Source organism: Lottia gigantea (genome assembly GCF_000327385.1).
Source record: "Lottia gigantea unplaced genomic scaffold LOTGIsca_105, whole genome shotgun sequence".
In the NCBI taxonomy this organism is placed as follows: domain Eukaryota; kingdom Metazoa; phylum Mollusca; class Gastropoda; family Lottiidae; genus Lottia; species Lottia gigantea.
Genome location: NW_008706876.1, coordinates 704913 through 777001, shown reverse-complemented (window position 1 = coordinate 777001; position 72089 = coordinate 704913). Strand labels below are relative to the sequence as shown.

The window sequence follows — 72089 nt, the reverse complement described above, 5'->3', positions numbered from 1 at the left end:
CAGCAAAATGAAACCCGAAATCCAAACAGCATTTTGACGAAACAATAGGTCTATAAAAACAACCTGTCAATTTTCTACACATGCAATACCATGTTGTGCAGGCCCTTAGCTACAGGGGTAAGGGGGGTACTACTCCCCTAACAAATGCATTGCCCCCTCCCCTCCAATTCCTTGACTAAATACCATACACCATTGCTGCTCCAGATATATTACCAATAATTCAGTTTTGTCTATCCCTTTACCAGTTATATTACTTGGAATTAAGCATCTGATGTTTTGTTTTATTAACACTCAGTGTTTAAAGGGTTAATTCTGAAATGCTCATCTAAAAAGTTTGATTGAAAGACTAAGTAAGCTTACCTTGTTAATTTCTTTCAATATCTGTTCTTGTTGTGACCGTTCATGAGTTATTTTTCTGAGATCAGACTTGACAACTGTGACTTCTTCCGTCATTTTAACCAAGTCTTCTCCAGCTAGATTGGCTCTTTTCTCTATTTCATTAGTTTCTTTAACTGTTTCTTGTAGATTAGTTTTAGCTGTGTCATATCTTTCTATAGTTTCACGAGCCTTAGAAATAAATAAATTTGAAACTTAAATCAATCACAAATATTTTATACACAAACACAATGAAACTTGCAAAGTCATGGAATCCCGGCCAGTCAAAGTCAAAAATGTAGAAATTCAATGCTTACTTGTTCTTTGGCCTCTTTCAAATTATCTCTACATTCCCTTAAAGCTCTTTCAGCTTCCTGCAACTGGCCTTGTCTTTTAGTCAGAGTTTTCTCTAAACAGGCTATCTCATCTTTTAACATATTCTGATTATTTTTACTCATAAATTCATCATATTCTTCCTCTTCTTCTTCCCTTTCTTGTCTGTAAACGTACAATTTTTAATTTCAATGAAAGGGAATAGAATTGGATTATTAAGATACCAATGAATCAAACACGTTCAATGCAAGAACAATTTCTGATACCAAGACCAGTGCTTTTAAAGTGTTGTTATGGTTACAGATCCTCAAACCAATCTCTCTTATTAATGATCATGATGGGAGAAAAAACTATGCATATTACATTCTCTCAAATTTATGATTATTTTTCTTTTACACAATCTCTCAGAGCTCAGTTTAAGGGTGTTCACAAAAACCTTAAATTAATGACAAACTTACATTTTTCTACTCAATTTCTGATTATTTTTACGAATAACTTTCAATTCTACTTTGGCTGATTCTCTTTCTTTTTCTAAGACTTTTTCTTCTCTTTGCATTTCTTTAAGACTTCTCTTCTGTCTTTCAATGGCTAGATCTAGACCTTCTAGTTCATCTCTCCTTTCCTCTAGTTCACCTTGTAACCTATGTATCAATCTACTATCTTCTTCTATATATCTCTTCTCTTCTATTTCCTACAAAGATAGGAAAAACCAGGAGTTGACTTAAAGTGGCAGTATGTGCAGATTTACAGAGCATATTTTGAAATATTTTTATCATAGTCTAAAAGCAGTCCAAATCAATATTGTGGTGAACATTTTTTGAAAAGGTGTCGCTATTTCATTTTTCAAATGAAGATGGCTGACTTTTTTCAAATATTATTCATGAATTTGTGCATGTGTTTATTTTTACAAAACAAAATTAAGAACAGCTTTGTGAAACCGAGTTGATTGGCTAGTTTTACACTATGAATATTTATTATCTCGGTCACAAATACAAGATTTACTTTAGGAAATATATTATTAAGTATATATGTAATAGTTTTTGACACATTCAAGAGACAATGCGACTTTACAAGATTTTAATATCAAAACGATCTATGATCATCAATATCATGACTCATAATCAACAAGGCTTAAATCTTAGTCTGATTGATGACTGATATAGCTAATACCACTCAATAACTAATTTGTTATTGATTTGTGTGTCAGATTTTATTCTGAAAGATGCGATAGGTTACAAGCATTGGACTGTTTTTAAGCTTATTATATTAAAAAAAGGCATTAAAGTGTCAGTGTGGACAATTTTCAGGGTATATTTTAAATTAAGCGTAACAAAAAAAGGCTGATGGTGAAAAACATGTAGTCCATATAAACAAAGGTTACTTCATCGAATAATATAAATGAAGAAACCAAATTGAGTTAACAACAAAACCTCATAATATATACTGTATTGTTGAACACTGGGAGAAAGCATTTAGTCACAATTCCTTTCTATAAACTAACACATACTCCCCCTTTAAGATCTTATATTTAAAAAAATAGTGCATATATTTTTACCTCAAACTTATGAACTTTACTTTTCAGTGATTTTAATTTTTCTTGTAATTCTGCAATATAGTCTTCCTGAAAATAAAATTCATATTTATTGTCAAATCAGATCTACTTTCCAACCACAAATTATGGCATATTGCAGATCAGTTTCATATTAATCCCAAAACACTGCTGAGAGTCGTAGATTATCTGTCGGTTGACTTACCATTTTAAAGTTTTATTTTACAGAAGAGATTTTCCAGTCAAAATGCATGAAACTTCAAAGGAAAAGTTTGAGGAGGAAAGTTTTTTTCAAATGCAAAGTCTTCAAACGATATATTTCTATGGAACCAAAGACATTCTAAGACAAATGGCATGCAAGTGGAAATTTTATTTTACATATTTGTCAATTGGTAAGAAATTTTAAGAGAAAGCTAAATTGTATATTTAAAAGTATGACTTCCTATCAAGCAAAGGACCTTATAATGTCAAGGTATTAGACTGAGTTTAGGGGAAATCAAACACGATCAAATATAAGAAGAAAACACTTACCAGTTCATGATGCTCGGTGACATTACAAAACAGATAACTCTCGTCACCATCATCATCACCTGGTGACATCACCATATTACCATTCTTTAATATACCTCTAGTTGGTGACGTCTCCATAACAGGACCTGTTGAATACACATAATAATTATTCCTTTCGTATATGCCTGGCATCACGGAACCAAACACATAAACTCTGAATCACTCGAAAAGTAGTCTTAAAACCTAAAGGAGCTACAAGCCTTTCCAACAATTCAGATTTATTTATATCCTTTTTTCCAAATAACAGTTCTATTAAAAAGATCCTTTATTTATCCTTTAAAATAGATATCCTTCTTTACATGAAGACACTAGATAAAGTCCCTAACAGGGTGGAGTTGGTATTTAACTATTGAGTTATAAAGTCAACATTAAGACATGTTTAGTTAGCCACTTATCAACAATTTGTCAACAGACTATCAATAAGGTAGACTACTAAGTGGCCTGTAGAAAACGGGCCTAATCCAATCAGTTATATGATAATACCATTATATACAAAAACAATAGATTAATATAATTAGCAAGAACAAATGAGATTAAAGGATTAGAGGATTAGTGTTTGTGACTGTTAATCCAGTTACTTGAGTCAATCAATAGGTTTTAATGATGTAATCAATTGAATTTTAAGGGAGAAATTGATGACCTTTTATTAACAAGCCATCTGGAAAGTGAATTCTTTAAAAAAAACCTCCCCCAAATGCACATGATTGTACTCTAAAGTAGAGCAATATGACAACCTTGTGTTTTTATCCTGCAAATCCTCATTGTTACATTAAGAAACATGTTTTACATGATACACTTTGATTAGTTCAAAATAACTTCATTAGAACTGGATTGTTGAAGAAAACTGGTTAGATTATAATTGTGAGAAAAAGTATCAAAAAACAGAGAAAATGTAACCTGTTTCAATTAGATTGACACAATTTTCTTAACGCATAAAGATACCATCATAAATATATGTCAATTGTATGAAAATTGTATGGTTTGTTCCAATTGCCTCTAACACTAAGTCAATAGACACTTGACAAAGAGTAGGTTAATGCCACTGTTCTGGCCAAATTCTACAACTACATGACACTGTACATTTTCATTTAATTTCGTTCGTTCAGTTTCTTTTATTGAGTTTAAGGGAGCCCAATCAGGAGAAGAAAAAAAAGTAATGCTCCATTAAATGCTTACAGACATTAAAATAAAAAATAAATCACTATCATAGCTACCTGTAAATTAAAACATGGCCGCAAAGTGCTAACTCTTATATTGTTTTCTAGTACATTTAAAAAATACTCTTCACAGAACCAATAGAAAAATTCAATCTCCAAATGATACCTCACTTTTAATCACTACTTTGCAAGTTCACTCTTTTCCTATAGAAATCCACATGATCTATTGCCATGGTTTTACCATGAATATCAGCATATTCCTATTAACCTATTTTCAGTAACATTGGAAGGTAAAATTATTTAATTTAAATCACAGAAAATTTTTAAATTGGAAACTTCCTGAATAACTTTAAATTTCCAATCACGTAAAAATTTCTCTGAAAAAATTCCTTTTTTATATCACTGATAAATTTTTCTATTAAATGTAGCACACTTTTAACTTCTTCAAATTCCAATAAAAAACATTCAACTTGCTTTTAATATGCATTCACAACCTCTTGTTATAAGACATAATAAGAATTCAATGTACAGTATTGTATTATGATGGTTTAATAATAAGGTCAAATGATAAGCATGTTATAACAAGTACTATAAGAATATAACAGTGTTTATTGTTTATATTCTAAACATAATAACTCTAGTCTATCAAATATATTAAACTACTTTTCAATATAGTCCCCTATTTAATTTGATTAGGCTTAAAATCTCTCTATTATGTGAAGTATGTAGATTACATTTGAAATTAAATATTCAGTATTCAATCAGTCATGCTCGGACTATACTATATCTTCTTAAATCTTGATAGATGACATCTGGCCAGAGTCAGAAATACTAGCCGTTGTTTAAAGCAAAGCTTAGGTCCCATTGGTATTTGCGATGGTTTGCGACCATTGATGGAAGAAAATGGATATATGCAGAATTTTGTCGAACAAACGTTCTCATAGTATCATGATCACTGGATCAGAGCAGGAAAAATGCTTGCATTGAAATTTGTGGAGATGCATTTGTTGCCCAAAGTGCACGCCAAAAGCATCTTCGAAACTACGCGGAACGTTGGCAAATATTCACCTCATAACCCTTTTCCATTATATTGGCGCTGTAATGGTGAAGTATTGCTGTACCATCTGTTATACATTGACGAGCCACAGCATTTGGAGGATGCAACAGCCAGCGAGAAAATGAGACCCACTCAATCCGCAATCGCAAAACTTTTCCATATTCACCATCGCAGACCATCGCAGATTCCTCAATGGGACTAAGGCTTAAAGGATATCACATACACCTATGAAGTTTGTGTGAAACTTGGAAATAATTTCTGAGACATTTAAAACAACAATAGAAAATGTATCTGATCTAATTAGTTCCACCTTGGTCCATGCTAGCCCCTGAGAATTTTACTAGAAATAAATTATATTAGGTACTTATACTATGGAATATAACATGTCACAGTGAGAAACCTGATATATTAAAATAGTTTAAATACCCAGCATGATTTGATTCAATAATACAATCTATTCATACTACAAGTTGATAAACTCAATATTGAATAATATTATCAAGCCATGGTTCACAGTTATCTTGATCTTAATGTTTCTTATTGAGTTAACAGTTCAGATATTTCAAAATAAAAAAAATTCAAGTGAAAAAGAAATTGATTGCCCTCTTAGATTGAATTCACATAACAAAGGTAGACAGATTGGTGAACCAACAGACAGGTGACATTGCTATTTTGGCAAGAAATATACAATCAAATCATATTATTGAAAATTTAAAAGTTAAAATGATAACTCGTCTTTTCTTGAGACTTTGCCATATATAGGAAAGACATTTACCGAAATAGAAAGTGAAATTCCTAGTTTGGGTTATTTTTAAAGATATTGTGCCATTCTTTTTTACATTTCTAGTACTTCTGAAGACTATTAACATATATTGAACTCCCAAAAATGACAAACCTTTTCCTTTATTCACTTGAGAATCCAAATGAAGAATTAGAATTGAATGCTTGTTATAATTGATGTGCGATATATGAGTAATGTTAAGTTGGAACAGAAAGTTTTCAAAATTAGAATTTATGAGTTTGTGAAAATGAAACGAAATGCATTGAGTTTTACATCATCCTTTTCTACACTTGAATGAGCTAACAATGCAATGCCTAACACTGTGCAATGAGGGCAATTTGCCAGGACAGTATCCAACTGTCAAGAGATGAATAACATGCACAGTCTGTAGCACAAAGGGCCATGGTTTAATATTCAATCCGAACAACTAGACCATTTTTCCATGCCACCCCCTCCAACCTGCATCATTATAGACATGGGGAAACTAAGATGAAAAATTGAAGGTATTATGTTGATATTAGTTTGTGACAACACTAGAACGGGTTATAACAGTGAACATCATAACATAACATAAATAATATAACTATAACATAACTATAACATAACAACTATTATAAATTATATACCTTGGTTGACTATTCTATAAGATTTTCTACCTAAATTCAAAGAGAATACCATATTGAGAGATAGAGTGAAGCAAATTCTAAGCAAAGAGAAAAGGATAGTTATAGCAAAAGCATGAAGGTTTAGCAGTCTTATCTTAAGAACTAGATTTACTGAAGCCTTACTATGCAACTCAATATTTACTTCTGATTGGGGTATTTTAATTGAATTTTTTTAACAGAAATGCATATAAACGGTATTTCAAATGATATTGTAAACCAAATATTTAATACATGCATTTGCTATCATCAATATTATCTATGGTAAATTTTTCATCAATATTTATCTATATGTTATTGCAGTTACACTAGACATCAGATGTCCATTTTAAAAAGTGATTCAAATACAAGTTTTCTTTCAGCGGACATAGCAAATATTCATATGACTGCATTCCTTTAATTGTCTGACTGCAAAAGAGTAATTCAGAAAATAAAACTTACGTATTGGACTGGGTGGATCAATCAGAGATTCCTCAAATACCACATAGGGTACACTACCAGATTTACTGCCCTTGACTGGTGTTCCTGTAGCAACTGGTGTTAATGATACAGATGATCTATGACGTTTGGTTCTGTGTCGTCTGTCTTTCTTTATGGGATAGTAAAATCTGGCTGGGTAATCTCCTATGGCTGGATAATAAACTCTTTCAGGATGGTATCCAACTGGCTGAGCTGCTCCTGATGGACTATAGTAATGATTACCAATGGGAACAGGACCTGGTACTGGATGAACATAACGTGGAGGATCATCTTGACGTGTCAGAACGTAATTATCAGAGATTTGTTGTGGATAGGCTGTTGGTTGTTGCAGGTAAGTGTTTGGTTGTTGTGGTACTGCATAGGTTATTGGTTGAGGTATTGGTTGATAAGATGCAGTGGGTTGTGGTGCAGCGAAAGGAGGGACTGAAGACGGTAGAGATTGCAGTGCTGGACCATAGGAAACAGGACTACTTGTTTGAGGCACTTGGTGATATGATGGAGGTCCTCGAGTTTGGATGCCTCTATCAAAATATTCTTGTGGTATCATATGACTGGTTTCAACACCAGGGGGCAGCACATACTGTATAGGATTGTATGGAGCTGGCCTGTAGACTGGTTCGAAAGCAGACTGCATAGAAAGTCGTCTACGAGCTCGGCTGTTGTGCTGTGGAGTTGGTTTTTCAAAACCTGGAAAGCAATCAACAAAAATCTAATTTTCCATCTTAAAAATTGGTCTTTGAATTTTTCCGTTTCATAAGATATTCAAGAGCAACAGAGAAATACAGTTGCCAAAAAATGCATTATTATCAGCTAGTTACAAAATGAAAATCCTCGTTTTCTCAGTCAAGGAAGACTGTCCAAGATCTTGTAAATATATTCTTTCACTCTGACAAGATCGGTGGGTTTTGGCTTTTTTAAAAAAAACAACTGAAAATAAGACTTTATCACTGATAAAGTCAGCAGCTTAAAGAGAAAATTCTGCACCATACCTGTATCAGTATTGGTCTGTAGTTGAATACCAGGTGGTATTTGATGTTGGGACTGACTATAGTTTGATAGTATGTGATTTGCGTAGTTGTTAGAAGGCTGATTTTGTGGAAGGCTGGAAGGATGAGCTGCAAAGTTAACTGGATTCTGATTGTCGTAAAATCGTTCACTTTGTATTGGTTCTTCGACAGGTCTTGGTTGAAATCCTGCTGCCTGAAAAGTTATAATGTTCATAAGGATTTGACAGATCATTCAGGTTGTTGAACACAAATATCTCAATATCGAGTTAAAATTATTAATCATTACACAGATATATCAATGTTAAAATTGTAAAATCTTTCTTGGTTTTCAAGAGGTAATCCTTGCTTTCTGAACTGCAAATGCTTATAACATTTTCCAAAGTTAAAATGCTTACCATAGATCTCAACTGATTTGGTGCAGAGGCAATTTTAGTAGGCAAACTGGTTGGTCTGGACAGGGTGTTATTTTTCCCTGGAGGTGGATGGCTTATTGGCTGCTTCTTTGGATGTGGTGGTAAGGTAAAGTTTTGACCAAAGGTTGGTACTTCAACTCTAGAATGAGTGTCTCTTTCAGGATAAGGTAAAGCTCCAGGTGGTGGAATGATAGGTCCTGAAGGTACCCAATCTGGTGAACTTCCTTCTACTGGAAGATTTGGAGCAGACATCATATCCCGTGGGTATCTGTTATGTTTAGGAGGTGATACTGGTTGATGGGCATGCGATTGAGCTCGTGGAACACTTGGTCTGGACATCATGTCAATTGGTTGTATGGAAGGATCTTTAGGGATCAAGCCAGGGTGAACAAATCCAGGTCCTTGGTTTTGAGGAAGCAATCCGGTTTGACCTGCAGATGGAGGAATGAATCCTGTTGAGCCTTTAGCTGTTGATGCTCTATCAGAATCACCAATTGAAGGTCTACCAGGATGGTTTGGTGATGATGTTGCATCAGGCATGTCATAACCTTGAGGCTGTTGTGTTGTACTTGGAGAATTTTTACTATACATAGGTGCCTGGAAGTAGAAACATAACAACAGATGCTAGAATAACAAATTAAGCCTACTCAATTGCATTTCTGTCTATGGATCTATCCCCTTAAACATTTCAGCCTTTTCAACCCACATGACCGATGGAAAAATTTGTGAAAAATCCATTAATACTATCTCAACCTATACCTGAGCTCTGAGCCTCCAGGTTAGTGTCCAATTCCATTTGCAACAGAGAGTATCTAATTCAAGTAAAGTGTAAACAAAAATAAACGTACCCCTGTAACAGGTGGAATATAGTCAGCTTGTGTACCAAAATTAACTCCTGGTTTAATACCAGGCATTGTCTGAACATAGGCTGACTGCATTGCTAACGTTTCTTTTAAATTGTTGACCTCCTGTCTCACTCGCCATAGTTCATCATCAAAGCCTGGACCTACTGTAGAAATATTCAAAGATGAATAATTGGGACTGATTGATATCCAAATAATATTGGTGTATTACAAGATTTGTACAGATTGTTCACAGTATATAGGCAGTTGTACATTCACGACTCCAGATAGAAAAATAACACCAAAACCAAACTCTTTGAAGTTTAAGCTGCTTAATACATACCTCCATCTGGACCATGCATTGCTAGATGATCTAACATCTGATTCAGCTTTTCTATCTCATTTCTCTGAGTCTCTAATATATCATACAGACGGGCAAGCTCTTCTTCTTGGGAGGCTGAAAGATGCAATAAATATATCAATTTAGGCATCGGCAACCCTTTTCAAAATCAAAATCAGTTATTACAGTTATACAAGAATGTTAATAACAGTTCGAATATTCCTGGTTTGTTTTGTTTGAATGGTAAGGGAACCAGATTTTGGACTTTGACTCTAAAAAGTGATACAAATAGCTTCAATTCAGCTCTATCACCAAGTAAAGCCAATATTTACAACAATATTAAAGATATCTTTAAAAGATATAAATCAAAATCTTAAAAGACTTACTTGTGATTTGATTGGATAAATCAACTTGATTGGTATCTTGTTGTATTTGTAAATCTTTAGCATCTAATATTTGTTGTAGAAGATCTGCTTCACGTTGAGCATTCTCCAAGTCTTCAGCTATTACTTGTATTCTTACCTCTTGTTTTTCCTAAATTAAAACATACACAGTAAATTATAGAAGTAGCTATTAGAATTAGCATTGGATAATTACCAATAGCCATTTTGAATCATTATTATCAAATGTCCAATGTTGTATGGGAAATTGGAAATTAGAAATTGTAAGACTTCTTTAACCCATTACAAAAAATATACTGCTAAATATACTTAGAACTCAAAGGTGGAACTTGATTGGAGAGTTCTGAACATGTTCTGTCTGTTCCATTTCTGCTCTCAATCGAACGATACTACTTTTTTTGTGGCACTCATGCAATGCGTTCTGAACTCTGTTCCACCAAAATTGTCTGATTCATTCAATGAATTCCGAATGTGCACAACCCAATCGAGCGACCCAATGTAATATGATAAAGTGTATGTTGTGGTTGCTTCATAGGCCCCCATGTATATGTAGCCAGTAGAGTCACTAAATATTGGTTTAGTAGGACATCCATCAAGGAACAGAGAAGCAAAGTTCTGCATCTTCTGTGGGAAGAAGTTATCACTTTCAAAACATGTCCCCTAAAGCAGGCCCATATTTACAATCCCCTTTACATTTTGCTTAAAAGTTATCAAAATACCATTACCCTGAGTAAATCTGTTGCTTGTCTTTGTTTTTCAAGTTCAGCTTCAAATTCTTCCTCTCTATTGTGAAGCTGTGATTGCCATTTAGCTACTTCAGTTTCAGCATCAACCAACTAGTAGAAAAACCAAATAATTTTTAAATCAGTCATAAAAACTAGTTGTCCAGATTCTTATTTTTGTATCTGACACATTTGTCAACAGCAAATAAAGTTAATTAAATCAGTTTGCCAGACAAGGTAACATATGTGGATGATGATCATTAGAAAACAAAATATTGTCTAAAAGACTAAAAAATCAACCATCAAAATCCAATCAGTATGCATGAAATGCTTCAGTTTCATCAGAAACCAAAAATTTCTCAATGATAAATAAAGGGGACTTCGTTTTTGAGTCCATATTTTTTTTACGTTTCTGCATAAAAGGTTTTTCTTACTCTTTTATCATCATCTGCAGCCTTTCCTTTCATATATCTCTTTAAATCCATCAGTTCTCGCTGCAGCTCCTCATAGAGTTCTTTCTCATCAGAATACAGAGAGGAAGCTTTATCACTACTCTCAGAACCAGGTGAATATACTATCTTAGGTACAACACGATTCTGAAAATAATGAATCTACAAATACCATCTATTTTACAACTAAAATCAAAAAGACATTAATCTATTGTATTTCAATTCCTATCTATATATCACAATATTTAATGTACACAATAAAATGTTAAAAGGTAGTACCTCAACCTGAATCAATCCATAAAACCAAGATTAGCCCTATCATTAAAGATTTTATTATTATTATTATTATTATTATTATTATTATTATTATTATTATTATTATTATTTTTATTATTATTATTATTATTATTATTATTATTATTATTATTATTATTATTATTATTATTATTATTATTATTACAGTACAGCTATATTTACAGTATAACACTGAAGTGACTCAAATCAATTTAATTCATTTTCCTTTTATAACTCGCATGTTGTTTTTCTCTATAAAATCATACTATCAGGGTATGAGTCTAAATTTTTAAGCTGGTCTTGTGCATGGATAAATCCTATCTTACTCCCCCTCCATAGAAAATTATGATTAAGCAATGATCCTCTAGCAGTACTGACTTTTTAGCCTTCTAAAATTTGTGAAGGGATTTTAAAATTGCGTTTTATTTATTTTTATTCTTTACCTCTCTAGCTCTGTTTTCAGCATCTTTTAAAGCTCTTTCTAAATGTTTTATAATATCTAATAATCTTCTCTTCTCAGGATCTTCACCAGTCATTATAGATGCATTCTACAAACATAATTACAACTTATTTATCTTGAATACATGAATAATTCTATTTCACATTAACTTTCATTCTTCAACCAGTATTATAAATATATATACTAGAATTGAAAGTAATGTAGTATCACTCTATGTTGTTGTATAAATAAAAGAATTAAGAAGACTAAAGTTTTTTATTTTTAAAGTTTTTTTCTATAAAATATATACCAAAATGTCCTAGGTCTTGTTAGTACTGCCATTTCAGAATACATGCATTAATATGAAACACTCTCAATTCATGATTTTATAAATTAGTATGGCTGGTCCTCAGAGATAGGTTGGCACATTAAAAACCTAGAACAGACTTGTAATATAATTACCCTAGATGATTTGGGAACATCTCTTTTTAAGGACGTTGTTTCATTTTTCTTCAGTTGATCTTTTAGATTTTTCATCTCAATGTCAGCCTGCAACAATCAACATGAAGTATATTCATTGGACAGGAACCCAGACATCTGAGTGAAAAATGTAATGATATAAATGGCCCTGATACACATAAAAAGAGACTGCAAACTTCTTAACAATCCCTTTAGTATCTAAATCTATAAAATTCCATAAAATTATAGTCAAATCTTGTATTAATCTTACTATATAGTGAGTCATCTCATATCAATAATTCCTAGCTATTTCATAGCTTTTTCCTGATTTTCTGTTATATCCTTCTCTAATCTAATGCTTACTGTTTTTTGGTGTAAGATATAGGAATCAGGCAAATAACTATTAATTATACTATTTTAATAGTCATTAGTTATTAATTAACTAAGTAATTAAAATTGGTTAACTTGTAATTACAAAACAATGACTTTAGTACTATATAGGGAGTGGCAAAAACATCTGTCATTATTGTCAACTACCAAACCAGTAGCATAGAATCATCCCATTTGAACCAATCCACCTACCAACTACTATGACTATTGGTGATATCAGTATCCACTGCAAGCGAACGTTAACTTGTCATCTACCAACCAACAAACCATCTGTCATTTTAACAGTTGTATTTGTTTAGTATTGTACAAAAGTTCAATGGTGACCTGTTAAGACTATTAATGATTAGCAAAGCTAAAAAATCTCCTTTCTGAGTCTAGGGTACAATTGGTCAAACAGATGGCAAACCAGTCCCTTTCAGAAAATCAAAATCAAACTACCTTATCCTTTTCTTTTCGGTATTTTTCTACTTCTTTTATACTTTTATTTAATTGATCTTGCATATGATTCTGTAGGTCTTTCATAGTCTGACCTAGATAGTCTTCTTCTCCTTCTGGTGTAATTGGTGTCTGTAATATAATGTCATACTTTGACTTATGAAGACAGGCAATACCATACAGTACGCAATGAGGTAAATTTTGCCAGGACAGCAGCATTGACCAACTCTCTTTTGATTTCAACTGTTGATGGATCTTTAAAATGAACAGCATTAAGAACACTGGATTTGGTTTGGTATTTAGTACCAACCAAACATCTAGTCAATGATATTTCAACAACCAAATATTACTTACTTTGCCAGATTTCAGATTTCTAGAAAGATCTTTAAGTCTTCTCTTCAGATCTGATGGTCTAAAAGTTGTATTTGGATCTGTGTCTGACCTGTGACGATGTCCATCTAATTCATCTAGTAATGATGTATTCTGGGCCTGTAAAATGAGAACATATAATATGACATTGTGTGGAACATGGTGAAATCTTGTAATACAAGATAATTTTGTATTACTGTATAATTGTGAATATTACGCGCATGCATGTATAATGCCCACCTCTTCTTACTTTCCTGTAAATACATGTATGTATAATAAAAGTTTTGTCCAAAGAATGGCAAAATCGAGAGTAACAGTTGTATAGTAGTGGACTCCTCCAAAGAAAAGAACCATCAGGTGTTTCGAAAAGAGTAAGCATGATCTGGTTTGTGCGCCATCTGACACTATTTATAGGTCAAAAAGGTATGAATCTCAGATCCGGTTAATACTTAGCATTGTTCTGCCACTCATACATTCTTGATTGATCCCACTGATGATTCAAATCGGAGGAACTACAGGCTTTGTTTGACAAGTAGTAAATGAAAGAATCTTTAGGTGCCAAAGATTTCAAATGAATGGAGTTATATGTCCTACTTTTCTCATCCATTGGCTAATGCAGCTTATGACATGCAGTATGCAATTCGGTAAACTTTGCCAGGACAACAATACTTGTCTCACCTTCAAAGCTTCGAGTTGTGTTGCAACCTTTCTATAATCTCTATCAGGACTGCCAGACATCTTTAATTTCTTACTGGCTCTTTCATTTCTCTCTTTCTCTAGCTGTAACTGTTTCTCTAGAAACTTCTTTTCACTCTGGAATAATGATTCAGAGGACAAAGTTATAAAATAGAATGGAGTTATCGAAATCGAGGACATTAAAATGAAGTTATGAAATAAGAGAACATTCCAATCAAAATGGAGTTATGAAATAGGAGGACATACTTCAGCTTTACGTTCTGTTTCTACCAATGACTTTCGTAAATTTCTAGCCTCGGTTTCAGCAGCCTCTAATCTTTCACCACCAGAATGATTAGCTGGTAGTTGACGTCTGCTATGAAGTTGTTCTGATAATGATCTGTTCTGATCTTGTGCTGCTCGAAAAGAATTTTCCAAATCTTGAAGTTTCTGAAAAAGTATTTCAAATATGGAATGAAAATGTGGAGCTACTGCAAATATCCAGAACCTATTCCATGCAGAATTGATTTCGAGATATACCACAATTGGCCTATTTCACATATACATTACACATGTATTTTTCAGATTGTTGATAGATGTTTCCTGTCAGACCAGAATTAAATTTTAAAGGAGTATTTTTTGAACCACATATAGAGAATGACCCCGGTTTAACCCATTTCACATGGCAAAAATATTCCTCAGCTAAAACATCCCACAAATAATTTTCTACCCACACCCACGACAAATTCCTCCCTTTACCCTCAAGTCCAATATATAAAAAAAGAAGACTACCCTCTGCATTTCAGGTATTTCTGTGGCTTCAGCATCAAGAATACTCAAATCTTGTTCAAGACGTTTGACTTTATCCTGTAAGGCATCACGTTCTCGAGACAGATTCTCACAGTCTGTCTTCTGTAACTCAGCCTGATCTTTAACATTCTGTATATAGACCTGTAGACCACTGACTACATCATCTAACTCTTGTCTCATCTCTTCATTCTTCTCTATCTGATCTGAAGTATGAATGAAGAAAGGGAATGTATGAATGAATGATGAATGATGGAATGAATGAATGAATTTTAGTAGGGACCATTGGGGATTACAGGCATCCCAATTTGTTTTTTTCAGTTGGTCAAATCTCATAGGAAGCTTTTTATTGATAAGGGGATGTGGTTTAATCAACAATGGCCTTTGTTCAGTATATTTGTTCAAGCTTTTGGAAAATAAACAGGAAGACATTAATCTGGTTTTCTCACCATCTCGAAGTTGTTGTTCTAATTTTTTAATATCTTGTGTTTCTCTGTTAATATTTTCCATCATTTCATCAAGTTGAGATTTTAAATCATTATAAACTTCATTAGATTCATTGATCTGTTGTTCTTTATCTACCATTAATGAATGTTTCTTATTCTACAAAATACAATAAAACACATATAGTTTCTCTTATTCTACAATACAACACAACACATATAGTTTCTCTTATTCTACAATACAACATATATAGTTTATCTTACTCTACAATACAACATATATAGTTTATCTTATTCTACAATACAACATATATAGTTTCTCTTATTCTACAATACAACACAACACATATAGTTTCTCTTATTCTACAATACAACATATATAGTTCTCTTATTCTACAATACAACATATATGGTTTCTCTTATTCTACAATACAACATATATAGTTTCTCTTATTCTACAATACAACATATATAGTTTATCTTATTCTACAATACAACATATATAGTTTCTCTTATTCTACAATACAACATATACAGTTTCTCTTATTCTACAATACAACACATAAAGTTTCTCTTATTCTACAATACAACATATAAAGTTTCTCTTATTCTACAATACAACATATAAAGTTTCTCTTATTCTACAATACAACATATACAGTTTCTCTTATTCTACAATACAACATATATAGTTTATCTTATTCTACAATACAACATATATAGTTTCTCTTATTCTACAATACAACATATACAGTTTCTCTTATTCTACAATACAACACATAAAGTTTCTCTTATTCTACAATACAACACATAAAGTTTCTCTTAATCTACAATACAACATATATAGTTTCTCTTATTCTACAATACAACATATATAGTTTCTCTTATTCTACAATACAACATATATAGTTTCTCTTATTCTACATATAGTTTCTCTTATTCTACAATACAACATATAAAGTTTCTCTTAATCTATTCTAAGACATATGAGAAATTTAGCCAATGTTAACTAAAAAAAAGTGAAATGCAAATAAAAGCATGATAATACTTACATATTCTGGCGTGTTTTTCTTCAAATTACTCAGTTGTTCTTGAATTCTACCTAATTGTCTTTTATCTTCTTCTATTTTCTGTTGTTTTCTATCAATCTCAGATTCCACTTGTGTAGCCATATCTCTTAGCTGGGTTACCTACAGATAAATAAACATTGACATAATTTTAGAAGGAGTATCCATTCAACAGTTATTCTTCTATCATCTGCATATAATATAAGATTGTTATCTACAACAGTATTTTGTAACCTTTAAACTTGAATTTTCTGAATTCATTCCTTACATTGGACATCTTTCTAGCTAATCTCTGCCTCATTTTAAATTTTCCATCTCCTTTAAAATGATCTGGTGTTTCTCTCTGGGCCATCTTCTTCATGTCTGCTGTAGCTCTGAGTAACTTCTTCTCTGTCCATTCTAGATCATCCATTAAAGCTTTTAATTTCTTATCAGCTGTAAGTCATGAATTAATAAACATACTAAATTACTAATTTGGGTTTTTTTGACAGATTTATTAACAATTTTTGATTCAAATTTCAAGATTTTAGGATAAAATGACAGGACTCTAATGACAATATTTCTATTAAAAAATTGTAATAGCCAATATCTGATGAGAACGTTTAGTACAGGGAGGATAAGGGCAAGGAATAAGTTATAGCCTAGTTTCCTTTTTAACATACAGTGATGGAAAATCCTCTTTCCCCGGCTGTTGATAATACATAGTATCCTAAGACGCCTATTCATTATCCATTCTTTAGCTTAGACGTACTTACCTAGCTCTAATTCTCGCTGCTTCTCTGCCAATTTATTGTCTACATTCTGATGTAATTTACCAGCTACTGGTGTGAAACCTTTGGAAGGACTTGACATAGCTGAGGATGTATCAAATGAGGACATGACTATTTTCTGTGGTGAGGACATGATAGAAGATTCCTGAGCATACTGGTTAGATCTGTACCTGGCTTTACCAATATATGGACTTTCACCAATCAATCCACTATCATCTCCACTCTACATTCAAAAATTCAGGTGTTTTGTTATTTTGACATCATCAAAACATTACAATAATAATTGAAATTGTGAAATGAACTTTTTCGTCCAAATATAATTTGTCTTAAAAGGGATTGTAAAGATGTTTTCTAAATTTTTTATGTGTATCAGGGACACTAATAGCACCCATTTGCACCATTCCGATTTTCAATCAGACGTCTGTGATTCCTGCAATTCCACTAAAACTAAGTGTTTGAAGACTTCACTAATCACAAATATGCTTTATCACCCTTTAGCACGTCATTTAGAAAACCTCTTAACAATCCCTTTAAGTTTTGACATGCATTCCTTACTGGTCCACTACAATAAACACTGGGCATCCATTCAACGAGTCCACGTAATGCAAAGATATCCCTGTATATTTATCCAAACATCATCTACCTCTCAATCAAAATGGACTACTTGCGTTTCATTTTGAATATTGCCCAGATGTGCACAAATATCTTTGCTTGCATGACATACATCATTAGATTTTTTTGTAAATTTTGAGCATCAAAGATATGAGCTTACCTGATCCAAACTTGCTGGAGGTCTTTCACCCAATGAATCAAATTTCGAATCTATTTTAAAGAAAGCTAGTTCTTGTTCTAATTGGTAATGTTTTTCACTGGCTTTATTTAAATCTGATGTCTTCCTCTTTAACTAAAAATATTATTCATATTCTTATACATTATTTTGCAGAATGCAATGAAGGGAAATTTGCCAGGAAAGTGGCATTAGCCTTCTCTCTATGTGACCTTTTCTCTTAAGGGGGGGGGGGGGGGGGGGATTCAATACTTCAAACAGGGATAAACTTACCAAATCTTCTCTGATCTTAAGCTCTTGTTCTAAGTTTTTGATTTTTTCTCGTGATTGCTGATCTTTTAGCTTCAATTCAGCAGCTGATGTATCTTTAGCTGACAGTTCATGTACTGATTTATTATGACTTTCTTCCAGGTGACGATTTCTGGTTTCTTGTTCTTCCAGTTGTTGTTCTAATTTCTCTACTTCATCTGTAACATGTCAAAATGATATGAAATAAGAGTTTTATATTTTATTTTTCTGAGCACTGGAAGCACTAAGTACTGAGAATGCCATAGTTAATACCCCTCTGAACAAGTGGTGATCATTGGTTCTAATCATAGTCGATGTGTAAAAGTTTTCTGGCCTTGAATTAGTCATCCTTTCTCATTAAATTTCAGTCAGCTCAGTTGTAAATGAGTATGGATAAAGCAGGAAAGATCAATACCAAGAGATTTAGGCAAAGAACAGCTGGTTGAAAGAATCCTTGAGAACCTAGGTTCAATACATCTATATTTTCATATATCATGCATCGTACAAATGACTGTACAAATGACTGTACAAATATGTCAGATTATGGAGAGTGTCGGAGTACTCAAATTTCAGAATTTTTATCATCTGTCACATTTATAGTTTATAGCTATTTTTAGTCCAGTGACTCCGATTAGAGAAATCATTATATTTCTATTAAGATAGACAATACAATGTATTACCTTGAGCAAATCTTTCCTGAGCAGTAGATCGTTCAGTCTGTAAAACTTGCTGACCATCTAGTGTTTCTAATGGTTTCAGATGAAATATAATATACAGTCTATGATGAGATATCTCTGCTAGGGGGTTCTCACTGATATCTAATGTACTCAAATCACTTAATGATTTCAACTTACTCACTTCAGATAACTGAAAATTAATATATTAATTAGGATATATTCTGCATTTTGACATTTCAAGCCCTGTGATATTGTCACTGATGACCCCAAATAAGAAAATAATAATCAATTGATAAAAAATAAACGGAGATTATGTAATTGATTAATAACTGAAACATTAGTGTTTAAACGGTTAATCAGTTAACCAATTTCGTGTAGTATTTCAGTAAACAGTTATAAAGATCGTATTACTTTTTATTAACTCTCCTCTAATTGGCTGTTTATTTCTTATTGTCTGTCAATCAGCTTCAAGCTTATTAATATTCATGAGTACGGATTCATTGAGACAATAGTTTTATACCAGTTGTGGAACCAGTACACTGATTCGCCACGACTTCAATGAGATACACTCATTACACTGACCCCACTACTGGTTTAAAAACCTTTGATCTGTTTGAGACTGTAGCAATGAGTGACAATGGCGACAGTCTGTCTGAACTCTGTAAGGCCCACGCATTACATTGAAGCAGACGCTTGGTATCTTTCGATTTGTACTGACAATTCGTGGGGAACTAGCCAAAATCTTCCTGGGTACTCATTAACATTTACTCTAGTTTAGTTAACGGTGAGTTACAGCCGAAAATGTGGTTTTTGACTCCTTTTATAATCTTTAGTTATTAATCGGTGTTAACCAGGTAACAAACGGTTATTGCCAACGATTACTCTGTTTGTAAAATTCACTAACCGTTGCAACACTATGAAACTGGCCATATTTAATGTGGCATAACAAACATGTAAAATGTAGACTTTAAAGAATTTGTAAATCAATTTCATAGTTGGTTTGTTAATTATGATGGTTTCGATGCAGGTATTTACAATGTAAGTCATCAAAATGCATAATTTATATTTTTTTAATCAAAAAATCCCAAAAAACATCATAACTGGCATTTCTAATCATTCGCAAACGCCTGCAACTTTTAATTGAGAATCGATTATTAGTATCATTTGACTTTCAACGACTTCTAATCAATTGAAGGCAACAATCGGAAGATCGCTGACATCATACTTATTTCTTATTTTCTTGTAGTAGTATAGCTATATAATTCTTATATCAGCGATAACAATATCAAAAAAGATTTTTTAAAGAACTTACCGATTCCAACTTATTCCTGGAGATTCTAAATGTTCTCAAAGCTTTTAATTTCCTTGACAACCATACAGGTATATGTTCGATTTGGTTACCAGTTACATTCAGAGTTTGTAGTAGTATCAAGTTTTCAAGGCCCTCTAATCTACTGATCATATTATAAGCTAAATTCAGTTCACGTAACTTTTGTAACTTGTCCATTTTCTCAATTTTTTCTATCATATTATTACTGAGGATCAGAACTTGAAGTTTGCCCAGTTTTTCCAAGTTTTCTATGTACTGAAATAAAAATGTTTTGAAGTTATCATACATAGTCTACCTGAGCTTTGAACACTGAGTGTGAAAAAAAACTAATCATAAATGTACATGCATGTACAGTCTGGATGAACAAAAAAAGACATTTTCCCTTTTTTGTCACTCATTGGAATTCTGTTGGTAATTCTCTTCTAATTTGAATGGACATGTGAGACAAACTGGTATTTTTCCAGTCATTAGAAGACCTCTACTTTCTATTCATATAAGTATTAGCATTTTCATTTTCACAAATGAAAATAAGGGAACCCATCTTTAAAGTCTATGAAATAAATACAATGTTAAAGAGTTCAAGGCATCAAGAAATTTACTAATTGTATAAAAAGCATCTACCTCTTTGCACTGGCATTTATTTGCATATTTTTATGGCCAGTCTAAAAAAATAGCTAATACCTTGACCTAAATTTTGTGAAAATTCAACTCAACTGAGATCTCAACCAAATTCAGATTTGTTTACAAGCTTTGACAGTACAAAATCAAACCAATAACTAAGCCGGTCTTGCATGCATAAGCCAAATTTTATCATATATATGTCTGCATCATAATGAAGTTATACAACAAGTAGCGCTGGGTAAAATAATTGAGTATCGAGTAAATTTGGATTATTGATCATCGCAATACATAATCGATTCAAATGTCAATGTTCTATTTTCTCATGCATACCTGTTAACAAGACATAATTTCTTGCACATAGTTTTCCTTCAGCACATCATATTAAACTTAATAACTGATCAAAGCATTAATATACTTCTATGACACAAAAATAACCCATGAAATTAAAAATTTGTATGGTTTTTATTTAGTATTTAGAATATTTCCCACTTAAATTATTTCGAATATCAATTGATTGTTAATCGATGGCATGCCATTGATAATCGATCTCAATTTGGTGATCAAAACCCAGCCCTAGTCACAAGAAAATCGCAGCTAAACTCACCTTAATCTTCTTTCCATCTTTAGAGATATTGAGATTTAAATTGGTGATAAGATCAAAGTTTTCTTCTTTCGCTTGCTTTTTAATCAGATCTTCAGTAATATACCTCACTCCCCCTTTAAAAACTGTAATGAATATTCAATTTATTTGATTTTTGACAAAAGTTTGAAATTACATAGTTCGCGAGATTGTTCGAGAGACTTGTTACAAGTGGTCCACAGAGCAGATGAGAATTACAAAATGAAAAGAAAAAAATAGAATTTTACAGCCTATTATTCTACATCTGAATGAAGATAGGCAATGCCACCCAGTGTGCAATGAAGGAAATTTTGCAAGGACAGCAACAATAGCCTACTGATACTCTTTTCAATTTCCATTTGTGTTCATAAACGTGTGTAATGTGTAACACACTGGGAATTGGTTTATTGTTCCATCTTTTCCATGTCAGTCCCTCTGATTTGCAATAAGGGCAAGGGGAACCAGGCTGAAAAATCAGAAGATCTAATTCTTTGAGCCACTGTGGAGGAGGGTCTCTTAAATTTCTTTACATTGGATATCAAGTAACATACCTGGTACACGGGAAGGTGATAATGACTGTCTATTTCCTGGTGATTTTGATTTTTTAGCTACTGTTGCCGACGAGGATGGACTGAGGTTTAAACCAACACGTTTAGCTATCTCGTCTGATGTTCTCATCTGATTCACTCTACCTCGTGGATTAGTAGCTGTATTAGATGGACTGCCTTTAGAGGGTTTTAAGATGGGGAGGTTTGTACCTCCCTTTTCTCCACTTTTTTTCATTTTGATTAGTTTGTTAATTTTTACACTTCATACCTAAAAAAAAAACATAGAGGTTTTACCTTCTATTCTATTAATTTAAAAGTTATGATATATAAACACCCCTCTCTCAAAAGTGCTACAAAACTAGCAACAGTTGGCTTTAGGGTCTAAGTTTAAGGGTTTGGAACAGTTCCTGGCTGCATAAAGCAAAATGTATGTGTTGTCTGAACTCTATAAAATGTGCAGTGAATTGAATTTAAAAGAAAGTTGCACTCTCAAGCAAGTTATGCATATTCAAACTCAAAACGTAATAAAACCTTTTATCAGAACCACATCATTTCACCATACGTCAAGTGCCTACCTAACCCCTAACGTCTAATGCTAAGCACAGATCGCAGATGACATCCCTCACTACTAACAGTAACGGTCCATTGTAACGGTACTAGTGTAATCGCGGTAGGGCCTACCAGTATTTTACCGTTTCGTACAACACATGGCTCTGAATATATTTGTGCAAAGCGACAAATCATTACCTGAACCTAAAATCTCTTGTGTATCCTTTGCTGATCCTTAATTGCAGGCTGTCATACATACAAACCTTGCGCTTTAAAAATTTAGTAGCTGTCGGACGCCATGTTGTTTATCTCCAGTTGGTGCGGTCCTCACTAGCGACAAGTGCTCTAAAAATTAAGGAATAATCGCTTTTAAAAAATGAATAGTTTTTTTTAAATCTCAACTCTTAAAGTCATAACAAATATTCAAACACAAAATTAATTGTCTTCTGTTTAAACCTTTCTAAATTACTTCCTTCAGTATTTTGGCCAATCAAAATACTCCTAACTTTCTGCTACTTGACATGTAACTCAACCGGATGTAAACAAAATCACATGTCAGTACAAGTTTTCCTTTTTGATAATAAAACAAAACACATCAATTTATGGGCGGGGCTGTTGCAGATTAGCTGCATACCATTACACCAGATTATCCACGTTTTCTCTTATCCTTAACAAGCTGTAATCCAGTCTTTTCAGTCACTTGCTGAACATTAGCTACAATTGCTAGAATAATTATTCTGAACCGTTCACTATATTATTCGTTACTGCAGTCTGTACTCAGTTTTCTACTGTTCTATGAACCCCCCGCCCCTGTCCTTCTTGGACGGACTTTATCCCCATTATTGATGTAAATGGAAAATTTAATCAAAGGTTTCCTGGATAAAAGGTTGAAATGTAAAGACAGGAAAGATCTGACACGAAACAAGTGCTGGAGGGATCAAAAGATCTGACGTCTCGACCAAAGAGAGCTATGGTAATACTTCTTGAAGCATTATCAACAGATCAACCAGTGTTGCTTGTTGATCAAAATATTTTGTTATGGTCTATATCAATGAGGGATAGGCCTTTATTCGCAAGATCCAATTTTCTCTAGCGTTCTCAAGGCTATAATAATGAATTAATCTTTTCAATAATCTTTAATCCGATTTGACCAAATTGCTGTTACCTACGTAATATCTGGCGGAAAGAGAAGACAATCCATAAATCGTAGTTTTGTACGACTTTTTATGTAATGAATTATGTCTCTCATATTTCATGTAAAAACTTGGAAAATACGATTTAACTAATCTGACCAATCGCTGTTTTGGCGGACGCATCAACGACTGATAAATCACATACACCAAATCGTTTTTTCCAGCAAATATTCGATAGATATATCAGTCGGTAACGCTCACAATGTCAAACTATTACGAACTTCGTCTTATACCTTGACTGCAATAACCACACCTTTAGAATACATGGGAGACATATTTCTCTACTATTAGGCGTTTATCCTACTTAAATCCATACAGTAGTTCTCTAACAGCTTCCAAAAAGCGTAACAAACAGCAGGTCTGGCGTTAAAATATTACCGGCTGTATTTTTTTTTAGTTAAATCTTACTGATACTTTAGGGACATTTTTCTCTAGATTTTGTTGTACAGTTTTCCTAAATTTGAGCAAAAAAATTCGACCTACAATAGAAGTGGAATGCCCTTAAATAATGTCTGTATTTTAAGAGGATTTTGTCTATAAAAAATTATCAAAAATGCTCTGTTTTATTCTAGATGGCTCACGGAAAGATCAAACTCATAACCTTTGATGTCACAAAAACTTTATGTAAAATTTCCAGAACTGTTGGGAACCATTATTCAGAAATTGGTGCTATGTACGGTGTTAAAGCAGATGAAACAGTATTAAATGATGCATTCAAGACGCTTTATTCAGAACATTGGAAAGCTTCACCTAACTTTGGAGTTCAGGACAATTCAACACCCTTCAAGTGGTGGGGATCATTGGTTAAAGACTGTTTTAAACAGGCGGGCGTTATCAACGAAGATACTAAACTAACTCAAATTTCAAACCATTTATACTTATACTTCAGCACTGATAAAGCCTGGCAAGTTTTACCTCACGTGAAAGATGGACTAGATCAAATGAAGAAATTGGACGTTAAAATAGGAGCCATCTCGAACGCAGATGAACGATTACATAAGATTCTGAGACATTTGGCTCTTCAGCACTACTTCGATTTCGTGTTGGCGTCTTCCGATGTTGGGGTAGCTAAACCAGATCCCGGTATCTTTACCAAGGCTTTGGAATTGGCGGGAATTACAGCCGATCAAGCTGTCCACGTTGGTGATCATGTACAGAACGACTATCTGGGATCCAGGGAGGTCGGATGGCAGTCCTTCTTAATATCTAACAATAAAGATATACCTGAAGTTAACCCGGAACACATTATACCTGATATTCGAGTATTATTTGAAAAATTAAAAGATATGTGATGTTATTCAATTTTTTTATCATGGGAAGTGCATCTATCAGGTATAGCTACCCGTATACCTTTTCATCTTCGCACTGAAATGAAAATGAGTTCCGTCTATCACTGAAATGACTTTTGATGTGAATTCTTTTCTCGAATTATGTTCTTTTTGCATTTAAGTGGAATTGTGACGTAGTATTATATAGGAAATAAAGTAAAAACACACTAATTTGAGTTACATATAAGAAACTGAATAATTGATTTTATATCCGCATGTAAGAAGCATGTCAAAGCTTTCCGTTTATTATTCCAATTTAAATAATCTTCAGTAACTTTTTAAAAAAAAAAAGATCAATGAATTGTAAGAGATCGTAAATGGACAATTGAATTTTACCAGTATGACACCATAGCAATTTTGAAAATTAAATGAAATTAATGGAGTTTTACGTCTTACTCTTATGCATTCATTTCATTTCATTTTAACGTGCACAGTCTGTAGCACACACCAGACGATTTTTTCATATCAGCCTCTCTGACCTGCATCTGCAATTTTGAGAAGATAATACAAAAAATAAGGATGTGAGATGGTCGAAAAAAATGTTATACGGAACTCGAATTGTGTGATTGTTTTGATTCCGTGAATTCCGGCACTGAACAGACGGGGAAGCTAGGGTAATCATGACAAGAGTCAGATCTCTTTCAACAAGATTTTTCTAATGCATTAAAAAATGGGATGGTGGTTATTTCTCTTTTCAAATTCCACCACTTCTGTTTTCCCCCATTTACGATTACCAAAGTAAGTTCCCCCTCTGTCTAATACCGTGACATAATGGCACAACTCCTGTATAGTGGAAGTTTGTAAATTCAGCACTTTTATATGAATTCAAATGATAACTGTACAATTAATTTTGATTATATAATTAAACATTTAAACAAAGAAATGAACAAAAGTGATCAAGATTTTCAAAGAAATAAATCAAATTACAACGGTTTCATTTTAATTACTTTTATTCATTGTAATAAAAATAAAACATCACATGTCGCATACCTCACCAGACAGATAGGTCATTTATTCTCGTATTCCCAAGAGTTAAGCCGACCCGTCGACTGCATTGTGGTACTGGGTGAATACAGAATATCCGAAAATGGTTCGATGGATTTATTATTCAGCTATGTATAGACACCAAACGTGCCAAATTTGGCAAAAAAGAAACTAACGATCCGAAATTGGATCGTAGCAACTCCTACAAAAATGTGATCTTTTCAGTCTGGCCCTAGCTGTGACTGTATCAGTGGCAAAGCCGAGCCAGCCTCTTTCAGAGTGGGTGGGTGTCTGTGTTTTGAGCCTTTTTAAACTAAAGTCATACGTGTGATTTTCACATAATTAATACGCTTATCTATTGCTCTGTGACCAAGACCAGTGCTTTTATTGAGACTCGTCTCAATACACTCTATACTATACAGTTAAAATCATAATTAAAAAGTCAACTATGATTTTCAACAGATACACCCACATTTAACTCAATTTTAACCTTTCCTTTGTTAGAAAATATGTTCGCAGTTGTGTTTTTACAGATGATATTCATTCGTTTTACGAGCGGCTTTTTAGCAGCTGATTAGGATAATGAAGATTTTAAATTGGTCAAATTAACAGACAGAGTGCAAGAAGCGAAGTTATCCATTTCAAACTGTTGGCACATTCGTCTTGATGTATTTCCTTGCGCCCAGTCCGAAACACTGTACACTACTAGCGATGTATATTCGTAAAACATACCCTTTTTCGATTAGTTAACAGACGGTGCTTATAATGGATTATTGATTTAAAGGTATACTACCTCTTAGGATGAACAGCAATGAAATTTGCCAAAATGAGTCTTTGTTCATCAGTAGATTTACCCGGTGCAATGACTAAAGAATAAAAAAAACGCATCTTTACGTCTATATTTCAATCAGATCGATAAAAACATACATGTACTTTAATCATTATGTCCAACATAGATAATTGTTGAAAGTATAAGCTTCAATACTAAGAAATTGACCTGTTAAAATTTGGAAGACATTAAAATCATGTCCCGGCAACATCAAAATAATACCTGATTTTATCAACTCGGTTTCCGTGTCAGTGCTGCAGGTCGGAGGGGTTAAAAATGGATGTAGTTGTTCGGATGGGACAATAAAACGAGTATCCATATGTTACAAGCTGTGCACGTTAACGATCCTTCGACAGTCGGAAATTAGCTGCTCTCCTGGAAAAATTTCTCCCTCTGCACACTGCTTAGCTTCACCTGTCTCATTTCAGGTCAGACGTAAAATTCAATTTATTTCAGTTACTAATATCATGGACATCACGTTATCAGTATCAAGACAATAACTATTACTTACTGACATTCCTATTTACAGCACACGGCCCATGATGACAGATATTATATGATAACGAGGGAGTTGTTCAATCCACCTGCCAATCAACTGCCAATAAAATTTGCATTTTCATTACCATAGAAATTCCTAATAATACAAACCTACGCTGAGTGATTAAACAAATCTCTTCAACAACCATGTCATCTTTTAACCCACGTGGAAAATGGAGTGGCTCTGATATAAAACAACATAATTCAATTTAATGTGTTCTCTGTGAACAGAACGACTAGGGACTATATTATAAATTCAAGGAAAACAGCTTTCCTATTCTATATCCAATATGTTTCTAGGATCGATTTCAGTCACCGTATACATACTGCTGGTGAGTAATTATTCTCATTGTTGAATCTTTGATAGTCCTGTTGAGCTATTCTTGCAACTTTATATCATTTGATAGTTCTGTTTAGTTATTATTTCCAGAGTTCGAGAATTCTGTTTAGTTATTCTACTAATTTTTCTCATAGTTTTAAAATTTGATAGTAAGGTTGGTTATCATCCTCATAGTTTTAAAATTCGATAGTCAGATTGGTTATAATTCTCATAGTTTTAAAATTTGGTAGTCAGGTTGGTTATCATCCTCATAGTTTTAAAATTTGTTAGTCAGGTTGGTTATCATCCTCATAGTTTTATAATTTGATAGTCAGGTTGGTTATAATTCTCATAGTTTTAAAATTTGATAGTCAGGTTGGTTATCATTCTCATAGTTTTAAAATTTGATAGTCAGGTTGGTTATAATTCTCATAGTTTTAAAATTTGATAGTCAGGTTGGTTATCATTCTCATAGTTTTAAAATTTGATAGTCAGGTTGGTTATAATTCTCAGAGTTTTAAAATTTGATAGTCAGGTTAGTTATCATTCTCATAGTTTTAAAATTTGATAGTCAGGTTGGTTATCATTCTCAGAGTTTTAAAATTTGATAGTCAGGTCGATTCAAAACTTTGTTAGTCCCGTTGGGTTATTCTCGTGACTGTGTAACATTTGATAGTTCATGTAGATCACCATTCTTATAGTTTAGGTATTTGATAGATCTGTCGAGAAAATATTCTGGTGTTCTCATTCTTTGAATATTTAAACGTGAAACGGGTAGTTGTAATATTGCGGAATTGTCTATAGCACAACATGTCTTAGTTTTTTAGTTGACGTCATTACTTCTTGTACCTTTGGTTGTTTCATACCTTTCAGAGAGCTCACGTAGCTGATATTGTTTATTTGGTATATTTATCAAACACACATGGACGGATGTGGACGAGATTGTCCCGGCGAACATATTTTTTCTAAGCCCTTGTGATTTTATTCTGTCCTGACTAAATCGAGGACAGAACACTAAGCAACCTAATGTAAACGGGGCTCTTAGATCCCAAGTCTAAAGGCTTCGTTAAATGTGACCTTCACAAAAATTAGCACTGTGGCTAGCGACGCACGGCATGCTCCCCTTCCCAGAACACCTGATGCGACTGGGTTGTGAAGTCGGCGTCGGTTTTGGGGGTTTATTTATTTATTATTATGACACAGCATGCGATTTATATTAATACAATATTACAATAAGTTTTAATGCATAGTCCAAACTGATTTGTCCAAATTGGATCCCGATCTTGTTTTATCTACAGTGTAAATTTTCAGTTTGTAATAAATATTGTCTTTCTACACCAGTCTAAATTTCAGTTTGTAATAAATATTATCTTTTTACACCTGTCTAATTTTCAGTTTGTAATAAATCTTATCTTTCTTCATCAGTCTAATTTTCAGTTTGTAATAAATATTATCTTTCTTCATCAGTCTAATTTTCAGTTTGTAATAAATATTATCTTTCTTCATCAGTCTAATTTTCAGTTTGTAATAAATATTATCTTTCTTCATAAGTCTAATTTTCAGTTTGTAATAAATATTGTTTTTCTACATAAGTCTAATTTTCAGTTTATAATAAATATTGTTTTTCTACATAAGTCTAATTTTCAGTTTATAATAAATATTGTTTTTCTACATCAGTCTAATTTTCAGTTTGTAATAAATATTATCTTCTGCATCAGTCTAATTTTCAGTTTGTAATAAATATTGTTTTTCTACATAAGTCTAATTTTCAGTTTATAATAAATATTGTTTTTCTACATAAGTCTAATTTTCAGTTTGTAATAAATATTATCTTTCTATACTCAAGTCCAATTTTCAGTTTGTAATAAATATTATCTTTCTATACTCAAGTCCAATTTTCAGTTTGTAATAAATATTATCTTTCTATACTCAAGTCCAATTTTCAGTTTGTAATAAATATTATCTTTCTACACCAGTCTAATTTTCAGTTTGTAATAAATCTTATCTTTCTATACTCAAGTCCAATTTTCAGTTTGTAATAAATATTATCTTTCTATACTCAAGTCCAATTTTCAGTTTGTAATAAATATTATCTTTCTACACCAGTGTAATTTTCAGTTTGCAATAAATATTGTTTTTCTACATCAGTCTAATTTTCAGTTTATGATAAATATTGTTTTTCTACATCAGTCTAATTTTCAGTTTATGATAAATATTGTTTTTCTACATCAGTCTAATTTTCAGTTTATGATAAATATTGTTTTTCTACATCAGTCTAATTTTCAGTTTATGATAAATATTGTTTTTCTACATCAGTCTAATTTTCAGTTTGTAATAAATATTATCTTTCTTCATCAGTCTAATTTTCAGTTTGTAATAAATATTATCTTTCTATACTCAAGTCCAATTTTCAGTTTGTAATAAATATTATCTTTCTATACTCAAGTCCAATTTTCAGTTTGTAATAAATATTATCTTTCTACACCAGTCTAATTTTCAGTTTGTAATAAATCTTATCTTTCTATACTCAAGTCCAATTTTCAGTTTGCAATAAATATTATTTTTCTATACTCAAGTCCAATTTTCAGTTTGTAATAAATATTATCTTTCTATACTCAAGTCCAATTTTCAGTTTGTAATAAATATTATCTTTCTACACCAGTGTAATTTTCAGTTTGCAATAAATATTGTTTTTCTACATCAGTCTAATTTTCAGTTTATAATAAATATTGTTTTTCTACATCAGTCTAATTTTCAGTTTGTAATAAATATTATCTTTCTATACTCAAGTCCAATTTTCAGTTTGTAATAAATATTATCTTTTCTACACCAGTCTAATTTTCAGTTTGTAATAAATATTATCTTTTCTACATCAGTCTAATTTTCAGTTTGTAATAAATATTATTTTTCTACATCAGTCTAATTTTCAGTTTATAATAAATATTGTTTTTCTACATCAGTCTAATTTTCAGTTTGTAATAAATATTATCTTTCTACATCAGTCTAATTTTCAGTTTGTAATAAATATTATCTTTCTACATCAGTCTAATTTTCAGTTTGTAATAAATATTATCTTTCTACTAAGTCCAATTTTACTATAAAAAAAAGTAATGTGGAAAGAATGAAAAGTTCCGATCTTTTCTGTCGTTGTATCTGTTTCTTAAGTCTAAATTCCTCAATTTCCGAATCAGTTTTGGCCAAGTATCAGCTCGTAAACAAGATCGCTATCTTTCTTTTGTCTAAAATGCCTTGCTGATATTGCAAATTAGCAAACTCGCTATGGGTTCATGAATATATGTGTACGATTCAGTAATTCCTTAATTGGCAGGTATCTCCAATTTTAAGTGGTTGATGATTTTGTTATTGATCCTAAATTATTCGCATTTGTTTATGCTTCAGCACTGGAGCATATGGGATCATTTGCACTCCCCCCGCCCCCTACACCCACATACAATCACTACCACGGGAAATGCAATAATTGGAAGCCCTTGAAGCCTATTATAATCTCCATGTAACACAAATGCTAATTGATCAATTTAGGAAATGATGCACATAACGAGAATATCTTGAAGCATAAACGACGTCTAATTGACTCTTAACCATCCATAAGTATTCTTTGCTTCCGAAGTAATTCTACATGAGAAGTATTGTTGCAAAAAAAAAGGCAATTAGCAATGATGCAAGGTTTGTCATGCTGAACCTACCTTAGTTGGGAATGTAACCAAATCTGGTATAATCTGGTATAATTTTTACTTTGACGTTTTACAATTGCTTTGTCATATGAGTGTCAGATAACGACGTGAATATGGGACATAGCTTTAGCAGGTTTTTCAACATTTTTCTTTCTATTACCCCTTTCATGATCAATTACATTAACCCCTTCCCTATATAAATGGGGGCTTACTGGATAGAAAAGAAAGTAATGATATTTAGTAAATTTAGACCAGTAATAACAATTATGCAAAGTTTTGCTTAGTTCCAATGAAATGGTAAATAGATCTGTGGCATTGAAACTTTGAAATCAATTTTCTCGAAAAATACTTTTGTGGATATAGAACAGTCTGGTTCTTGGGTGACTAATTGCTTTGTCATATGAGTGTCAGATAACGACGTGAATATGGGACATAGCTTTAGCACGTTTTTCAACATTTTTCTTTGTATTACCCCTTTCATGATCAATTGTATTAACCCCTTCCCTATATAAATCCTTATTATTTCGCGATTTTCTCTTAGGTTTTACCTTTTAACGTCGAATAATATAGCCTGACTGAATCGAACAACTTAACGGGACTGTAAAGAGGTTTTTTAGAATTGTTTATGAGTATCGCGGACACTCATAGCATCAATTTTCGCCATTCCAATACATAGAAGGAAATAGCATATTTCAAAAATATTTTCAGATGTAATTTACGGCGTTTTTGATAATGAAAACTATGTATACCGCCCCATTATTGATTTCTTGACATGGTTCAATGATTCTCAGAGATCTATCAGAAGTTCTTCATGCAAGCAGACTTTATTTAAAGTACACGTTATCCTGGTCTCTAAAATAGGTGAACTGTTTTTTTATGTTTTAGCATTAGATAAATTAAAGGTGAAGTCCCACATTTAATTTGAGACAAGAAGTTCAAACCAACTAAGTCTTCATTTACCCTAATCATTTCATGGGTAATAAGTCTTGTTTGTCAAAAATATTCGGTAGTAAAGAGTCAACCTCTCATTTTAAAAATATAAGTCTTGAGGAAAAGAGAAATTGACCGAATTTCAGAATGGCGTTGCGAAGAATATAGCTTGCACAATTTTTGGTATAACACTTTAAAGGGACAGATTCGCCATTTTTAGGGTTTGATTTGAATCACATAATTCCTTCAAAAATATATCAAACTAGGAATTTTACCCACAATTTCTACATTATGTCTTTTCTATATCACCGAGTATCTTAATATGACGAGTCGTCATTTTAACATTCAAACGCCGTATAATTCTGGCCGCACATGGATTTGAAGGCTCAAATTTCTACGGTGAGCTGTGAAAACTGTTACGGATTGGCTAAAAAAAAGTTCACGTTTCTGAGACTAAAGTATATGATTGGTCAAAAAGAATGGCGCATCTGTCCCTTTAAAGACAACAAAGTTCATTCTTGTTATCAAATGCCATTGTCATGCCAACAGTAACGCATCAAGTACACTCCCTCAACACTTTAAGACACTTTCTGTATTCTCCTTAACAACACTACAACAATCACCTTCGACTAAAACAAGATTGAATTTGGAAAACACATCAGGGTTAAGATGAGTTAAACATGCTCGACCACGCAAATTTCGATTTAGCAAAAATCACTTTAAGAGTTAAGAGTGTCCTTGAAAAATCATAAATAGAAACAATTTGCATGAACAAACAAATGACGGGAAAAATAGCTCTATTGTATTCAATGTCAAGTTATAATAAAGACTAATAACGACTTTACCATTAAAAAAATGATAGTAAACAGTGACTTTATGAATACATGTCCCACGCATATTCAAAGATTTAAGCACTTCAGCTTTCCTAAATGAAGTTAAGATTTTATATACGTGTAGACCATGCTCCGATATCTTAATGTCACCATGTTCGTGTTCTGCAATAATTATGTTTCATAATTGCATATTGTTAATTTCATTTTTTTCCAAAAGATGACATGCAAATACATGTAACGTGATATTACAGGAAACTCTTCTTTTCTGTGTGCATATTTTTTTTTCTCACAATGATGACTAACTAAAGCCACGTAACATAATGTTCAACGTTTGATCAAACCTCTGACGCAGTACAATATGCCCAAATACAAATACAATGCATGGAAAGATAATATAAATATATTGTATATTTTTAACATTGAACACCATTTGATCTTTAAAACTAGCAAAATATCGTATATCTAAAGTTCAGCATGCTAATGAAATACGATATTTTAAAAGGGATAGATGCTCCATTTTTAGGTGGAGGGGTTGATTTGAATATATGTAAAATGTCTTCAGAAGAACTAGAAATGTACGGAAAGGGCACGATTCATTCTTACTATCTCATATTAGCAATTTCTTTTTCTATTTCTATGTCAGGCTACTCGTCTTTTTAACTTTCTAACACTGGACACACATGGATTTGAAGACTCAAATTTCGATGGTAAGCTGTGAACACTTTTACTGATTGGCTTAACTAAACATTTCCCCTTTAACTTATGTAACGGGTACAATATTGTCGAAGGTAGGGAAATAGGGTTTTTATGCGAACTCTGTAATGGGAATCGGATTTTTATGCGAACTCTGTAATGGGAATCGGATTTTTTTGATTTAAGTATTATATTGAATGTTGATCACGAAATCAACTGGTAAAGGTAAAATAGAAATAAATTGTCACAGTTATATGGTCAGGTGAACCGATCACAGTTATATGGTCAGGTGAACCGATCACAGTTATATGGTCAGGTGAACCGATCACAGTTATATGGTCAGGTGAACCGATCACAGTTATATGGTCACAAAAGTAAAAAGTTTGGTGAGTTATATGGTCACAGTTATATAGTCACAAAATGAATTGGTTACAGTTATTTACAAAGTAAATCGGTTATAGTAATAAGGTCAGAATTTAAATTAGTCACAATAACATTCTCACAGGGTAATTGGCCACATTCAGTTGGTAACCAATTTTACTGTGACCAGTTCAGTGAGGCAAAATTGCCGGTGACTAAATTTTATCCCCAACCACCCTGTTGACCCAGGTTTTCTTCGTATCACCCATTTTTGTGTTCATGCGTCTTTTTGTGTCATTTCAGGTGACGGTAGCTATGTTGGTGATAAAAATGGCAGAGGGCGCATGCGTAAGTAAAATTGGTCATATTTTATATCTTCAAGTGTAGACATTTTAATATTTGCTTTGGTTTCAGCTATCAACATTATTTTTATTGTGCAGATATCGTCGATATTCTTGCCCTGAAAATATCTATAACGTCCGAAGTGACAGCAATATAAATTGCTTTATTTTAGTAAGAGAACCAGACGTCAGATATGTTAAAGGCGAACCATCAAAAAAAACAGGCTACGTCCTTGACTGAACATATATATTAAAGTGAGATTAAAATGGTAAAATATAGTAGTATCTATATTAAATCTTAAAGGAGAGTTGAAACTGAAAGTTATAGTTAAAATTCAAATAAAATCTGACAGTAGTTTTAAGATTATATACTTCATGAAATTGAACAATGATTGTTCCCTCCATTGACAAACTGGAAAAACCAAGAACGATTTATTAAAATGGTTACACAGAGTGATAAAAATCTGTATCCACAAAGAGACGGGATTTTTTACAAACAATTCTTGTTATTGAGCACTCTCCTCGTTTAGGTTCAATTATAAATCTAACTTAATGTATGTGATATTTCAACAGATTAAAGCAGTCGTTATGAATGGGTAAATTCAAATATCAACCTTCAGAAATAAAATGTTCATCAATTCTCAAGCAAACAATCCATATAAAACAAACAATAATATAAATCTCAATTACTTTGTTCTAGGTTACAATTACAGCAGCATGAAGCAATTCATTGTCTGATAAAAAATCAAATAGTAATTACATGGTTCTTTTTTGAACTCGTATATGAGTACATTGGCGGCGACAGTGCGAGGGAAGGGGGGGTCTAATCGATTCAAAAATTGGCTTTTTAAACGTTTTTGACCCAAAAAGAATGCATACGTATTAAAAAGCAAGTTGATACAGCTCGCTGCGGCCGTACATTTAATGACCATACAAATCCTTACGCAACACCTTACGCAACAGTCAATCGAAACTGTTCGTCTATTTCAGAATTTATGGTGCCCCATGAATCAACAATGTGCCTGGAAGAAGAGTGAGTGTCGATATGGAAATTGTCCACGATATCAAGTCTGTGTCAGTGTAGGCAAGTAATTCATGTTGTATTATATTCTGCGAATGCGATGCCTTGGTATTGATAAAGACATCTCTGCCATTACTTTGTGTAAAGGACACAAATTTGTAAGCGGCAACGAGAATCATACCTTGGTGTAGGAAGTATGTGTAGTTACGCCGAAATATTAAACTGGGCGCTTCTGATCTTTAATTTTGAATTTTAGAGAGTAAGAACTTGATTTTAGTTAGTTTTCGATTCAAAATACCACACGGACAAAATTTTTATTGAATAGCTGAACAAAAAATTAAAATAAATAGGAGAAGCCTGCTTAGTGTTAAATCAAGTCACTGTCACTGTCACGCCCCCTTCTTTAGGCCAAGTCATTATGCTGACCGGAAAAAAATCAATGCTATGATGCCTACTATGATTATGAGGCTTTCAGTCTGAATGATCTCGACTACATCAAGTATGATAATGACAATTTCAGTCAGAATGATCTCAGCTATAACTAATTAGATCTCAGTTTTATGATTTTTTTGATATTTTAATTCGGGAGTTTCAATGGTGTCTTGTAAAAAAAACGCCCACGCAGGTTTAAGAAACCAAACAGCATAATTTGCCAAATATCTCACGAACTAAATGTATCCAGACTCTAGTCTTTCAGGAACAGGTAAACAATTCGAAATTCAATTTCTTCAATTCAATTCAATGCTTGACGATCTCTATAATTACCGAATTTAACAAAATCGTATCAAAATTTATAATTTAAATAGTGACGTTTTATATACTTTTGATATCAAAGGAAGTAATTCTTTGCAATGTAATTTGACTATTGAGGCTACTTATGAAATATTTTTATAACCAATTTTAGTCAAATCAGCACGACAGTGTCAAAACGATAAAAAATAGACGACAACCCATAATAAGTCTTTTGAGCACTGTAATCCGAAGCATTGCACAGAGATACAATGAGTATCTCTCAGCATAATAGGAGGTCCCTCAGGCACCACCCTTTTTCTATTCACTTCCTGATTATCCCCTTTACAATCGTCATCTCAGGCCTAATTCATATCAACCCTTCTTTCCCCACCATCGTCTCTGAACTGTCCCTGCTTTACAACTGTTCCTCCTTACCTCTCTATACTACCCTCATTTACCAATGACTCTACATCTGTCTTCACCTTGTCACTCTACCCTTTATCTCCCTACTCTGCTTCCTGATTTAATACTTCCCTTCCTCAGACCTGCATAACTGAAAGAGGGAAACCAGTATTATCTCGACCTTTAGCAGAATCGCATAATAGATGATCTACTTATTTCAGATTCTACAAATCAAGCTGATTTCGATTTGTCTACAAACGACATACCGTTTGCATTAAGTGCAGTGAACGAATACTGTCCGGGACAGACATCGAACGGACCCTGTATAGAACAATGTAGATCCAATGGTGATTGTAGAGCTAACGAATTTTGTTGCTTCAATGGTTGTGGTCATACGTGCAAGCGCAAACGCCCAAGTAAGTATCAAGAAAATTACATTGATTTATGAAAGGTGTGTGATGTCGAATAGGCTCGAGCCATAGACAGTTCTTTGGGCAATATGCAGAAGACATATTCGTAAGAACAAATTTCTGACGATAGCCTAGTATAGCTTGACATAATATTCCGGAAGTGACGTTAACTGAAACAAATAATTCTGGCGTATCAAAAGTCCTGAAAATTGAGACCAAGTCAGCTGTCACTTCCATCCATTACAGAAATTCATATTGAATTATATTTCTATCTTGAAAAATGTTACGGGATATCTGGAATCAATATATTATACTTGACACCTGTATACCTTTTAGCTGACGACAATTCACTGACAATAGATCTCATATTAGAATTATCCATTGTATTCATTGACCAAGATATGATAATCTTGACAATCTACAAGAAATCATTCTTCCTTATAATACTATATTAAGTCGCAAGATTGACCTTTGACCACAATCTGTCATCAACTAAAGGATTAATTCAAAAATATAACATGAAGGCGGAATCTGGGACATAATAATCCATATATTAAGCCTATGGAAAAGATTTAAAGGGACAGATTCATCTTCAGAAAGGACTAGACATGACGTATGGAAATCAAAATACCTTCTTTAAACTAGGAATTTCACATTTTATTTTTATATATGTCTTTTCTAAATATGAGTCTCAAGAACAATCGAGTCGTTTTAACTTTTAAACTTGGATAATTCTGGACACACAAAGATTTGAACGCTCAAATTTCGACGGCGCACAGTCATCACCATTATTTAGCTTAGCTAAAATGCCCATTTCTGAGACTAAGACAGGCCTACGATTGGTAAAATTAATGGCGAAACTGTCCCCTTAAATGCCAATGCCAAACACGGCAAACTCGTAGAGTTTCATGATATTATGATATACAATTTATATTCATTATCAGTTGAATATAGACTGGTTGGATAGCGTTTGGGTAAAAATATACCTAAAATATCCTCTATAAATTTAGAATATTTTCAATATTGTATATACATGTATACGTATATATGAAATATTTAGCAATATTATTTTTAAAGATGGGTTTCCTTATTTTTTTAGTGTTAAATTAAGCAAACTATTTGATTAATTGGTGTTTCTAATGAATTATCACGTATTCTTAATCATATCGTATTCTTATTGCATATAATTAACAGTTAACCAATCATATTTGTCAAAGTATGTAGTTTGGATAAACAAAAACGACTTTTTGACCTTTCTTGATCGGTCACTCATTGGAATTCTGCTGGTAATTATCTTCGAATTTAGCTAATTATGAATTAACATGTGAGACCATCTGGTATTTTTCCAAGTCATTAGAACACCTGTACTTTCTATTCATATAAGTAGTAGCATTTTCATTTTCATAAATGAAAATAAGGGATCCCATCTTTAAAGTTGAATTATTTAACTATATTATTTTTCTAATTTAGCATTTACAAATATATCTATTTGGATAAAATTTAAATTCAAAATCACTCTTCCGCTTTCACTTTTAATTTGATTAATATAACATAATATATACAACGTTTCTTTCAGGCCTAAAATACATGAAACAGGAAAAGAAATTAACAAGAGATAATATTTATTTATAATATTATTACATAATTTTGAAATATTAGTTAATTAATTTGTATCATAAATCATTTGACACTGTCATTAATGGATGAAAGACACGAGCTTATTTTTTTCAAAATAATTTTAAATCTCTCTGCGTTGTTAAATTAATGGAAACAAATAACGCCAAGCAGTGTACAATTAGGTATATTTAGACATGGCCGCGTCATTGATCTATTCTAATCATTGTGTTTTTAGATAGGGCCTAGCGATCGAACAATTTCATGCAAAACGCCTGTAATTTTCGATTTCCATCAGTGTAAAAGATGAAAGTTTTTGTCATAGCTTACGGCAATCCAAGCAATACCGCGCAGTGTGCAATGAAGTAAACTTTGTTAGGTAGCCTATAGACAGACTTGACGCTTGTTAAATGCTGCTCTTCGGACACACTTGACTGAAATATGGAATTGGATTGATTAAAAAGCATTTGATTTTAATAAACCATTTCTTTTCGGCCTAGTCCTAGTTGGCAGCGATCTTATCAATTATTATCATATTCCGGTACTCGGCCAGCATTCTCAGTGTGAAATCTCCTATCTCTGCAATTAAAATAATTATTTTACACAACGGACATTTTTGATTTCGAATTATATAAGTCTATTCAGACACTGACAAGAAACCCCACATAGAATACATTAATATTTTGTATGATTAAATTGCCGAGAATATCAGTATGTTTTTATGGTCTCAATGTGATTAATTATATATTATGGCTTCTCAAAGTATAGTACAATAATTTTAGATTGTTCAGGGTACTAACCACTTTTCTAGCCCCCATATAGATCTGATGTTTTACAGGTTGTTCACCGTGGTATCGACTTTTGTTATTCCAAATGCAGACATTCATTCACTCTCAATAATAAATAACCCAATATTTAATTGAGCCATTTATATCAACAATTTTGATATTATTTTCAGATTTTAATAAGTATAACGATGTGTCACAGACTTGTGGAACATGAAAATAACAAAGGACGTTTTAAAGGAACGCTTTCGTCATGACCGATAATCCTTAGTCTCAGAAACAGGATTTTTTTAGCTCAGCTATTCAGTTATAATTCAGTTCAACTCATTGTCAAAATTTGAGCCTTAAAATATATGTGTGTTCAGAATTATTCGCGTTTGAAAGTTAACATGACGACTCGTCTTTTTTCTTTGACATACTCTATAGGAAAAGAAAGTAAACTTTCTTGTTTGAAGTATATTTGGAGGAATTTTGCGATTTTCGTGCAGTTCTATATACATTCAAATCCAAGATCCAAATCTATCCCCGAAAATGTCGAACCTTTTATTGAATAACTGTTAGTTTGGGACGACATTTTTATAAAGTTTTAATTATGCTGAAACATTTTGTATTATTTTTCTTTTCAGGAAATATACAGAAGCCTGGGTCATGTCCATGGCATACACGATTTTCCAGACGTACATGTAACAGAGAATGTTTCTCGGATCTCGATTGTGACGGGCTAGACAAATGTTGTGAAACCGGATGTGGAAGTGCCTGTACAGAGCCTTGCTTTTATTGGCTTAGAACATTCCCTACTTCAACCACTGCCTGGAAATTACCACAACGTTGCTCGCGAAAACTTTATTTCTGAGCATTGTCAAATCATTAAAGGAGCAATTTGAATTTTTCCATATTCTTTTACGGCTTTGAGCGTGAAATATTTTAAACTGTATACCCACACGTAGAGGAATAAGTCCGTAGTCCAAACAATTAATTTACATTAAAACAGCAATGCTTACATTTGATGTTTTAAACGATTTTTGTTCGCCAGACAAATGTACAGAAACTATACAAATGGCATATATATTGTATCATTTAATATATTAATACCAAGTTATTTAAGTTTAAATCCAAACAGATTATCTCTTTGATATTCAGCATATGTGTTTACTCAACAGCAATAGACCTTTTACGTTTTATATGACGTTTTTCGTAAACCACGAGTTCCCGTAGCAGAAACATTAATTTAAATTTCAACACTAAGTTACTCAATCGAGCTGGATCTTCATTGCCTCTGTAGATATGTTTAGAAGAGTTGCCAAACGGGTGTAAAGTTAATGAAAACCAAAGCCCTTAGAATGTATCTTTGCGCTCACATAAACCATTTTTTCAATAGCTTGTATATAACATATGATATACAGACAGTTTTATTTAAGAAGTAATTCTAAAACAAATTCTATATAATGAGAAAAATGTCGTTAATTTTAAACGTTTTAACCAAAACAATAAATTGCGTTGTTGAAACAATTTTTTGTTGTTGAATCGTCCTACTTAAATGGTGATATTTTGATGTAAACATATTATGTACCGTATTTTATTGGATTATAAAAATTGAAATCCTTGTTCTAGTTTGAAATATCCTTTTATATTTAAACAAGGACTGGCGAAAATTGTAGTGTCAACAAAACGGCTCTGGGCAAATAAACAAACTTTGCAGATTGTTCAAATGTCGTTTTACTCAAAAAGTATCCATTATTACGTCTCTATCGACAATACCATTCAAGCCAACTCTTGAATTACAAGTGTTGATATTGAACGGGAAATAGACACGATAGTTACGTAATGTTAGCCATACTTTCGTGTTAATGAATATGATATGACCCCATTAACCTCTCCTGGAAATAGGACCCATCTGCTTGAAAAAAAAATTGGTAAAATCATCATAAAAAGTCATACCTGTGTGCCATGTTGGCAGGCAGTACTAGAAATTCACGAATATCAGATAATTACTTAAAAATACTTCAAACTAGGAATTTTACTCACTATTTCTATAAGTCTTTTCTATCACAGAGAATCTTAAAATGACGAGTGATCATTTAACATTCAATCGCAGATAATTCTGGACACACAATGGATTTGAAGGTGAGCTGTGCGCACTATTACTGATTTGCTCAGCTAAAGAAATTCCAGTTTCTGAGACTAAAGTATGATTGGTCAAAAATGGCTTACTTGTCCCTTTCAATAATGATAAGCTTTTATCTTTAAGCAATAACACAAATTTTACAAAACCTCTTTACAATCCCTTTAATAATTCTGTATGCAGTGCATGATTCACATCTTGTTGTTTGTGTTTCAACTGAAATCCGGTTTAGAAGACTATATATGTACAAGGATTTAACCAACATTATTTTGTTGTCTGAGTTAAAATGGGTAAGTTTTGTCGATTTTACTTTTTCATGTCTGTATGCTTATTCATAATTATCATATCAATCGTAATCATAGGTGGTTTCCGTGCGAATGTTTTGTCGGTGAATTGGATTTAGTGTTGAAAATCACCCAGTTCAATATTTGGCAGATTCCAATGAATTTAAATTTATTGTACAAATATCAATAGGGCTAGGGTAAAATCAATATATTGTTTCTAGTTTAGCAGTAGTTTCATTTTAAGGGGTTGTACCGAGGTCATCTTTACTTTTAATATGTATCGGGAACTCCAATAGCATTGATATTCAATGTTTTGGTAATGTTTTCGCCATAGTGACGACACATACGGCAAAGCATTTCCAACCAAAGACATCTGGCAAAAGAATTGGAATGATTCCAACAGAAGATATAATTCCCTGGATACACGAACAAACTTCCTTAAACCAATCCTCTGATAAATTCCACGTTTTTATTACTTTCAGGGTTTAACGAGATGAAAGTCTTACTAGTGTTAGTGACTCTTGTCACTCTATGTTCAGGTGCCTATTGGAATAGAACAGGCGTAGAGGGTGACCTCCCTTACAATCCACAAGATGGTTACCAGTGTTCTTACACAGTATGTTCAAGATTTATCACTGGATCAAGACGATTTCACATCATCTGCGAAAAGGGTTCCGATTCTTACGATTGCATCTACGAAGGTAATCCTCAATTGTGCCAGGGATTTAAAAATGGCGGACAACAGAGTTATTGGAATACTTTAACTGGTATGGTGGGAAGAGGCGAAGCGCATGCGTGTACTTTACGGAAGTTGAATGATGACGAGATCTGCCCACCAAAAAGAATATTTACGATGTATAGGTTACATTTTAGATATCTGGGAGGTAATGGAAGAGTCATCCCGCAGAGAAGACCTGCTCGACCCTTCTGTTCTGATGTATAATTAAACGTTCTATATAAATCAATTTTATCTGTTTGAGTCGTTTTTTTTTATTTGATATTCATTTTCGTCAAGGGGTTCAGTCATCTAATACTGCATCTTCACAAAATCAAGCCAATACGAACTTCTTCTTATACATTTATAGCTATACCCACCTTTCTTGAATCAGGAAATGTAGCAATTCCATTGGATTGTACGTCAGAGAATATAGCCAATAAGAGTCCTCGACAGAAAGACTGCAAACATTATGGCTTATTGTTTAAGACTTTCTGTCGAGGATTCTAATCAGGCTAGTAATCCAATCAAATCCCTGCATTCCGTGTTGGAGTCAAGGTATAAAACACAGTACGTTATAGCTTGACAAGTTCAATCCAACTACCAACTACTAGTACTACGACTACCAACAACTACCTAGTTTGCAATATCAGCATTCGCTGGAAGCGAACGTTAACTTGTAATCTACCTACCTACCAGCTGGACATTGTGAAGATGAGCTACCAGAAGGTAGGTTTATCCAGACTGTACAAACACAGACATTTTTGATTGGTTAGAACTTTTAGTTATATGCAATAAGAGCATAATGAAATGATTAAGAATACATGATAATTTATTAGAAACACCAATTAATCAAATAGTTTGCCTAATTTGACACTAAAAAATAAGGAAACCCATCTTTAAGGGATTGTTAAGAGGTTTTCTAAACTTTTTATATGTATCATGACATGCTGATTGCATCAATTTGCACCATTTAAATTTTTTCCGACGTTTCATGTGTATGAAATTCAAGAAAAAAGTTAGCTGTCTGGTTACTTTAACTGTCGTCAATTCTGTCGGTAAATGGAACGTAAAATTGGTATTCTGAAATTACTGGTAGAAGAGATAGAATGCCATCAAAACAAATATTATGACCCAGTTTTTCTTAAGATTTAAATAGAGAAGTTTTGATTGCCTCATGCGATCTTTATATGTAGCTCATTCGATGAGCAAATATCACAGCATCCCACGTGCATTAGTTGGTTATATTCAGCTAATCATCTGTATACTGATGTGTCAGACCCCCAACCCCACACCAATAACTCGGCCAATTTTTGCCTGAGAGGTTTTGGTTTGGGGAAAAAGTCTGAGACTAAAAGTGCTGCAACTGGCAGAGTTTTCACGGTAGGAAATTTGGAACATTACAACTTCAGATAGGTGTGTACCTTCAGTGCAAATTTCAGCTTTCTATCTCGGATAGTTGTCGAACGGCAGCCTGTAAAAGAATTGGCAGCAAGACTGTATAGCCTAGTGGCCGATCCCTGCCCTCATCTTTAAATTTTGACCCTAGAAGTATATGCACCTGTCAGGACAAACGGATGAACATATTGAATAAAAGTTAAGCCGAGCCGAGTGTCGAATTGACTCAATGCAGATTGTGTTGATAGAATTTGCCGTAGTCCATGTGCACCTACATTTTTGAACGATTTTTTTAAATATTGATCTTTGTAAAGGTGTACCCGATATCTATTCTATATATCACAATTGAGGAAAGGGTATGGTCAGATTTGTCGGGCTATATCGCATCAGTGACCAAGAATCCATCTATAGGTTGTTTTGTCGCAATGTGTAATAATATTGTTAATAAATAAAATAAGGCTATCAAAGATTTGGTCTTCACCCAAGGTGAATGGTCTGTTGTATCAGGTCGACCAATGGTTGTTAAACTTATCAATAAATAGATGGGACAAAGCTTCATTAGAGGCAGCTAATCTGACTTAACCAAAACGTCACTGTAATGCTATGGTATTTTTTTTTTTTTTTTTTTTTTAGAACGTAAGCATATTATTAAGCCAGTCAGACATTTAATTTCATCATTTTGTATCCAAACATTGGTATTTTTCCAAAAAAATATAAACACGTTTCAACAATTATGCATACACTTATAACATTCGTTTACTTTGTTCATACATATTGGAAAGTATACACGCAAATATCCTTTCAATTGTACATTGTACACTGCATGACGTTTGCACAATCAGGTGCAGAAAAGTAGGACCTTAATGTAATTTCATGGGTACTTTAGATCGAAAACAATGTATCGGCATATGAGACGATGAGATCTTATTAATTAGACTTCAGGCCCCTTCAAGGAAATGTCAGGATTCGCATCCAAAGTTTGGCGTATATCCTTAATATCGGCTGGAAAGATCCGACAGCATCCACCAATCCAGTTAGCTCCATGTTTGATCCAGTCTTCTACCATTTTAGACAGAAAGTGAAGACTTTTATCCCGTGTACACCAACTATAAAAGAAATTACACGATATAGTCGAAAGGTAGGCTTATTTTAAGGAGTTGTATGGAGAAGGTAAAAACCTACCCATCGACTGGCAGGGTGGTTTTTGACTGCAAACTACAATACACTGTTGGTACAGATACTGAGTAGACCGAACTTCATTCCTGGCTTTACTTACCCTTTACCGGGAAACCAATCCTCTCCGCTGTTAGGTTTAACTATATAAGGTTTATGGGGAGTATCTAATGGTAGAGATGATAGTAAAGATGTAATATATTGAGGATGTGTACAGTTAATACCACTAGCTATAACTTGGTCTGATTCAAACACTGCTTGTATACAATCAGCTAGCTTCTCACCATGACAAGTAGACATTCCGTCCTAAAATAATTTTTTTTTAAATCGAATGAAGTTTTTTAAGTCTAACTTTACTGTGTTTGGTTCAGCTAAAGACGTCAGTTAACGCCAAGCAGTGTCCAATTGGGAAGATTTTGTCAGGACAGCAACATTAGCGTATTCATTTTTTGCCGATTACTAACTATGAAGGTATATTGGGTCCTTGGTATATTGTCCCATCCGAACGACTCGACGCTTTTTCCGTGTCAGACTTATTGTCTTACCTTGCAGGAAAAATTGACAAATGCCTTGGAATTGGGAAATTCTTCTAAAGCTGTTAAAATTGCTTTAGCTTCTTTTAAAGCTGGAATGGTTTCAATGGCTATATAATCAGCACCGGCGTCTACCAGAGCTTTCAGTCGGGAACGATGCCAGGATGATAGCTCCTAAAAAGATACAAAATACATTCTTGCTCTCCAAGCCAGTAAAGATCAATTACAGCTGTCTTTATCAAATTTTCGGAATGGAAATATTATCACATTTGGTTCATCTGTTATTCGTCATAGGAACAAATGGGTGTGAAGATAACACGTGGAATACGTATCGAAAGCATGAGAAGAGCTCTTTGAATAAGAAGACTTACTGAAAGTGACATGGCGTCAACATAATTGCCACTATATTCTGATCCATCATGTAAACATGCTCCATATGGTCCTACAGAACCGGCCACATAACATCTCCGTCCTGTAATGAAAAAAATCTTAGCTTCATAAGTTGAAAAATCAACTTGTTACTAAGTCTCATCAAATTTGGACAAAAATGAAGCCTCTATTATGCCCAAGTCTGAAAACAGATTTGATTCGCCATGCCAACGTATAACCACGAACAGGGTCCTGACCGCAACAGCTTCCTTTTGTTCTCTTGATGTTTTTTCTGGGAGCCGCGGTGGCTAAGTGAGTTAGACGCTTGACCTTTAGGTCCAGGGTTTAATCACCGCATAGGTCGAGATGATACCTTAGGATTTTTCAACCCGGTTTGTAGGTAAAAAGGGCTAACATGGAAAAAGCGTCTAGTCGTGCGGATGGGACAATAAACCGAATCCCCGTGTGCTACACGTTAAAGATCCCTCGGCAGTTGGAAATCGAAAAAGGGCAGGCTAATGCCACTGTCCTGGCAACATTTTCCTCATCGTACCCTGCATAGCGTTTCCAGTCTTCGTTAGTCCACATGGTGCAGAAAAGTAGGACATAAAACTCCTGAACTGACTGTTGCTGGACACTGTATACGGATAGTGTACCTCGTGTTTTAGCCTCGTCAGTTCTGAAGCTTATTCTTCAAAAGTGCAATATGATGTTATCTTCATTGATGCCTTGTTGGGTCTTGAGTACACTTCCCAAGAACTCCTGGCATTCAACTGTAACTTTCACAACGGTTATTACATTAATTGCATGTGCATATCATTTTACTTACGTATTTCAAGTGGGTGACTACGTGTCGATTGATTTCTTATGATGTGTAACATACCTTGTTCTTTTTCAACCTCATCAGCAGCGGATCTAGCTAGTCTAACACTATCTTTAATCAGTTCTATTGCCTGGTGTTCAGTAAGACAAAGATGTTCTTTAAATCCCTCTACTGATGCTTGATAAGATGTTGTTATAGATATATCGGCTCCAGCTTGGTAAAACCTACGACAAAAAGAGTCTAGGGTCTGATATACATAATTTGATATTATTAGATATCCTTATGGGTTTTCCAGGGTTGCGATGAACCTACAATTTTTTCCTTACGTAGTTCTTTAGACCTGATAAATAGATGTTATAATCCACTCGTGAACGTTAGTGATATTCCATTTGCATAGTATCACGTCTGAGAAACTGGACAGGGCCACATTTTTCGAGCTACGGTTGCGATTACATTTTCGACATGTATATATAGCGTAATACCGGGCTGAGAACTTAAGGGGGCTCGATGTGGAATTTAGAGCTTATCTATTGCAGGAATGATTTAAATGATGCGGGCGTAGTGTGAACTCGATTTATAGGCTACAGCGGACAATGACACTGTCTGAGATCATTCATTTGAATGGTTTTGCGTGGAAATCCAGTGTGTTATTTGTGATGATTTCTTTTTCGAATATTGTGTCAAACTTGCAAGATGATTACAGTTTTTTTTGTGCTTCCAAATTAAAAACATCTAGGGATCCAACCTCGAACTCCAAGTTAAATTATAACGACAAACTCGAACCCTTCTGTCATATCAGAAAGATGAGTGTACTCAAATAACACTCCAGGGTTTCATCAATCTAATCTTACTGTTTGTGAACTTTCTTGATTTCATCGGGATTAGTCTTAAGAAGTGTAGCAGACCATAATGGATCATCCTGAAATTAAAAATAATTTTACTGATAACGTTATCTTCAATTAAATATACAGTATATTTAAGGAAGTGGGATTTTTCACAAAAAAAACCATGAGCGTTATCTCACGAAATAGCAATGGTGTTATTATAAAGCAAGTAAACCTGTTTGCAATCCTATGCATTTAGCCTATGTCGCGCACTATTTCACCAAAGGACCCAGAGCTTCATATTCTTTTGTATTTTGTAAGCATTGATAGGTCTATAGGCCTAATGACAATGTTCTTTTTGAAATAACCAACCTATCCAGAGCATCAAACATGTTTGGCTCTAGGCCAAAAGGAAAATTTTCAAATCTAGCTACAAATTAGCCACAGTAGGCCAAGTTGGCAATTTTGAGCTTCTATTTAGGAACATAGACAGGTGCAGATATAACACGAAAACGTGTCCTTGGTCAGAAAAAATATGTTTCCATTGTATGCGCCGAAGAGATCCGAAGACATCAAATTGTCCTCGAATAATTCAAAGATATTGATATCGTATTCTGTTATTGATGAATATGTAATGGTTTTCCAAGTTGTATTCTGTTATTGATGAAATATGTAATGGTTTTCAGGTTTTATTCTGTTATTGATGAAATATGTAATGGTTTTCAAAGTTGTATTCTGTTATTGATGAAATATGTAATGGTTTTCAGGTTTTATTCTGTTATTGATGAAATATGTAATGGTTTTCAAAGTTGTATTCTGTTATTGATGAAATATGTAATGGTTTTCAAGTTTTATGCTGTTATTGATGAGATATGTAATGGTTTTCAAAGTTGTATTCTGTTATTGATGACATAGTCTATGTAATGGTTTTCAAAGTTTTTACATTGATGTTAGTTTGTAGAGTTACACGAGTGTCCTTGACATTGAGTTAGCGTTCGGCCTTGACTTTCCTAATACTACTTTCAATTTACAGCATATTTTTTTTGTATTATGAAGATTACATTTTCTGAAGTTTATGATTGATTTTGGCTAGAACGAAATCCCGATACATGCATTTTCACTGTAATTATCAATTGTCTAAGTGTGGCAAATAGAGCGAGATAACAGTAGTGGGTAGGGCCTTATTGATTATATTTACGACGTCGTCTGGAAAATATCTCCTGTCAAAATGTAATCTGGCACTGTCACTCTTTGAGAATAGACGTAACAATACGTAAAACAAATTGAGATGCTCACATTTAGCTTATCATATCCCATTTCAATCAGTTGAGTTGCAGTTCCACCATCTAAAACAACCACATTCTCATCCGACACTAACGTTGTCGCCATTTTGAAAAATGGATTTATCTCCCTTTAATTGTATCTTAATAAGGGAGACTCTGTGATAGGGGGCGAGCGAAGCGGTAAGAACAATCAAAATTATAGTCATAGAAGTCTTCTAATGATATTTTATGATAATATCAACTCCATGAGTTTTGTGAAAGGAAGTGGTCACCTCTGATTAGGTAGAACAGCCTTGAATATGATTTAATTTAAAATGACAAATTTTTATAAATAAACAACAACAACAGTTGATAAATTACATTAATGACTCAAAAACAATATCTTCAAGTTAACAATACTTAATAATCCATGAAGTCATTATAGGGGTAATTTGAAGTCATAATAGGGGTAATATTGGCACATAACATAACATTATGGCTCAAATGCAGGAGAACTATGTGTCGGGTTTTTAATCTTCAAAGGAATATGGATAGCTGCAATTGAGATCATTTAGCAGGCCAAAATACTTATTTGGTCCATTTTAAATCGTGAACAAGTAGTATAAGTATGGCTTCACACTCTATATCATTATCAACATGTTAATGTTATACCATTTAAAGTGTCATTACTGTTGACTTTACAGATAAGGATTGTCGCTTTCACATCTTCAACGATAGATCAAGAACATATCTGTTGCATAGACAAAGGTTCTTATAAATCTAAACCACACAGATTCCATATCACCATCATGGTAGAATGGTAAACCTTATGTTTTCTTTCATCATCATGGCGTTTTATCTGGTACCAAACTATCCACTAATGTCTCTATTGTTGGTGTTTCATTTAACATTCCTGTAAAAAAAAACAGATAAACTTCATCTACTTCAATAGGTGACCTAGCATTTGAATCAAAACTGTAGCACCCTTTCATATGAAAATGAGAACGTCAGGAAAATGGACACAAGAAGATCTTTCTTGTCACTCTCTTCTAGCCTAGTGTGAAGTACAACAATGTGATTAGTGAAGCAAAGTTTAGTATTCAAACAAGTCACAGGATATTTTCAAATCTGTCTGTGACTTTTAGGGGTAGAGAAGACAATAATGTGGTATACTAACTAAAACCCAGGAGATTGATCGTTTAAGATGTTGTCAAGAACACAGATGTAAAGTATGTCTGTGCTCAAAGCATTTAGAAGCTATAAGTATACTTCCATGCTATTTAGTATATAAAATTCATGTTACCCTGTACTAAATCTTTACTAGGTTGACCTCCACCATGAGCTAGAAAATTATATCTGAACTTCTCTCCCATTGATCTATAAAATATTGAAAAAAAACATCAACCAAATTGTCTTTCTTTTTCTATCTGTACTCATTCACATCAATGAGGAGAGATGACATATCTAACATCACCAAAGCCCACAACCATATTTTGTTCAACGTAACACAGCAAATAATGTCTAAATTCCATCTCTCAACAAATGAGCTACAGTCAGTCCTATGACAACTCTCCTAAATTGGAGGGGGCTTTGCTTATAAACGAGTAGATACAGAAAAAAAAATGTTTATGGATTTAATTCATATTGAATCAAAAAATACCTGTTCAAAGGGTCCTTTTCAAAATATTTATTCCAAATCGTAGAAGCTATAGCTTTTGATAAAAGATAGGAATAATATTTAGCACCATATCCTACAAGATGTCCAAAACGTAGTTGCCACGCCTGCAATATAGAATAGTTACAAAACATAGAAGATATTATCAGAAAATGACATGAATTTCAAGGGAATATGTTTCTGCTCCAGTTTGGGCAACACTATGTTGTGTGAAATGAGGAAATTTTTTGTCAGAATAGCTGCATTAGTCTTCTCTTGTTTCATTGCCAACAGTTAGCATGCTCAGCTGGTAATTTCTTCGGCCTAGGTTAATTGCATCACTGATGGGGGAAAAGCAAGTTGAAAAATCCAAACGTTTCATCCCAACTCATACCTGGATCAAAGCCAAATATCTCTAGTTAAGTGAGCAAGCTTTCTTCGTTGAAATCATATTAAGATAATATTCAGAAACCAGACTAAAGAGGTTGTATGTTACTTACTGTTCCTTCTACATAAGGAATATCAAAATATTTAGTATGTACTTCAGCCAAGACTTTGGTTGTATCTGATGGTATTTGACTATGATAAACTTGATCTAATGCAGAGTAAAATACTTGTAACTGAGTTTCCTAAAATAGAAATAGAAAAATAGCCTAAAGATCTGTAGAATCGACTCACTTTCATTGCAAATAGTGAAAAAAAAACATGCCATACCAATTCAGAAGTGGTAAGACAGTTAAAAATTCTGCCATTGACATGCTTGAAAAGACAACTGAAAGTTTTCCCTGTAATTGAAGGAGAATGGAATGTCAGATCTTAATTTTAAAAAGTTATGACTGACATTGAGCTCTATCAGCTGGTATAACAAACTTTTGACTGCAGCATCTCATTAACTTGCAGATGTAATCTGGACTAGTACTTACATAACCAGAAAAGAGTGACTTAGAATCACATAATTTCTGTATGATATTAGAATCTAGTTTCTCCCCAGTTTTATAATGTCTAGCAAACGTTGATAATACTTGTGGATCAGACATGAAATATTCCATTAATATTGACGGTACTTCAGCAATATCTGTAGAACATCGTGTACCTGTAACAAAACATTGCTACATGCTATGAAATGAGTTTTACATCCCATCCTTTTGATGACAAGATGCTTTTTCATGTCAGTCTCTCCGCTCTACATCATTGACAGGTTTGGAAAATCTGAGTGTATTATCTTGACCTATGCTGGAAGCGGATTCCAATCCTTTTAGTGAGCTTGAGTCTCATTCAGAGAGCTACTGCAAGTCCCTGTGTTCTATACAAGTGGTTCTTCTTTTTTACCTAGTGCATGTAAAAATTTAAAGAGAAAAACTTCCTTTCTCACTTTTTGTGTACTTATTTAGCTTTATGATGGTTGATATTTCTATGAAGTGTGCAATAAGGTAAATTTTGGGAAGACAACAACACATGCATACTCTGTATTGTTTCCATCTTTCATATGTAGAGATGCTAGCAAATCTGTATAGCAATGTTGGTGAATACAGTGACCAAACCCCAGACCTCCAAGCAAGACAGCTTAAAGTCGGTAAGCCACCACAGCACCCCTTTAACTAACCTGTGACATGTTGGTATCTAGTACGTCCCAACACAGAATGCATGGCATGACCAAATTCATGGAATAAGTTATTTAACATATGCGGTGTCAGGAGACAAGGATAGGTACTATGAGGTGATGGTAAATTTAACTGTAATACTACAACTGGTAGCTGGTCGGTACCGTCCGAACGTAAACAACCACCTTGTATTGTATAGTGACAATCCTAAAAGTAATAGACAATTGAAGTGGGAATACTCAAAAATTCAAACACAGAAGACTATCTTAATCCATATCAGCTTTGGTTGTTCTCTTAAGTGAGCAAGTACCAAGACTTTGACAAAACTTTTAAATAAGTCAAGGGCAATAACTCAGAAAGCCTGCTATGAAATCAGGGATGAAAAAATCTCATGTAAGGCATCCAATAAATACGTTCAGTCTCAGTCAGAAATGAAATGCCAAATGAAAATCTTGGCTGGTTTCTGAAATGAATTTCCTTTAATGTGAACTTCAAGAGGTCAGTTTTGGTAGTAATAAAACTATGACACATACACATACAGTATAATTGTGAATACAATGCGCACCATTCTAAACTAAACCATTAAAGTGACTTTATACTCTAAAAGACAGTAGACTGTCAAACCACTTATATTCTATGCTCATATACAGTATAACTATGAATACAACGCGCACCGTTTTAAACCAAACCATTAAATATGACTTTAAACTGTAAAGGGCAGTAGACTGTCAAACCATTTTTGCTGGCATTGCACCCTGACATACAGTATAACTGTGAATATATTGCTCACTCTTCTTACTTACCTGATTTGGTTTACTAACTCGCTCAAAGAAATCACAATAAATATAACCCAATATGTTATTCTGTTCATCTATAACCTCCTGTTAAAATATAACCAAATAATGCTAATACTGAGTAATAGTAAGATACTGTAGCATACAGGGGCTTCATTTATGGTCCCATCTGAACAGCTAGACAATTTCTCTATGTTAGCGCCTCCAACCTGCATCACTGACAGGGGGAAAAACCGGTCAACAAATATGAGGGCATTATCTCAACCTATGCTGGAATTAAACTCTGGACCTTCCTATCAGCAAACTTAAGTCTACCTCCTTAAGCCATGGCCGATTCTGTACTTTTGTTAAAAACAGGGATGATGAAACCATGTTTGCATGTATGCAAAAAAAAACGAAATCCAAAACAACATATTGGTAGCAGCTAATGAACTTTTCACACTAGGAAGTATATCAATCATAAGTGAGTCAGTATTTCATAATGAAAAGTGGTATCAGGTGTCTTTATCAGCATAGAAAAATTTCAACAACACATACCAGCTTATACACATCAAAATTCCATGTTTCTCCTTTTCCAATTTCAACATGTTTCAAGGTGACACCATATAAGGATTGAACTAAATTGTTTAAACCATCCATACAAGTACCAATAGAGAAATAGGGTGCTAACTGGTTAACATCTATATCTAATACTGTTTGTCTACCTACTGCTGAATAGTAGCTTAGATCCCAATGACTAAGTTTCTACAATAGAACATGAAATCAACCATTCATTTGACATATTTTTCCATTTCAAATAAAAGGAATTAAGTACACTATTTGATAATAAATCTTGAGTAAATTCCATTGTGTTTCATGCTTTTTTGTGGGCAACTCTACTCAATTTCAATGATCTGAGCAACTTCTTTTTTAAGTCCAGTTCAGTCAATACACTTGATGGAAAAATGTGTCATAGCAATATATATTGCTCATCATTGAAGACGGCTAACTAGAAGTAGATCTCAAAAAGAATCATTCGAATAAAAACATCAATCTTATATCATTTCAATAACTTAAGACTGACCTTGTCCTTTGAACCACTTTGTCTTTTTAATTCCAATATCTTTTGATAGTCTTCTGCTGCACTGTAAAAATATTAAAAAAAATAACATAAGTTTATTGTATCAAATACACCCATTAAAGGCATCATACAATATAATAATGTTTATCTCAGTACTATAAGCATTTTAACTATTCTATAATTGTGTCGGGGTTGCATTTTGTTGGATGCAAATGTTCATGACTTCCCATGACTTCTTTAAGGATATACAAGACTCACCTTGGCTTAACTTTAGCACTAACAAGATCTAAAAATTCCATTATTTTTTCTGAAAGACAACAAATAAAATAGGTCCTACAATCAAAGATCCTGTGTCCTCCCTTACCCCTATCATCTTAACCTTTTCGCAACAATCTAAAAATTGGGTGTGGGATGGAAAACTCAAACGTACATTGCTTTGTCTCTAGAAACACGAAGGTTGAAGGATGGAACAAATGAACCTAGTGTTGATAACATTGTGCCTCTAGAAACACTATGGTTGAAGGATGGAAAAAATGAACCTACAGTTGATAACATTGTGCCTCTAGAAACACTATTGTTGAAGGATGGAACAAATGAACCTAGTGTTGATAACATTGTGCCTCTAGAAACACTATGGTTGAAGGATGGAAAAAATGAACCTACAGTTGATAACATTGTGCCTCTAGAAACACTATGGTTGAAGGATGGAAAAAATGAACCTACAGTTGATAACATTGTGCCACTAGAAACACTATGGTTGAAGGATGGAACAAATGAACCTAGTGTTGATAACATTGTGCCACTAGAAACACTATGGTTGAAGGATGGAACAAATGAACCTAGTGTTGATAACATTGTGCCTCTAGAAACACTAAGGTTGAAGGATGGAAAAAAATGAACCTACAGTTGATAACATTGTGCCTCTAGAAACACTATGGTTGAAGGATGGAAAAAATTAACCTACAGTTGATAACATTGTGCCACTAGAAACACTATGGTTGAAGGATGGACAAAATGAACCTAGTGTTGATAACATTGTGCCTCTGGCAGCATGGTGGGCCTATGATGGAAAACCAAAATGTACCTGGTGTTGCTAACATTGTGCCTCTGGCAGCACGGTGGCCGTAGGATGGAAAACCAACCAACTGTGCTAACTGATGTCTGTTATAGAGTAAATGATCTAGTCGTTTTAATTGAGTTTTATCTGGCTGGTGATATACTTTATAAGCTGCTTCTCGTACATCATCATTATAATGTTCAGAATAGGAACTAAACATCATCACATTATCACCATCTAGACTGAAACTGATAATGGATTCAATTCATTTATTTACATGTATTTGTTCAAAAACCCAATAAAACTGCAAATTGTTAACCAATTTCAGTATCTGGCCTCTGATAGTTATTATTGTTGGAGGTCCACCAAACATACATGTGTACATGTGAAAAAAAATCTTGAGATAGGCCTGGACATTGGGGTAAAATTTTTGAGACTTTTCATGCCTCAAATTGGTTGTTTTTTTATCATTAAATTAAAAAAAGCTGTAGCTTTGTACTCACAAGCCTTTAAATATTTGATATATCAAGGGAAATAACTAAGAACTTCTGTGACAAAAATCAATGAAATTAGAACTCATCTGATATACAAAATGAAATTAAAAACTGTGTTCTATATACCAAGACATCATATTCATATAACAGCTTAGTAACATGGCCCACTTGTAAATTTACACACATCAAAACCAATCAATCTTGGGAAAAAAAGGGGGAAGACAGGAAGAAAGACACTTACACATTTTTCAAATGATCTGGCAAGTTGGATTTCAAACAAACACTTGGATTTTCTAAACCTTGTAAAAAAAGTCTTTCTGATACCATTATTGCTTCGTTTAATCTAACAAACTTCTTACGCTGCAAAAAAAAAACATAAGAGACATTTATTTTGCATTTCAAAAGTGTTCAATGAGAAAAAACTGTTGTCATTAACCAACTCCTTTACAAGTTTCAATTATTGAGGGATCTTTCATGAGCACAGTTTGTAATAAAACGAGCCTCAGCTCACTGCTTTAAAAAAAATAACAATTTGTCCATGTCCATCCAAAAAAGCGCATCAGGTTGTGACAAATTGGCATAAGCCTTGGTTTGTTTTTATAAACTTTATTTTTATTCTGTAAAATCATATTTAGAGTTAAAATAAATAAACTATTAAACCAAAATGGTATCAGGAGCAAACTATGTTGAATAAAAGGTATGATCACATGAAAGACATTACAGAAAAAGTCTATACATCCTTTTCTAGTGAAATTTCAACACAAAACCTGAAACATGTTGTTACTCAAGAGTCATTGCTGAAGTTTGACAAGTAGTATTATTTATATCTATATTGATCAAATAAAGAATATTAAACCTTTTCTTCAGGGAGATGAATACCACTCTGTTCAAAATCAGACAGGAATAATTCAGCTACTCTGTGGTCTATGTCATCAGTTTGAATTATATCTCCCTCCTCTATCACTCTCTTTAACGCATCATATATATCCGTATTTGTGTTCAATCTGTAACAAGAAATAGAGTACCATTGGCAATATTCATTCTGGATGGTGGATCATATTCTTGGTTAGATCAACTAAGCATTTTTATTCTTTTGTATGGAATTAATCAAGGAATCTCATACACCATATTAATGTTCTAGGTGTTCTTGGTGTATCAAGGTTATCAAACTTAAGAGAAACAAATGAACTTACTCTTCTATTAGACCAGAAAGTCTGTACCTACAATCTTCAGCAGCGGTTGCAAACTTAGTACAAGGGTGTATTGTCTGGACACAATCTGCCTAAAAACATGAGAAAAACATGTACCAGAAAAGAAATGTGGTATCTTGAGTGAAAATTCCTGCAGGTTACCAGAGAAACTACATGCTAGTTAGCTTGTCCTGAGTTCTCAAATAGAAATTACAAATCATTCAGAATTTATTGTATGCTTACCAAATCAGCCACCTTGCATATGCAATTTGACAATTCATCAAAAATGACAACTAGTTTTCGACTGCGTTGTTTCTTGATGATTTCTTTAACAAGTTTTTCAATTTGAACAGTGGCATTTTCTTGTAAAACATAAAAACCTTCAGGAGAACTTAAATCTGGAACTTGAAATAATCCCTAAAAATGAAACAAATTTATAATATCTAAAGGAATCATAAAGAGGTTTTTCAATTGTATAGGGGAAACTAACAGCATCTATATGTACCATTCAAATTTTCAATCAAACCACTGTGGTTCTTGTAATTATTATGTCACTATTGCAAAGGGCCTTATATAATATTAACAGCTTTTGCGATAGTGACATAATGAAATGATTTTTAGTATACTCTACAATTGTAAGAACCACAATTGTCTAAAAATTGGAATGCTGCAAATCCATGCTGTTAGTGTCCTGATACACATAAAAACTTTTTAAAATGTCTTTAATATTCACTTTCCCAATTGATAAAGTAAAAATCAATTCTAGGAATGCTTCTGACTTTTCACAATCAAAATTAGAAAGACTATATCACGATACGGGTATTTGTTGTGATATATTTAAGTATGGTTTTTGAAACCAAAATTTTTTTTATTAACATCTTAAATTTTTTTTTAAAATGTTACAAAAAACAATAAATATCTTAAAAAAAATAACTAGTCTTTAATATCATAAAAAAGCATCTGTTTCAAATATTAAGATACAAGTAGGCTACTAGTTCAAATTGTATAAATGATCTCATCTGAACAAAAATCTTAAGATACATCACAATATGGCATATTACAGTATTTTTTAATTGGGTGATATTACTAATTACAAGTATATCAGCCCTAGGCCTAGATAACTATAATCTGACATACCACATTTGCAAGTTTGAAACTTCTAGAAGGTGTTGGTTTTGTGTTGAATATTTGAGCCAAAGGTGACAACTTGGAAACATATCTTCGATCCAAATAATAAGCTGATCTATGAGCCTTTGTCAAAAACTTGATTGTTTTTAATCTCATATTTCTGAAAAATAAAGTTAAGTTATTATGCAGATTCACCATTTTTAGAGATTGATTTGGGCCTATAAATGCCAGAACTATACAAAAATCGCATAATTTCATCAAAAATACCTATAACTGGGAATCTCAATTTTTTTTTACTAATTAATGATGTATCCTTTGTCTGCAAATTAGGGTAAGCGAAAATTGTTTGTTTGATAGACAAGGTGTATAATAGGAAATACTGTATACAGATAATTTTTGATTATTCAGTATTGAACCCTTCTACATTATGGCACAGTCTTGAAGCAGGCAAGGCGAGTCAATGTACACATTAGAGATAGACATGGATTAGATGGCTAAAATTTGACGTTAAGCTGTGAACACTATTACTGATTAGTTTAGCTAAACAATTCCCATTTCAGAGGCCAACCCAAGGTACAATTCACCTCCAAAAATGGTGAACCATTGCCCTTCGAATGAACAACTTATTATGGCTATAAAGATTTAGTAAAGCAGAAACAGTAGCAGACTAAATTCAAATGTGCTGCTCACCAAATACTAAATCTTTAATTAATCTGTATATATGCACAGATATCAATTAAAGAGATGTGAAATAAATCATATAATCTAATCATATTATCATGGTTTGTAATACACTAAGAGCGGCAACAGTGACGAATATTATGCTTCATCAGGTTGGATTTGAAGTAACCTAATTTCGTGTTAACCTATTTTTCAAGCATTTCCGGAAAGGATTAATAATTTATATGTGTGACCTCGTCTGACCTACGCATTTGCTTGTTTTGATAATCATGGGTTATCTGTACAATGTCAGCTAGTAGAATGAATCCAGTAGTTTCAAGCAAGGTAAAATCTATTAATGTATACTTTGACAAACACAAAATGGCGCATTTCACTAATTACCAAACGTCACAATTTTTTATCCGTCGAATTTCCTTATAATCCCTAGCTGTAATCAGAATTCCAAGTGTCGCCTGCTAGAATGTAGTCCAACGAATGTAGTCACGTGATCAACAATTCTGTAGAACACAAAGCGGGCCATTTTCTTATGTTGTTTTATTCTAATGACTTTTAGCAATAAATTGCGCTACGTATCTTATTTTGTCAGTCACTATTTTTTCTTTGAAATCGTGGTTCTTTGAAGGAATTGTCACTAGTTATAATGAATTGATATTAAAGATAAATACTAAGAGAGGTTAATTATACCACCCGGTATCTATACAACGTGCTTTTCCCGACTTATTTATAGATCAAACATTGCACACGAAAATAGGTGACACATTTTGCCTCCATTGTCGAGTTGGTTACTCATGAAATGAGGGATTCAAAAAGAAAATTGAAACAAACGAAGTTTAATTATTATGTAGAATATCTGAGGAAACATCTAAGACATAAAAAAAAATTCTGTTTTTTTAACTTTGACAAATTCGATGCTGAATCCTTATATGCACGAAAATAGGTTACACCACTATATAAAATGAAAATAATATTTAGACTGATCTGTAGCTAGGTATTTAGTCCAAAAATAATCCAGTAAAGCGGAGTACGCGTTGGCCGCCTTGCCGTACGCGTTTTGACAATCTCTTCATAAAGTAGCAGCGTTACCCACTTATTCAGAAATAATTGATCTTCAGAGAAATATTCCTATTTAGAAGTTAAAAATGCAGATTTATCCAAAGACTTAAAAGTTCAGAAACTGTTTTAGAGGGCGCAGCCATGTTTCTCAAGGCCAGCGAGATATAACGCGACCTCGATTATCAAGTAAAATCATTAGAAGGGAAAACGATTCGTTCGTCTGGATGTCTGGTACTACTATGTACTTCCCGATTAGCTGTCATGGCTGCTGCAAAATTACCCCCTCGCGTGTTGGAAGTATTATTCTCTTTCCTTGACATATCCGATCTTAGAAATTGTTCTCTTGTGTGTAAATCTTGGTATCGATTCTTAAATGATGAAAATAATGACGTTTGGAGGTTACATTGTGTGAGAAAATTAGCAGAAGAGGCCCTAAGATCTGACATTTTGAGCAGTGTGCCAACCTACAAAGCTAAATTGAGGGCATTATTTCATTCATGGAACCCCAATGATTGCTCAAGAAACATTTATGTGAAACCTGATGGATTTACTATACATCGGAACCCTGTTGCTCAAAGTACTGATGGAGCTCGGGGGAAAATAGGCTTTAAAACTGGAAGACATTGCTGGGAAGTGTGGTTTGAGGGTCCTCTTGGCACAGTTGCTATGATAGGCTTGGCTGCCAAAGGGACACCAACCCAAAATCAAGGTTATGTCCCTTTAATTGGATGTGATGACCAAAGTTGGGGTTGGAATCTTGTAGATAATCATTTATTTCACAATGGGGATAGCCAAGGAAATTATCCACAATTAAATAACGCACCAAAATACCAGGTACGTTCTACCAGTGGACCTTTAACTATAAGGGCAGTTGCTCAAAGTTAAATGTGATCTCTGAGTTTGTTTCTAGACGCCCCAGGTGAGGGCTTGATTTGATTGATGGCATGTTGATATGACATTTGTGGTCAAGATGTTTTTGCTTAGTGCCAGTTGTCTAAAACTTCAAGAGTCTGATAGACATACAGAAATTTTGGAGTGTAAGAAGAAATATCTAAAATAGTCTGCAAAAACACATTCTTTTTATGATTTGATTATAGATCTTGAAACTTGAGTAACAACATTATTCCAGTTCTATTAGAATATTTCTAGATCTAACTTTCTATTAAATGATATTTGGGGAGCAGTGGTGGCTCAGTGAGTTAGGCCTAGTTACTTGCATACTAAGCTGAAATCCAGTGTTCAATCCCCAGGTTGAGATAACACCTTCAACTTTTACAAACCGTCTTCCTCCTGTCAGTGATGCAGTCGTAATGAATAATGTGGAAAAAGCTTAGTTTTAGTGAAATAGCAGGAACCACAGACATCTGATTGAAAATTGGAATGTTGCAGATTGATATTGTCAGAGGTCAGTGTCCCTGATACACATACAAAATTGAGACAACCTGTTTGAAATCCCTTTTACATGCCCGATTCACCTTAAAAATATAAAAGAAGTCACAGTAGTCTTTTTTGTTTGCAGGTGGGAGAAAAAATAAAAGTTATATTAGATTGTGAAGACAATACGTTAGCTTTTGAAAAAAATTTTGAATTTTTAGGTGAGTCAATTTGAAAAATGGATAATTAGACAAGCAAAGATATTTATTCACACCTAGGTTTGATTCATAACATTTACACAAGCAGTCCACTTTATTTTAGGTAGAATGAAACTAGACAGACTAAACTGGCATTGTGTTTATTAAGCTTACTGCTTAGACTTTCAAAGAATTAAGTGGACTGGTTGTATTTATATTATGAGTCATTCTTGAATTGGACTTGGTTATGTATAAATATATTTGCTGGACTTATCATTTCATTGTCTTATATGTTGACCTATGAATTGAACTTCATGATATAACAGTTACCGGTACATTTATATGGTACTGAGGCCCTTATGCTACATGCTGCTGTCCTGTCCTTTATTGTAATAGTCCCTTTTCATGTGTTACAGAAGTTTGTAAATACAGGGTTTTGATTGATTACGCCAACAAATTAAGCCAAACATAGACTATAACTCATTCAGACAAATTGTTTACAGCAGGTTTTAGAGGGCTCTGATTGGCTGCATCTGCTAGCATCAGTCCAATCAAATAGCTATATTTACAAACTTTCAAGATACAGGAAAGGTGGCTATTTGAGTCAAGATATTAAACGCAGCTTGGAAAAGCTTGACACTGTGAAGATGCACTCCATGGTGCTGTCTGTCTTCATTAGCACAATCAGAAGCACGTTTGTAGGACATTAAATATCTCTGTGTCTTTTTCAATGTTATACACTTTATCTACTTTCAGGGGTGGCCTTTCGAGGTTTACCAGACACACATTTATACCCTGCAGCATCAGCTGTTTATGGTAACACTGAAGTCTCTATGATTTATTTAGGACCACCTTTAGACGGTTGACAGTGTTTCTACTTAGGCAGCTGAAAAAATAAATTTCTAATATTCCATTCATTATATGAACAGATAATTGTATATATTGTACATTGTTTCCAACACTGTTATATGTATTACTGTTCATACTACCTTGTGTTTGACGTGAGTGAAAGTTTTATAAGGAATTAATTGTGTCGACCATTCTCTTAAAGGCCATGGTTCACCATATTCCTGGTTTCAGAAGGGGATTTGTTTAGCTAAGCTAATCAGTAATAGTGTTCACAGGTTACTGTCAAAATTTTATCCTTCTTAACACTGGGTATCCATAGTTATCTGTGTTTGAAAACTACATGGACGATTGTGTTTTTCAAGGCTGTTCCAGAATGCAGAACAGTTAAGGACTGGATAATCAAAATTTATGAGTACACCATATTTCCAATTATAGACCTTATCAACAAGACCAACATTTTTTAGGTACCATAATATCCAGGCAGAGGATAAACTATTGAAAGAATTAAAATGTGAAATTTCATGTTTGAGGTATTTTTGAAGGAATTAATTGATTTTCATACAGTTTTGATATGTATATTCAAGGCTCAAAGCAACCTTTGGAAAATGTTGAAATATGGCCTTTAACTGATCATATAACTCTCTAGGACTGTGTGAAACTGTATTACAATGAGTATAACCTTGTGTTTGATGTGAGTGCAAGTTTTATGAAAAATGAATAATGTTGACTCTCCTCTATAATTTTTTCACTGATCATGTTACTAGGTAGATCTGAATGATATAATTCCATAACAATCAATTTTGTTAGTAATATCATATAAGCCTAATCATGAATACTGAAATATCACCAAAATGCAATATATAATATGCAGTAATCGTGATATACTATAGAATTTTGATTGCAATAATATATATTTAAACCATGTTAACAGTTAACTTAATACAGAAAAACAGATGATATTCATGCTTTCAGAAATTTGATAAATATAAACGAAATTTCTTCTTTTTGATGGCATAAAATTATCATTTTAAAAAAGAAGTCACACATTGTAAGAAATAACCTGACTGATTATCTGTTTAATGTTTCAATCTCAATGATATCTTGTTTGTTAATTTACTACCTGGATATAACTTAAAGGTATACTACCTCTTAGGATGACTAAAAAACTAAACTAAATTGAATTTTTAAACTTGGTTATCTTTGTTCTTCAGATTACCTGGTGTCATAACTATACAACATAATCCATCTATAATCCACTAAATCCATAAAATAAATAATAATTCGTTAAACTAAGCTTCTAAGTGTTTTTCAATAATTACTTTGTTTAATTGATGTATCATGTTATATAGAGATTGTATTCCTTAGTCATGACACCAGGTAAGTTCAACTGATGAATATATACTCATATTGACCAAGTTTCAGACTCCAGTCACCATTCCAGTTTTATGTCCATTCTAAGAGGTAGTATTCCTTTAAAGTAACAAGTTTACTTGGTTGTTATGTTATGGGCATATTGATATACATTCAATATAAGATTTATCTACTTACTAGTGCTTAATGTCATTTCAGAAAGTTTCTTCAACATTGTTAGCAAGCTAGTGAATAGTAAGTCATGTGACTTCACTGTATTTGCGCAATATTGATTGTATTTTTATTTTGATGTGTTCACATAGAAAAATAAACAACTCTCCAGAAGGCAAAGAGAGAACCAAACCAATTTCCTAGTCAATGATTTGTAAAAGATGTCTTGTTCTTTTGATAATAAACGTAACCCCTTGACATATATAACTTAAAGGGATAGGGTCCATTTTCTTACCAATCGTACCTTAGTCTCAGTAGTAGTGTTCACAGCTCAACATTGAAATTTGAGCCTTCAAATCCATGTGTGTCCAGAAATTCGATTCGTTTTTTCTTGAGACACTGTCTATAGAAATAGGAAAAGAAATTCCCAGTTTGAGATATTTTTGATGGAATTATGGCGCACTGTCCCCTAAGTAAATTAATTTATATTGATTAGGCTATTGCTGCTCTCATTGCACACAGCATATAGTAGCTAATCTTCATTAGAATTTCAAGTTTGAAATTATTTGAATCAGAAATTCATGAATCTTAGAGCATGTTACTGGAGAAATATCATCTCTAAGAATAGAATTAAATACAACTGATATTTGAGAAGAATTCCTGAATATAATCAGGGCTGCAATTTGCATCATTCCATATTTCATTAAGATGTATGTGGTTTCTGTAATAAAAGAAATGGTTGACTGTATATTTCCCCTATACAATGTCCCCTATACAAATAAAAAGTTTAGTCAACCTCTTTACGATCCCTTGAACTTCTAAAGAAGGGCCTCTTGTTCTGAATGATTTTCCATGTGACTGACTCAGATACATTAAGTCTTTATCTTCAGAGAGTGAGAATGTGTACCATATAACTACGTTCATACTGCCTTCATGCCTCTGTTGAATACCTTGATATCATTAAACACTTTTCTCGTATCTTGGGAGTTTGTAAATGCAGAGATTTGATTGGATTGTATGCTAGGGAATACAGCCAATTTGAGCCCTGGATTAGTAGTTATATGCAGCCATACTCTTTACAGTCTATTTTGTTTGGCTGTATTCAATAGTATACAAAAAAAGTGCCTAACGATGTCAAGGTAGAAGAATAAATGTGTAATTCATTGACGCTGTGAAGATGAAAAATCTGTCAAGAGTCAGCATGTTTTGAACTATTATTTGAGCAAAGTAAAACGTTTTTTGAATTTTTTTTATTATTTTTATGAGAATTGGAATAGCAGTCTCAAAATAGTACTATTAGTTTTAGAATGCTGGTGCATTGATAAAGATATAAACATGAGCACACATTATGTCTTCAAAATTTGTTTTTACAGAGGACAATTTTCAGCTAAAATTTGTGACGTTTTTTTGTTAACATTTCTAGGAGATAAGTGTGTTTCTTTTTAATATCAACTTATATTTTTACCACTTCAAAGACATTCTAAGACTAACAGTACTATTTTGAGGCAGATATTCCAATTCTCTTGAAAAAATACAGAAAAAATTTAGAAAACTTTTTGCTTTGCTAAGACAATAGGTATTTATGAATGTGTTGTGTTATTATTTGTGATTGTGTAATAGTGAATAAACCCTCATTGTGTCATTCAGTGATAATATACTATTAGGTTACAATGTACATTGAAAACAGGTTCTACTGTATTTTGTGTGCAAGAATGAAAGATTATTGTTTTACCATTATGGCTCTATATAAATTCATTAATGATGTATTTTACAAATGGCCAATAAATTGTGCTAAACCTGTGAATGAGTTTAATTCTTATTGTGAATTTCTGACTACTTTACAATGTCAAGCTGATACGAACTTCTTCTATTGTCTGGACTGCAATAGCCACCTTTCTTGTAAAAGAATCAATTTGATTGGATTACAGTATTTCTGGCAAGGGCACTGATTGGCTGTTTTGCGGTAGAATACGATTCAATCAAATCATATTGCATATGCAGCTTAAAAATGATAACAACTTGATGATACAAAAAAAGTGGCTATTGCAGTCAAGGTATCAGACACAGTTCGAAATAGCTTGACATTGTGAAGATAACACAAAGATGGCCCATGGTCATAAAATGATACCTTCAGATCTGTTAACCCTCTTCCCCATGTCAGATATGTAGAGAGGAGCCATCCAAACAAAATTACCCTCATTGAAAACTGTATGGAGGAGCCCAAAAAACTGTTAAGACAAATCAAGAGTAGGAAGTTAAACTCCATTGAAATTTGTGCATTGGGACAAACCAATTTGTCACCTAAAGGTGCAGTCCAATTTAAGATTAATATTCTAAGAAATATGTGCAAACCATGTATATAAAACTTTCAAAACAACTTCAGCTTGATCAAGAAGACAATACAGAGAGTAATAATGTATTTTTACAATCTTTTTACATATTATTTACAGCGTTTTTAACAATGACAATTTGGCATACTGGTCCTTTATAGTGGCTTCTATTAACCATTCATTAAAACCTTTTTTTTTAGCTAAGCTCGAATTACCGGTACGTTTCTTGGAAGTAACCCTTCGATTAATATGAATTTTAGTCTACGTCTTGATGATAAAGACTAAAATTTATTTACTCTTATGTTGAGGTGTTTTGATATTGTGACAATCAAGTCTAGAGAGCAATCGACCGTAAATTGAATAAAAAATGTCGGCTTGTATAAGAGGCGTCCTATGATACCGTTAGTATTAATTGAATAAGCTACACAGGTGAACGTTAACAATCAGCTACAAGCAGTAAATAAGTATTAGAAAGTTAAAATGTGCGGAAATAAAGTTGCCGATGAAGACAATGTAAATGGTAAGGTTTTCAAATCTTTGTTTTCACCTGCGTCCGTAGTAAATGACATTTAGTGCGAGTGGCATCTCTCTCCAAGAACAATGTCATTAGGATATATAGAGTACCGGTATATCAAACTACAGTACTTGTATGTACGCCACGGACATAACAGGTGCATACACCGTACTACGCTCATATATGATAACATTAATTGAAGGTGAAGGAAGGGAGGGGTGGTGGGGGGTGGAGGATATTACGATTCACAGGGTGATGGCACAATTAATCCTAATCCTTCAGATTCTGAAGAACATGGATTTTCATTTCATATATTCAAATTAAATTATATTATTCAAACTTACTGCACAAACAATACTCTCTCACCTGAGAATGCCTTTGCCTGTGCTTTCGTTACATTACTTAACTGCTATGTTACAACCTAAACTTCCTAATGCCACGGTTATTACCTTAAACCTAAAAATTGGATTTTTACAGCTTTCCTTCTAGGAATAATAAGGCTTCTTTTACTCTTTCTATTCATAACTGTCTTGGAATGACAGATTCTTTATCCATGTCAGCCCTGATGATCCTCTGGTGAATCGAGTTGAAAAAATCAGAAGGCATTATCTCAACCTGTGTAAGGTTTGAATTGTAAACATTCATCCATTTACTGAGGCACTGTAGCTCTGCTTCAATTCCTGGAGCTAAGGTTTTTGACAGAGCAACGGCCCAGTAGTGATGTAAACTTTGGTTCATTTATCAACAATGGTGAAGTAGGGTTGGAAGGGGTAATGGCAGAGGACGGGGGTTGGGTGTTTGGAGTGGTAGGCTTGAAGGCAATCAATCAGTAAATGAACTAATGGGATATCACAAACAGTTCTATTTAGAATTTTGTACAGTCATCTGTTAATATGTCTCACCTTCTTAAAATAGATATTTTCAATAACTTTACACCTTTACCACCTCTTGTTTGAAAACTAGGACGTTAAACAGCATTCAATTCATTTTTATTTCATTTTTATTTTCATTTTCATTTCCTTCTATTTGAAACTTGAAAAATCATTTTTGATAGATAGAGTTGAAAATACAAAACAATATAAACAGACATTTCAAAAACAATTTAATAGATAGTGAAAAAACTTTGGTTGAATTTGAAAGATGTTTTTACTTGGAATGGGGGGACAGGGGGAGGAAACTCAATTTGCCCCCCTCCCCTAAAAAAAAATGGTTTTTATCTCCAATTGTACCCCCACTTTATTTCTAACAAATTTAATTCTCTATGGCTGCTATTAATGGTACCGTACGGATCAGAAAGGACACAATAAGTGCGCTGATTTTGGGGTTTTTTAAAGCGGTGAAGCCATTTTGATTGTCATCGCCTTGTTTAAATGTCTTCCTTTTTTTCTCCTCCACTGACTGGAGAGCAGGTGTATACTTGATAACTCACAATTCTGGCCCAGTGAAAATAGTGCAGTGTAAACGGTCCGGCCAAATCCTGACCAAGTACGGTTCACTTCAACTTTTATGGCAGTGTACACAGGGCTTATGTCAAAGCAGGGCAAGCCTCAGTTTTGGTGGAGGAGTGATGGAAATGTCACTGTAGGTGCTCACGCCATATTTTAATAAAAGATATTTGTTTTCATGTCGCCAATGGTAACATTATCTAGTATTTATAATTAGATAGTAGTTATGAAAACCCTGGCATGATTTAATCTTTTCAGTCCTAGTTTAAAGGGAAATACATTCGGCAAATCTCAAATGTTTCCATACATCTGAATGTACCTCAAACCCTTGTATATTCTGGTGAAAAACCCTTTTTTTATTGAGCCTATGCACTGGCCTGTACCTACAGGGGCAATGCCCTCAGAAAAAAAATTGATTGCCCCCTCCCCCTCTCTGAAGAAAATCTGACAATCAACCAATTCCATTACTGCAACTAAACACCATGTACACCATTACCCCTATAGATATATTATTTGACCCTCTGAACAATCAGGTCTGGCTATGGGCCTGCCTATGCAATCACTTGACAATCCAGAAAACATAGATAGTGGCCTAAAGAAGACCTGGTCGCCTTTGTGGGGACCAATATTCCTGAAAGAAGTTCGGTCCAGGGTCAAGTGATCCAGTCTTAGTACTGGACTGTTCCAGAAGCAATGTTTTTCAAATTGTGATCAAAACAAACTTTAGCAAAATTTATTTCCATTTAAAAAATGGCAAAAACTAAGTGGGATTTGCGATCTGCATTACTTAATGTCTTATGAATAGATAACATGGCAGAAACAAGCAGAACTTTCACAGACCGTAATAGATTTAGTCATTTATTGTATTGCTTTTGATGGAATGAATCTAATAAATCCTTGTTTTGTAAACTTTATATTTGCTTACAACTTTTTAGAAAAAAATACAAACAACTGTTTTACGCAGATAACTTCATAGGGATCCTTTCTACCAACTGGCCAGCTGGGTTGATTGGAATAATGACTTATTTAAGGTCATCATTTTTCTCATGCCAACAGAGATTAGAACCAATGACCACCATCTGTTTCATATTGCCAAATAGATGTTACAAGTGTTACAAACAAATGATGTCACGTAGAGAACCAACGCTTTAACTGATTATGCTACAACACCCCATAAAAATCTGCTTTATGTAATGACCTTTAAATTTGTGCATACTACCTCTTAAAGTAATACAATTATTTTAATTTGTATTGTTTAGAAATCCTATTATCTATAGACAATAATACAGTAGTCTATATATTGGATCATGTTAACCTCTCGTATTTATTAATCAAATCAACAAGACTATTTATTGTTTATACTAGTTGCTAGGTGACACAAACATGATAAATTCTAACTTACCATTGTAACAAACCTATTAACACAAGGTTTGATGTCATTGTTTTTGTCATTCGCGTCATTTTCTGTAAATAGACTTCATTATCACGAAATATCTTTAAATAAGCAAACCCCTTTTTACAGAATTGTTTAGAGGGGTGTCTCAAATTCCTATAGGTGCTCATCGACAGATATAATTGAAAATCGTTATGTCACTCAGGAAATTGGTCCTACTCTAAGTTAAAGAAACAGATTCGTTATCCATTTGACAAATCGTACCTTATTCTCAGAAACGGGAATAATTTAGCTAAGCTAATCAGTAATAGTGTTCACAGCTCATCGTTGAAATTTTAGACTTCAAATCCATGTGTGTCCAGAATTATCCACGTTTGAAAGTTAACTCTTTGCTTCTTTGATTCGAGGCAATAGTTAGAAAGTGAAGTAAAACAAGTAGCGATGGCTTGTAAAATATTAACAATTGTACATCTCAATAGATATTCTGTCTAAATACATCAAATTGTGAAAAAGATATTCTGGAAGCAAAGAGTTCAAATGACGACTTTTGTTGAGACTACGCCATTTATAGAAAAAGCATATATTGAAATAGAACATGAAATTTCTAATTTGAGGAATTTTTGAAGGAATTATGCCATTTTCATGCAGTCCTAGTACCTCTGAAGACATATATTCTAGACCCAAATCAACTCAAGAAAATGTTGTACCACGCCCTTTAAAGCTGAATTAATTTTTTTTTTTTTTGTAGTTTTCATTTGCCAGACTACATTATTTTGAATTATAAAGGGAAAGATAGACTTGATTAATTAAAAATGAATAAACTTTATCAGTGCCTAATGGTATTAAAGGTACAATACAACTTAATAGTCAGAAATAATTAGAACTAATTTTCAATCAGTGGAGGTAAATTGTTTTTATTGAAATATAAAACTATTGTGATATATCATGTGTATTAAAGGACAACAGTCAAGAAATCTCAATTAAAAAAAATTCGCTTGAATTTAATGATTTTTGTCCAAAAAAAAAACACTTGATAACAGAACCTGAAGTATATAGTTACTCAGAGTTTCATGCTGTGCCATCTTCAGACCAATCTAGAAAAGCAACAACATTTTTAAACCAACATGGGTTTATGTGATTAATGTCTTAATCCATTCTTCCAAGACTTTTCAGTTGAAAAAATGAAAATTGCAGCATTGTGAAAATTATGACCAAGTTATTAGTACAGATAACTTAATTTAGGCTCATATTTTTACAATTATGGTGGCAATCATGCTAAATTTCTTTAAAATAATGGAAAAATTGTAGTTGACTTTCCAATTAAATAAAAACCTACTTAGTCTTGAACACTGGGAGACAAGATTTCTTCTACTGAAATTAATGACAAAAGTTTAAGTTGACTTCCTCATAGTAATAAAAACTTATATATTGTTGTACACTGGGAGACAAGATTTCTTCTACTGAAATTAATGAAACAAAATTTAAAGTTGACTTCCCCATAGTAACAAAATCTTAAATATTGTTGTACACTTGGAGATATGATTTAGTGACAATTCTTTTTTTTTTTAACCAGCAAACTTTCCCCCTTTAACTATGTAACAATGTGTTATTTAGTACTAGTAGAGGTCAATATGTAGGCGTAGTTGTTTATATTGACCGGTCAATATCATAGTTTATTGATAATTCACTAACCATTCAATAATCAATAATAATGTATATGATTGAACCCTCTCTCTATTGACCACAACAGCCATTGTTATTTAGGATAAAAGATAATGATTAATAGAGGGAAAGGCAATAACCACTATAATTGACAAGTTATTAGTGACATTTTTACAAAGGATTGGAGAGGGGGGGGAGGGGAGAATGAGAAATAAGGCTAGCCCAGTTTTGGCCCCCAAGTTTTATTATCATTGAGTTAAATGTATGATGCTGTTTGCTTCCCTTGACAATTATGTGGCCCCTACTGAGGCATTCCACCTTGTGATTCCAATTTACCCCACTGCAAGTTATAGAATTTATATCATGGTTATTGCATTGCCTGTTCCACTGTGACCTTCTTGGATATATGGACTCTCATTTGCTATATTCAGACTGGATTATGTCAGCAATACAAAGTCTTGAAATAAGAGCGCATATGAGAAGTTTTTGACATTTTAATGAGCCAATGTGCTGTGTGCCAAGTGGAGGTTATATGTTGAAAAAGTAGCATCAATTTGTTCACATAAACACCAAAAAATTCAAAATTCAACAATGCTGCCAGTGGGTGCATATTATCTTCCCTGGCACACTTCCTTTTTTTTGGTGATATTTAGGAGTAGAGGCCACACTTGATAACAAAACATTTAATGCGATCACCATGCAAATTGTTGAAACGAGAGTACAATAAAAGCAAGCAGTAGCATACCATACCATGTTATTTAATCTTTTTTTCTAATGAAGACATGATAGCTTTAACGTTGATCTGTTGTTTTTTAACTTGTGTAGGTGCTTCTACAGAAATACAATGTTATTAACTGCAGTTAGCCGGTCATGAAATTCTT

General features: G+C 33.4%; 7 protein-coding genes across 7 annotated transcripts; 4 read left to right on the top strand and 3 right to left on the bottom strand.

Moving 5' to 3' along the window:
• Window positions 1-17257: 17257 nt before the first annotated feature.
• LOTGIDRAFT_136351 (hypothetical protein) lies at window positions 17258-21704 on the bottom strand (the record flags this gene model as incomplete). Its single annotated transcript, XM_009046725.1, has 6 exons — window positions 17258-17509; window positions 18059-18190; window positions 18347-18540; window positions 19042-19228; window positions 20351-20623; window positions 21594-21704. Coding segments are annotated over 6 exons (1149 nt in total), but the record flags the coding sequence as incomplete, so codon positions are not given.
• Window positions 21705-24470: 2766 nt separating this feature from the next.
• LOTGIDRAFT_136305 (hypothetical protein) lies at window positions 24471-25190 on the top strand (the record flags this gene model as incomplete). Its single annotated transcript, XM_009046724.1, has 1 exon — window positions 24471-25190. One exon carries the CDS (start codon window positions 24471-24473, stop codon window positions 25188-25190), a length of 720 nt encoding a protein of 239 aa, XP_009044972.1.
• A 15110-nt stretch (window positions 25191-40300) lies between these two features.
• LOTGIDRAFT_136322 (hypothetical protein) lies at window positions 40301-40561 on the top strand (the record flags this gene model as incomplete). The annotated part of the gene is made up of 1 exon (XM_009046723.1): window positions 40301-40561. The coding sequence occupies one exon, from the start codon at window positions 40301-40303 to the stop codon at window positions 40559-40561; it is 261 nt and encodes an 86-aa protein (XP_009044971.1).
• A 1555-nt stretch (window positions 40562-42116) lies between these two features.
• LOTGIDRAFT_170871 (hypothetical protein) lies at window positions 42117-43057 on the top strand (the record flags this gene model as incomplete). The annotated part of the gene is made up of 2 exons (XM_009046722.1): window positions 42117-42120; window positions 42597-43057. 2 exons carry the CDS (start codon window positions 42117-42119, stop codon window positions 43055-43057), a joined length of 465 nt encoding a protein of 154 aa, XP_009044970.1.
• Window positions 43058-45158: 2101 nt separating this feature from the next.
• LOTGIDRAFT_170870 (hypothetical protein) lies at window positions 45159-49338 on the bottom strand (the record flags this gene model as incomplete). Its single annotated transcript, XM_009046721.1, has 7 exons — window positions 45159-45333; window positions 45504-45706; window positions 45946-46107; window positions 46305-46405; window positions 47186-47349; window positions 47977-48044; window positions 49246-49338. The coding sequence occupies 7 exons, from the start codon at window positions 49336-49338 to the stop codon at window positions 45159-45161; spliced, it is 966 nt and encodes a 321-aa protein (XP_009044969.1).
• A 205-nt stretch (window positions 49339-49543) lies between these two features.
• LOTGIDRAFT_198714 (hypothetical protein) lies at window positions 49544-60015 on the bottom strand. The gene is made up of 17 exons (XM_009046720.1): window positions 59850-60015; window positions 58199-58349; window positions 57305-57478; window positions 57065-57153; window positions 56728-56875; window positions 56113-56231; window positions 55405-55625; window positions 54579-54627; window positions 54324-54384; window positions 53798-54004; window positions 53270-53347; window positions 52469-52673; window positions 51789-51958; window positions 51366-51494; window positions 50872-50993; window positions 50515-50588; window positions 49544-50124 (listed from the first exon to the last, which is right to left on the bottom strand). Exons 2-17 carry the CDS (start codon window positions 58343-58345, stop codon window positions 50057-50059), a joined length of 2061 nt encoding a protein of 686 aa, XP_009044968.1. The 5' UTR covers window positions 58346-58349; window positions 59850-60015; the 3' UTR covers window positions 49544-50056.
• Window positions 60016-60184: 169 nt separating this feature from the next.
• On the top strand, window positions 60185-62418 carry LOTGIDRAFT_223940 (hypothetical protein; the record flags this gene model as incomplete). The annotated part of the gene is made up of 3 exons (XM_009046719.1): window positions 60185-60757; window positions 61443-61518; window positions 62251-62418. The coding sequence occupies 3 exons, from the start codon at window positions 60185-60187 to the stop codon at window positions 62358-62360; spliced, it is 759 nt and encodes a 252-aa protein (XP_009044967.1). The 3' UTR covers window positions 62361-62418.
• Between the last annotated feature and the right edge of the window lie 9671 nt (window positions 62419-72089).

What these genes read in the sequence shown, in the direction of transcription:
- LOTGIDRAFT_198714 (XM_009046720.1), bottom strand. Translation starts at nt 58,345, where the DNA reads ATGAGATTAAAAACAATCAAGTTTTTGACAAAGGCTCATAGATCAGCT. An exon ending in TTCATCTCCCTGAAGAAAAG is followed by an intron (nt 56,232 to 56,727) that starts GTTTAATATTCT and finishes TTTTTTTTGCAG; the next exon opens with CGTAAGAAGTTTGTTAGATT. An exon ending in GAGTTAGTAAACCAAATCAG is followed by an intron (nt 52,674 to 53,269) that starts GTAAGTAAGAAG and finishes TATTACTTTTAG; the next exon opens with GATTGTCACTATACAATACA.